Below are 72,089 nucleotides of genomic sequence, written 5' to 3'. Positions count from 1 at the left end.
AAATTTTAATATTATCTATATTTTATTTATGGAAACATGATGGTGAAATTTTTCATTGTTGTTATTTTTAATTGGATATTTTATATATTTACATTTCAAATGTTATCCCTATTCCTGGTTTCTCCTCCAGCAACTCTCTATCCCATCCTTCCTACTCTGCTTCTATGAGGGTGCTCCCCACCCACTCACTCACTCCTGCCTCCCTGCCCTGACATTCCCCTGCACTGGGGCATCAAGCCTTCACAGGAGCAAGGGAATCTCCACCCGTTGATATCCAACAAGGCCATCCTCTGCGACGTACGAGGCTGGAGCCATGGGTTGTCCCTTGTATACTTTTTGGTTAGGGGGTTATTCCCCAGGATCTCTGGGGCAACTGGGTGGTTGTTATTATTGTCCTTCCTATGGGGTTGCAAACCCTTTTAGGTCATTCAGTCCTTTCTCTAACTCCTCCACTGGGGTCCCTGTGCTCAGTCCAATGGTTGGCTGTGAGCATCTGCCTCTGTATTTGTCATGCTCTGGCAGAGCTCATCAGGACACAGCTATATCAGGCTCTTATCACCAAGCACATTGTGGCATCAGGAATGGGTCTGTATAAGGGATGAATCCCCAGGTGATGCAGTCTCTGGATAGCTTTTCCTTCAGTCTCTGCTCTACACATTGTTTTCATATTTCCTTTAGACAGGAGCAAATATAAGTTAAAAATTTGGAGATGAGTGGGTGGCCCATTCCCCAAACAGGGGCCTTGCCTAACCTCTGAATATGGTCTCTACAGGTTCTCCCTCCCACTTTGGGGGCATTTCAGCTAATCTCATCCTAATTGGATCCTGGGAGCCTCTTGCTTTCCTGGCATTTGAGACTTGTTGATGGATAACCCCATTTCCCTATCCCCCATTGCTACACAACTCTTTTCAAATTCCTAACCCTCTGTATATCATTCCTGTTACTGACCCCCTTTTCTGCCTCTTCCTCTCTTCTTCCCAAGTCCCTCCCACACTCTACATCCAGTGATTACTGTATACCCCCTTCTAAGGACTGAAGGATACCCACTTTGGCCTTCCTTCTTCTTGAGCATCATGTGGTCTGTGAATTGTATCTCTGGTATTCTGAACTTTTGTGCTAATATCCACTTAGCAGTGAGTGCATCCCATGTGTGATGTTGAAATTTTAATGTTGATTGCCGTGAAACTTTAGATTTCACAAAGTAGTTATTATTCTTATTTCAAATACTATAAAAATATCTAAGACACTGTACTTAATAAAGAAGCAAGACATAATAAGCTTATAGTTGTGGAAGTACAGCAAGATTTAATCAGTTTCTTCTAAGATTTGGCAACATTAAAGTAATAGAAGTGTATATAAAAGAGACTACATAGTAAGACAGTAAAGTAGAGAGAGACTTAAGGATCAATCTCGCTTTTATTAAGACAATGTAGAATCACAAAAAATTGGTAAGAGTCTCATATATATACACACACACACATTTAAAATGTATTTTAATATATTTTAAAGGTGGTAACCACAATGCTGTAACAACCTCTCATAGGTTGTCGCCTCCGTCTCCGTCCTGCAGAAAGGAGCAACACCACGACTTTCTTCTCAAAGCAGTTTATTCAGGAACCTTTCTTTCTCTCTCTCCCCCCTCTGCCCCCGAGCACACTCCCTTATATAACTTATATAACTCATCCCTCAACTCTGTCTCCTCAGTCCAGACTGCCTAGTCTCAGTTCACAGGTCCATGTCACATGGCCTGATCTTGCTTCATGGTGCGCCTGCACAGCTCTCACAATGGACATGGCTAGTTTTAGGTGTGTGAGGAAGTCAGGTGCTAGTCATGACTTAGCTGCAGTCCTGGGCGCCATCTTGGGACTGCCGCCACACCTGCTCCCCACATCCTTTGTGACTGTATAACTCAGAATGGCTCCCTACAATAGGTAACCATATCTAACCCATCTTCTTATTGTTACTCTTTGGCACAAGATTTTAAAACTTGAAACTTTGCATGAAATGTCATATCAAAATCAAAGTACTTAGACCTTGGATTTTAGATAGCAGGGACTTCTTACAGTATAAATTATATCTGTTCACACATAAATATTTCTAATGTATTAACTCATTCTTGTCTCTGTCAAAAGTCTGTGTCTGAGAACAAAGTAATTTTTTCAAATGACTACCTGCTATTTCTAACCCCCAAATCATCTATATTCAAGATACAACGTTGAATATGGATAAATACGATTGCAGTGCATGAAACAGAGAGTTAAAAGAGAATAAGAGGTTGAAAGAAAAAATGATTCTCAGCAAGACAGATATGGTATTATGAGACTCCAGCCTATAATGCACAATGTGTGGAGGGAGGAGTGTGCCATAAAATCCTTGGGAAGATTAGGTTCTTTGTTTTGTTTGTCTTAGTACAAATAACCCCTTTGTCACATATAGCAACCTGATATTTATGACATTCACCCACTAGTGCTCTGTGTGACTAGTGATTTATAATTTCTAGGTAATCTCTCTTACTTCATTCTCATGACTAAATTGAATACCATTCATTCAGCTTGAGGCTACCTGTGGAATATTAACTATTTTAAACTTAGGAGAGTGGTTTTCTGAATTCATACCTATAGTATATTTTTTATATAGTACAATGATTCCTGACTCATTTCTCAACAACATTGTTTATTTAATGCTTTTGTAATTCCATAAAAAATTAGAATTTTTCTACTACTGTGAAGATTGTGATTGAAATTCTGATAGAAATTAAATCTGTGCATCACTTTGAATAGTTGAATCATCTGTGAAAAGAGAATATCTTCCTAGAGTTTAATATCCTCTACAGTTTCTTTCCTGAGTGATTTATAATTGCAGTGTGTAGATTTTTTTTACCTCTATGGTTGAATTAATTCCTTGGTACTTTAAGGTTTTATATCTATTGAAATTAAGATTCTTTCCTTAATTTGCATCTCAGATAATTTTCTGTAAGCATAGAATAACAATACTGGTTTTATGTGTCAAATTTGCATACTGCAATTTGACAAGTTTAGTTTTAGTAGTTTCTTAGAATTTTTGGAGTTTTCCTGATACAGTTTATGTCTTTTGTTAAAGGTGACAATTGAATTTCTGGTTTTCCCTCATTGAGGAAATTTATTGTTTCCTTTTTTGGCCTGATTATTTTGGGTATGACTTCTAAGTTTAGCTGGAATAATAAAAAAATTTTATATAGAAATGTGTAAACCTTTCTGATTCATCATGATTTTAACTATTGGCATAAATAAATAAATAAATAAATACATAAATAAATAAATATTACTTATTATATGGAAAAATATTATTTTCATGCACAATATATACATTATTATTATTAACTGGGAAATTATATTGATTTCACATAAATGACTTTTGTATATAACAACATTGCAATATTGTGTTTATCATTATTTATGTGCATATTGCATTTAACAATTTATATATGTGGAGCCATCATGCCATGTGTGGATTTTGCCTCCATTGATCATGATAAATAATGTTAGGTTCAATCTCCAAGTACTTTGTTTAATACTTTTGTATCTATTGTAATCAAAGATACTGGTCTGCACATGTGAGAGATGGCTCAGCAATTTTTAATAACACTTGCTGCATTTCTGGTCAACACAATCCTGAATACAAACAGTATAACCCCATGCAAGACTGCAGATGCAACAGGAGAGCAAGCATGGGTCTTTTCTTTGGTACTAAATGATGAGCTAGGTAAAAATCACTCTAGAATATCCTAATGGATCTCATTCTGAAGCCTGTGTTTGGAACAACTTCAGAGAAAGGGAAAGTTACCTCAGGAAGACCAGATTTTGGTTTCCAATGATCACATGGAAGCTCAGAGCTGTCATTCCATTTCAAGGGGATCTGTCATTTTTGGCCTCTAAAAATCCTTCACACAGAAGCTACTTGAAGACAAGGTACTTTTAAAATTAAATAAAAATAAATACATCTTTGACTTCTGGTCATTTTTTCTTTGTTTGTTTCTTTTATTTCATTCATTTTACATCCTTATCACCACCCTTCCCTCCTTTCTTCCCAGTCCCACCCTTACAAATCTCTGCCATTATTGCCCCTACCCTGTCTCTACAAACAAGTAGAATTCCCCTATTAAGTAACATTCCACCCTGGGACTTCTAATCCTAGCAGGACGAGGAGCATCCTTTCCCATTGAGACCCAACCTGGCAGTCCAGGTAGGGTGATAGGGACTGAATGGGAGGAAACAGAGACCAAGATAGCCCCACTCTGATTATTAGGGGACCCACATAAGGAGCAAGATGTACATCTGCTACAAATGTGTAGGGAGCCTGGGTCTTTCAGCTCCTTAATGATCTCTGGTTGGTGTCACAGGCTCTGTGAGCTCCCACAGTCCCAGGTTAGCTGACTCTGTAGGTCTTCTTGTGGCATTTTCACCTCTCAATCTTGTTCACTTTTATTCCCCACTCTTCCTCAATACTCCATAGACTGTTCCTGATATTTGGCTGTGGGTCTCTGGATCTGCCTCTATCCTCTGCTGGATGAAGCCTTTCAGAAAACAGTTATGATATGTTCCTGTCTACAAGCACAGCAAAGCATTATTAATAGTGACAGTGGTTGTGTCTCTCACATGGGATGGCTCTCAATTTGGAACAGTCATTAGCTGGCTGTTCCCTCAGTCTCTGTCCAATCTTTATACCTGTACATCCTTTAGGCAAGACAAATTTTGGATAGAAGTTTTTGTGTGTGGACTGATGCTTCCTCCCTCCTCTGAAAGTCTTTCTTGGCTAAAGGAGGTGACCACTTCCGTTTCTATATCTCCTTTGGTAGGAATCTCAGCTAGAGTCTTGCCCATAGACTGTCCATAGACTCACCAGATACGCAACATGTAGATTTCCATTCTCACTTCCAGCACTCTATCACTCCCCTCACCACATCTGATCTATATCCCCATTTCTCCCTTTCCCCCTCTCCTACCCAGTTTCCTTTATCTATCTACCTCCTAAAACTGTGTACATATAAATAACAATATACAAACTGAGTAGATTGTATACTTGTATATACATACAATGTATATAACAATTATTAACAAAACAAGAAGTTATTTATTTGAAATAGAGAAATGAGGGGTATAAGAGAGGATGTGCCAGGAGGAAAGGGAAGGAGAAATTAAGTAATTATGATTTCAGAAATTAAAGAAGAAGAAAAAAAGACCAAGTTCTATTCCTATCTAGTTGTAGGTGAAAAGATAACTAAAATACATTTTCTTTACTGATATTCTTTGAGACTGTTCTTGAGGTGACTTTTCCTTTCTCTGCAGTTGTTCCAAATACAGGTTTGAGAATGTGATTTATTAGTATATTCTAGAGTGCCTTTGCCTAGCACATTACTGAGTCTCAAGGAAAAGACACATGCATACTATCCTGTTATATCTGTAGTCTTACATGGTGTTATACTGTGTGTGTTTAGGATTGTGTTAATCAGAAATGTCTGTCCTGGTACTAAGTTTTACATGATAACTAATGCCTACAGACAATGAAGAAATTCTAGAGGACAGTAGATATGGCTATTGTCATACAGGTTATCTATCATCTGATATCCAGGTTACTCTAAAAGTTCTGTCTGTGACATCTAGCTAGTCCGTTTTTTTTAAAAAAATTATTAATTTTAATATTCTCATCATTGCTTCCTCCCTCCCAGTGTCCACCTCACAAGTGCTTCCCCTCCATTTTCTGTTTCTCCTCTGATACAGTAGAAGTTGCCATGAGTATCCCTTCACCCTGGAACATCACGTCTGTACAGGGCTAGGCATATTTTCCACTAAGGCCAGACCAAGAAGCCCAGTTAGGGGATTGGGATTCACTGACAAGCAAAAGAATCAGTGACAGCTCCCACATCAGTTGCTATGGGACCCCCATGAAGATAGACATGCACATCTGTCACATATATCCAAGTCAGTGACTGGAGTTTTGTTCATTCTTCTGCCATTCAGTGTTGCAGGATTATTTGTTTGTAGACAATATTTGAACTCGGCCAATTACCAGTAATTTACCTGGCTGTATGGATTTTAGGGCTTTGTTCAGCACTAGTTTTTACTTATCTAGTCCTAGAATATCGAAACCAGTCTATCATGTGGCTTCAAGTCCCTCTGTCTTCCCCAAAGACAAGCTATATTTTTGCTTGCTGAACTACATGACCTCACAGGAGGCACTTTTAAAGATTTGCCCCTTTATCATTTTCATTTTTTTTATACTTAAAGAATGCACTACAATCTTTGCCCTCTGATTTCGTAAGCTCATCTGAATTTACCTTTCTTTTTAACTTCAAATAGATATTGTTATGTGTAACTGTGGTGAAATGTTCACAAAAGGTATTACTCAAATGTCATATCAACAACTAATTCTTTAGGCTTATTGGTTGTTTCTATAAAAGGCTTTTTTCAATTAAAGAGTTCTGAGCTGCTAATTGAGCAGGTATTTCCTTACATTTCAAAAACCAGCTGAACAAAAATATCTTAGTCTTGCAAGATTATATGCATATGCTGAGCATGCTTCCAGTAGTTAATGTTGTTGACTAGAGAGCAGGCAAAATTCTTAAAGGGAATTATCATGCCAAGAAACACAGGATAGAATTAGGGCAGTCCTTTTTCACAACATTTTATTTTAATTCATTAATTGTTTTATTCTTTTACATTTCAAATGCTATCCTCTTTCCTGTTTAAACCTCCACAAACTCCTCATCCCATTCCAATCCCCTCTTTTAAAAAATATTTTTCCTTTTTAAAAAAATGCTTATTTTATTTATTTACATTTCAAATGTTATCCCCCTTCCAAGTTTCCCCTCCATAAACTCCCATCTCTTCCCCCTTGCTACTATGAAGATGCTCTCCCATTCATGTCCAGTGGATAGACACAGCCCTCAGTTAAGGGATGGGGCCACTCACCCATCTGAAAAATATTAATCCCGAATTGTTCCTTCAAAATGAAATGCAGGGACAAAGAATGAAGCAGAAACTGAAGGAAAGACCATCCAGAGAGCACCTAACTGTGCTATCCATTTACAGACAGCAAAATCAGACACTGTTTTGTTTTGTTTTTTTGACTCCACTAAACAAGTTTATTTTTTCCATCTTTATCAAATTGCATATTTCTTATTTAAATTTCAAATGTTATTCCCTTTCCCGGTTTCCAGGCCAACATCCCCCTAACCCCCCTCCACTTCTCTAGGGGTGTTCCCCTCCCCATCCTCCCCTCTATTACCGCCATCCCCCCAAAAATGACGTCCACTGGGAGTTCAGTCTTGGCAGGACCAAGGGCTTCCACTTCCACTGGTGCTATTACTAGGCTATTCATTGCTACCTATGAGGTTGGAGCCCAGGGTCCGTCCATGTATAGTCTTTGGTTAGTGGCTTGTTAGTCTCTGGAAGCTCTGATTGATTGGCATTGTTGTTCATATGAGGTCTCAAGCCCCTTCAGCTCTTTCAGTCCTTTCTAATATTCCTTCAACGGGGGTCCCGTTCTCAATTCAGTGGTTTGCTGCTGGCATTGGCCTATGTATTTGCTGTAATCTGGCTGTCTCTCTCGGGAGAGATCTACATCCTGTTCCTGTTGGCCTACACTTCTTTGCTTCATCCATTTTATCTAATTTGGTGGCTGTATATGTATAGGCCACATGTGTAGCATGCTCTGAATGGGCGTTCCTTCAGCTTCTGTTCTAAACTATAGTGTCTAAATCAGACACTATGGCTGATGCCAAGAAGTGCATGTTGACAGGAACCTGGTTTAGCTGTCTCCTGAGAGCCTCTGCCAGAGCCTGACCAATACAGATGTGGATGCTTGCACTCAGTAGTAAGATAGAACACAGGGTCCAAATGGAGGAGTTAGAAAAAGACCAAGAGATCTAAAGGGGTTTGCAACACCATAGGAAGAACAACAATATCAACCAAACAGAACCCATAAAATTTCTTACTGATATTTTGGTTTGTTTTGAGTTCATTGTTTTTCTCTTTCAATTGTTTGCTGCAAACTTTAATGATTTTCCAGAATTTGTCTAAAGAAAATCATAAGAATTCACATATAATTCACAGCTTGTGCCATAGAATTGGCCTCTCGTTTTTGTGAAACCATGGGAAATTTGTTTTAAAATAAGACATGCTTTATTTAGTAGAACCTAGAGACATATACATTTTAGTGGCATGATATCAGGTAACAGAGTCTGAAATGATGAGTGCTGGATATTTTTATCCAAGCTTCTGTTTGCCATGCCACTTAAATTGCGTTATTAATTAACATCGAAATGTGTTACTGATTCTATAATTTCTGTGTCAAGAAAATTTTTTAGAATTGCACTTTACTAATGAGATATAATGCCCTCAGACTTAAAAGACACTAATTTTCCCATAAAAATTATCACTTTGAAATGTGTATTTTAAGGTGGCTAATTTAGATTCATTAATATAATGATTATGAAACCTCTAATCAACAATAAAATTGTATATATAATATAAGCTTTAATAAATATAAGGTAGCTACACATTTAAGCTAATATAAGATAACAAGTATTGAGTAATTCTCATCAAAATAACATCTTTGCTTAAGTCCATCCAAATTGAACTGAACAGAAAAAAAAAGCATCTTAAACATGGACAAGTAGGCTTCATCCCAGGGATGCAGGGATGGTTCAATATATCGAAATCCATCAATGTAATCCACTATGTAAACAAACTCAAAGATAAAAGCCCCATGATCATTACATTAGATACTGAGAAAGCATTTGACAAAATTTAACACCACTTCATGATAAAAGTTCTGGAAAGAACAGGAATACAAAGCCCATATCTAAACATAGTAAAAGCCATATACAGCAAACTAGTAGCTAGCATTAAACTAAATGGAGAGAAACTTGAAGCAATCCCACTAAAATCAGGGATAGACAGGGCTGACCACTCTCTCCCTATCTATTAAATATAGCTCTGGAAATCCTAGCCAGAGCAATCAGACAACAAATGGAGGTCAAAGGGATACCAGTTGAAAAGGAAGAAGTCAAAATAACACTATTTGCAGATGATAGATAGTATACTTAAGTGACCCCAAAAGCTCCACCAGAGAACTACTAATCCTGATAAACAACTGCAGCAATGTGGCTGGGTATAAAATTAACTCAAACAAATCAGTAGCCTTCCTCTACTCAAAGGATAAAGAGTCTGAGAAAGAAATTAGGGAAATGACACCATTCATAATGGTCCCAAATAATATAAAATGCCTCGGTGTGGCTTGAAACAGGCAAGTGAAAGATCTGTATGATAAGAACTTCAAGTCTCTGAAGAAATTGAAGATCTTAGAGAATGGGAAGATCTCCCATGCTCAATGATTGAAAGGATTAATATAGTAAAAATCGTCATTTTACCAAAGCAATCTATAGATTCAATGCAATCCTCCTTAAAATTCAATTCAATTCCTCATAGAGTTAGAAAGAACAATTTGAAAATTCATTTGGAATAACAAAAAAATCAGAATAACTAAAACTATCCTCAACAGTAAAAGCAATTCTGGGGGAATCACCATCCCTGACCTTAAGCAGTATTACAGAGCAATAGTGATTAAAAATGTATGGTATTGGTAAAAAGACAGGCAGATAGACAAGTGGAATAGAATTGAAGACCAAGAAATGAACCCAAAAACTATGGTCATTTAAATTTTGACAAAGGAACCAAAACCATCCAATGGAAAAAAGATAACATTTTCAACAAACGGTTCTGGTTCAACTGGAGGTCAGCATTTAGAAGAATGCAAATCGATCCATTCTAATCACCCTGTACAAAGTGTAAGTCCAAGTGGATCAAGGATCTCCACAGCAAACCAGGCATCCTCAAACATATAGAAGAAAAAGTGGGGAAGAATCTCAGACACATGGGCACTGGAGAAAATTTCCTGAACAGACCACCAATGGGATATCAAGAATCGAGAAATGGGATATCATAAAACTGCAAAGCTTCTGTAACAGAAAGGACACTGTCATTAGGACAAAACGGCAACTAACAGATTGGGAAAGATCTTTATCAATCCCACTTTCAATAGAGGACTAATATTCAAAATATACAAAGAACTCACAAGTTAGACTCCAGAGAGCCAAATAACCCTATTAAAAATGGGGTACAGAGCTAAACAAGAATTCTGAGCTGAGGAATATTGAATGGCTGAGAAGCACCTAAAGAAATGTTCAACATCCTTAGTCATCAGGGAAATGCAAACAAAAACAACCCTGAATTTCTACCTCACACCAGTTAGAATGTCTTAGATCAAAACCTCAGGTGACAGAAGATGCTGGTGAGGATGTGGAGAAAGAGGAACACTCCTCCATTGTTGGTGGGATTGCAGACTGGTACAACCATTCTGGAAATCAGTCTGGAGGTTCCTCAGAAAATTGGACATTGAACTGCCTGAGGATCCAGCTATATCTCTCCTGGGCTTATACCCAAAAGGTCCTCCAACATACAACGAAGACACATGCTCCACTAGGTTCATAGCAGCCTTATTCATAATAGCCAGAAGATGGATAGACCCAGATGCCCTTCAACAGAGGAATGGATACAGAAAATGTGGTATATCTACATAATGGAGTATTACTCAGCTATCAAAAACAATAACTTCATGAAATTCATAGGCAAATGGATGGAACTAGAAAATATCATCCTGAGTGAGGTAACCCAATCACAGAAAAACACACATGGTATGCACTCATTGATATGTGGATATTAGTCCAAATGCTTGAATTATCCAAGATGCAATGGATAGACCACATGAAACTCAAGAAGGATGACCAAAATGCAGATGCTTCACTCCTCCTTTAAAAGGTAAACAAAAATATTCATTGGAGGGCATAGGGAGGAAAAGTTTATAGCAGAGACTGAAGGAACGTCTATTCCGAGACTGCCCCACATGTGGCCCATGTATATACAACTACCGAAACTAGATAAGATGGATGAAGCTAAGAAGTGCATGGTCATAGGAACTGGATATGGATCTCTCTTGAGAGTCATAGTCAGAACATGTCACATACAGAGGCAAAGGATAGCAGTAAACCACTGAACTGAGAAGTGGACCCCCTTTGGAGGAATTAGAGAAAGGAGTAAAAGAGCTGAGGGGGCTAGCAACCCCATAAGAACAACCATGCAAACCAACCAGAGCTTCCTGGAACTAAGCCACTACCTAAAGACTATACATGGACTGACCCAGGGCTCCAACTGCATATGTAGCAGTGAATAGCCTTGTTGGGGCCCCAGTGGACGGGGAAGCTCTTGGTTCTGCCAAGGTTGGACCCTCAGTGTAGAGGATTGTTGGGGGGAATATAGGGGGTGGATGGGGAGGGGAACACCCTAATAGAAGGGGAGGGAGAGGGGTTAGGGGGCTGATGAATAGGAAACTGGGAAAGGGAATAACATTTGAAATCTAAATTAGAAATACCTAATTTAATAAAAACTGAAAAATTAATATAAAAAAAGAATAACAGAAATAAAAGGTTAATATCCTTCATGAGATTTCTTTACTTCCCTGGCATACTCAATCCTGTTTCTACCAAACAAATACCATTCTTTTCATTCTTTTGCTGTTGTTGTTGTTGTTGTTGTTGTTGTTGTTGTTGTTGTTGTTGTTGTTGTTTTGAAACAAGACTTTTTTCCTTTCTGTGAAGTCCTGACTGTCCTAGAGTACACTCTGTGAAACAGGGTAGCCTTGAACTGATAGAAATTCACCTGCCTCTGACTCCTTTGTACTGGGATTAAAGAATCCAATGCCTAGATTACCATTTTTCTTCTTTACTCAGAACATAAGACCTTGAGTTTTTTAAACTGTAATTGTATTGATATTTAGGTTTTCATTTACCAGCACTTCATTTACTATGCTCCATATGGATACAATAATCTTTCCCTCTACTTTTCCTAATGTACTAACACTGCCACTCAAATTTGTACTGTATTATATACATATGTTCCTTCTGAATAATATATATATATATATATATATATATATATATATATATATAATATGAGACATGGGGGAGTGTTTAGGGCTGACCACTGGAGATTGTATTCATCATTAGAATCTAGAAACTAAATAATTTTCTCCTCCTATCAGCATCGATATATTATCTTTGTTTTAAGTGTGGGACTCTGAGGTTTTCTGAATGCAAGTTGAATATCAACTAGTGTTGTCATTATGTACATCACAATAGTGACCATATTTCTTTTAGAATTTTTTGGAAATATTTGCCTCAAATTCTTTTCCTAAACATAGATCTGACAAAAAATAATTTTACATGTTTTACCAAAAACTTTGGAAGGAAAAATAAATAATTATAATAGTTCTTACCAGTAAAGAAATATAGAATATAATTGTTATAACACCATTGAATTTCCCAGCAATTATCCTATATGAAATAAATCAGCCATTTTAAAAATGAATTTCTATGAAGTTGAAAATAAGATAAAATATCTGTTTTTGTTTGTTTGTCGGTCTTTGGGTTTAGGATAACAGTTTTCTTGGAAATCAAAAGTAAAGTGAGTCTACCAGAAAACTGTTATTACTGTTTCTTTAACTGGATAAGGAAAAAAATGATTATGTCTGTGAGATAAATCAGCATGCACGTTTTTCACTTTTAATAATGTTGGCATTTTTAAGTATGATTTTTGGTAATATATTATTTTTTATTTATTTTGACCTCAAAATATATTTTGATTTATACTTACAGATAATATTTGGTTGTGGGTCTCTTCATTTGTTCCTCTCAGGGACTGAAGGAAATCTCTCTGATGACACTGCTATATCTCACTGATCCATGAATATAGCAGAATATCATGAGGAACCATTTCAATGACTTTTCCTCTTTCTCCTCCTCATCTTTCTCCCCTTCCTCTTCCTCTTCCTCCTCTTCCTCCTCCTCCTCCCCTTCCTCCCCCTCCTCCCATCTTCTTCATTTGCACTGTGATTTATGTTTCATTCTCCCCTAGCTAGGTCTTTGAGCTGTCCAGGTTTATGGGCTCAGGAAACCCCACCAAAGAAGGGGAGAAACTTATGTAAGAGCCAGTAGTGTCAAGTACACAATGAAAATAGGACCTACATGATAAACTAAGCAGGATTTATAGGGGTTGACAGAGACTGAAGTGGAAAGCACAATCATGCCTGGGTCTGTGGTAGGTTATTTGCACATGTGCTGTGGATTAACTTCGGGATTTTGTTGGATTACTGTCAATGGGAGTGTTTCTGACCCTTCCTTGCTCATGGAATCTACTTGCTTCTACAAGATTTCCATATCCAACTTTGACATGAGAGTTTATGCCTAAATTTATTGCCATTTACTTTCAATTTCATTTAAACCACTGGAAGGCCAGCTTTTTTTTTCTGAAGGGAAGCAAAGGACTGAGGGGATTGGGGGATTGCATAGATAGAGGATAGTGAGTGGAGGCTGTGCTTGGGATGTGTTGTATGAAAAAAAATTGAAAGTAAAATATGATTATAGTACTTCTTCCCCCCTTTGCAACCTCTAAAAGTTGCCTTATGCCCACCCCTTGTGTTTTTTTTTAAAATTTAAAGCCACTTTTTCATTAATTATTGCTACATGAATGTTTTTATTGACAACTATATTCCTAAATAAGTAAATAAAATTGGCTCAATTTTTATAATAATACTGATATGTTTGCTTTCAAAGTTGACTATGTAATACTGGATAACCATTTTGTGTGCTCTTGACTGGTGAAGACTATTTCTCCCACCTTTACCATTCCTTAGTTAATTGCAGTTCTTTGTGTAGGCTCCTCATAAACTTTTACCAATGTGCTTTAGTTGGTTTACTGGTATTCTCTTATTTCACTTCACATTTCTGAGATTTTTATAATTGTAAATTCTGATTTTATTAAGAGATATAGACTCATAGAAAACTTCCAGATCTTCTGGCTTTTATAATGTTTTTAATTCTCTTCTAAAGTATTTACTGAGCCTTAGGTGCAGGATATGTTTTCTTACCCAAATATCAACTTGTGTTGATGCCATAGAACCAAAATAAATTTAAAAATTATTTGTGCTATATAGAATTTTATATGTCATTCTAAGTAAATGTTTCCTGTTGTCTATGAATATACTGTCTTAAACCTTAAACTATCATTAAAGTCTCAGCATAAGTATATATATATATATATATATATATATATATTATTTAATTGTAAGACACAATTTTATATAGCTCTTAATATTACACAGAAATGTGTTCTACATGGTTTTACTCATGATGAGGATTTTGCTAGTTCATCTTTCATTTGGAAAGGTGAAATAAAAAAATGTTAGTTTAATAAAATAAATTTGGTAGAAAATATACTGTTTCATTAAATATACTAAAGTTAATGGGGATGAATAAAATGATAAACATTGAAAACTTTGTGGAAAGATTATTTCTCAATTTGTTTCATTTTTTTCTTAGCCAAAATGTATGTGGCTACCCAGTGTTGTCCTATGATCATAACTAAAAATAGCATTTCATCAGGTCACTTATTAAATTTCATAAATTAATAATATGGTTATAAATTTTGCCTCTATGTACTATCTTTATTCATATGAAAAATGAATATTAAGTAATAATCTGCAAAAATTTATATCTCATATAGAGATGAATCTAAAAGAATGCTTATTATTTTATTTGTCTTTAATCCATAGTCACAATACATTTCATACATAGGCGAAATGTCAACATAACCATTGTGGTGCTTATACCATAATTTATATCTTTTTATTTCCTATGTAAATGTGTAAATGGAAAATGGTAAATAAGTCTTCAAAATAATATAAATATATACATATGTTATACAAATAAGCTTTATCTCTATAAATCCTCAAATAATTAAAAATAATAGCATGCATTTGTAATTTTAAATTTAGGTTTGCTTAAAACATAAATTTAAAAAGTAATATAATTTTCTTCATTAATTTTATTTTAAAATATTGCTAGTATATGAAATTTCTATGGGAAAATGCATATATTCCAGTAGCTGCATCAAAGAAGAAAAAAATTTATTCAGCAGCCCTGAAATGATATTTGCTTTCTTGTTTGGACTAGTGTCAGACCCTATTAACCTATGCCCAATATCTGAGTGAATATTTTACAATCTCAGTATTTTTTAGACTTTACTCAGGCAATTGTTTAAATTCAAGAGTACCTTAGCCAGCTGATTCTCATGAGACAGCATTTCATCACACTCAAACTCCTTATTACTTAACTCTTACATATTTTTTCCTTCTGTTTTCATGTTCTCTGAACCTTGGATTCGGTGATCTGGCTGCATCAGTTAGTGGTAACCTCTCAACAGTCCCTTGTTTTCAACATCTTGACCATTTATAAGTCTGTATTAACTACAATCCACTGCAAAATGAAAATTCTTTGATAATGGTGAAGGATAACACAAGTCTGTTACTATAAATGCAGATGCATAAAAGATAGTTCAATAGCATGTTTGTTTAGCAAAATAGCACTAGTAAGTTTACATTTAGTGCCTATGACTTTGCCAGCCAGGAGCCTTTGACCAGGTTTAGATGAGGAATATAAAATACTGCTTATAAAACCAGTCAGAAATCTGTCAGTTACCACATAAATGTTGTATGAATGTTGTACAAGTAGATGCCATTGCATAGCAAGTTGATATTTTAGTATGTAATCTCTAAAGCCTGGAAAAACATTATTGACTATTCTTCCCTAGCTGCCTATATGGCAAATTCTGATACTCTGAAGGCAAGCAACCAGAATGAAAGCCTCATGATCAGTTGGCAATGTTTCCTATGTATTCTGCAAATAATATGTGTGATGACTTCCAGTCATGAGCATGCAATGACAATTGCCATAACCTGTATAAGGTCAGTAGAGCATTATTGAATAACAGTTCTTATGGCAGTATCCTTCATTTAGCACTGGGATATTTTTAAGAAGCCATATTTTCTTCTATTAGCATTATCCATTCATGCACAATATCTCTATAAAAATGCTTGAAAATTATTCTTTTAATTAATTTATACAGAAAATGGCCTTCTATGTAATTTCATAATTCTTAGTTTTCATTACTCTACTATCTGTTGCACATATTCAATGAAATTCATGTTGTTCTTTATTTATTTTCACAGAGCACATTTATGAATTCATAAGTTGCAGTTTCCTTACAATAAAAACTGCATAAATGCCGTATAATTACTGAGGTCCCAACTGTAGAAATAATAGTTATTAAGTTAAAAATGCATTAGAGTATGTATGGTTATCTTACCCATTATAACAGAGTGGGAGAAATTTACTATTTGAGTGCCAAAAATTTCAGTTTTAAGTTTTAAAAAGCAATTCAATTAAATTTAAATAAACATGATGAAATAAAACTTAACAATAACCCTATCTCAACTATTAGCTGATAGAAATTTTGAATTAAAGATGTTTAAATTGCTTACAACTATGCTATACCATGATCTTTCTGAGGAAGGTCCTTAACAACTGCAAAATATAATGTTTGAATTCATTTTAATGTTATTGATGATAAAGACTTTGCATCTTTATTCAAATGAATATCGGTATTTGTTATTTTAGGAATTATCAGTCTGACAGTAGAGTAAGGCAATTATACTTTATAATTATAGAAATAATGATAAGTTGTTTCTTCCTATGATTTGAGGACTTGTCAGATAATCAAAAGTAGCCTCTGTTGCTGTATTCCACACTTTACTCATTGATTTGTTTATTTCTTCTGATACTAATGATTTTCTTTCTTTTTCCAAATTTGTGACAAATTAGGTCTTTATGCATCTAATTTCTCAAGTTGTGAAATTAGTTTTTAGCCCCCAACATTATTGTTTTGTCTATGTGGCAAATGGTGCCATGAGGTAGTCAGAGAAATACTTGGGGAAATCTTGTCTAGTCTCATACTACAATAGGGTCCAGGAATTGAACTTAGATTATCAGCATTGGTGGAAAGAACCCATACCAATTTAAGCACCTTACTGTTCCAAAATTAAATCTTTCATTTAAAATCTTTCTCTTTTCTCACTTACTTTCTTTGTTTCCTTCCTTCCTTCATTCATTCATTCCTTCCTTCCATCCTTCCTTTCATTCTTTCTTTCTGTAATAATTTGAGACAATTTCTGCACATTTTAGTGGTACGTTTTGCTGCAAACTACAGTCTTTTGTGTGTTCTGTTTTCATTTAGATTTATGTGAAGGTATATATAACTTCCTTTATTATTTAAAAATTTCTTTCTTTCTTTCTTTGCACAGTTTTACATTCTAAAAAATTTCATATTGTAATCTTAGTTTCCTTCTATTTTCATTAGAAACATATATTTTACAGAATTATAAACATCAATGTGTTTCTCATCAACAACATTAAAATGAGTTCAAACACTATATTTTGCAGAACATGATATCTTCTCTAGGTTTCTTGATACAAATGGTACATAATGAAATGAATATTTTTATATTATCTTATAGAACTTTCTGCATATGTATTTCTGGCCCTATTGATTACTTCAAGTCATTTATTTTCTGTTTTTCTGGATAGTTGTTTTATATACTATAGAAACTGGGACAATGAGATTTCCAACTATTGTAATTTATATTCTGTCATCCAACTAATGCCTTGTTTCAAATGTCTATAACCTTTGATTTTACACATATATGCACACAATTTTATATATTTATGCTGAAAAATGTTTCCTTTTGTTTTTCTGCAACACTTTGACTAAAAGTTTCCATTGTAAAATATCATTTAACTGCTCTAGCTCTTTTTAAGGCACTTATTAATTTTATACTCTATTTTCTACAGTTGGAAAACCAAGTCTTATGTGTTGCACTAAAAAGAGTAATTTAAAAGGAAATAAATCTGTGGCATAATTCATAGAAGCATACAGAACATAGCCAAAGCTATATATTTTGCTGGCAAGGAATAGAAGAGCTGAGACTATTTGCAAAGTAAGTCAGATGAAATATGTATAGTCCTACCCTTAGAACAAGTTAACAGCTCTCAAAGCTTCAATTTCAGATTTGAATTGGTAATTCGGATAATTTTTCCACCATACAGATCTGTGACATGGAAAATCACTTTTTGCCATACAATATGACTTAAATAATGGTGACTGAGAAAGAATATATTATTAAATTCTAGAGCAATGAGATCAAGGAGCATTCTCTTTCCACCTCAATAGCAAGCTCAAATTAGCTAGTAATGGTTCCTAGATGAACAAATATCCAGAAGATATTACCATAGAAAAGTATCTCCACCTGTGGGAATCAGGAAGGTGAGACTCAAACAAACCAAATGGTACAGAGAACAGGAGGCTGACTCAAGCTGGCAAGTTCATGTGAACAGGTATTCATTTCCATAGTAAACATGAATAAATATCATTAATTGATATATTTATGTTTCTGAGATCATTATTTAACTAAAGTAAGACAAATCAAACCTAGACCTTAAACAGCAATTAGTGAACTAGATGAAAATGAAAAGAATCACCAAAAGTTATGAGAAATTAATGAATTTTATTAAAAAAATCAGCAATGTAGAAGAAAAAAACTCAGTAAAGAAAGAATATTTTGATAAAAGTAAGACATAGCTCTGTACCTCAGGACACAAAAACCCAGGAGCAGTGTGGGACAGAATCCTTCCAGGTTTCTGCTTGCAACTCCAGCTAACTCATTCCCTGAGCCCTCTGCACCCAAATTCCGTGAGGGGAAGAGCTGGACTTTTTAGTTTTGGCAATCCTAAAAGCTCAGGGGAGACCACCACTTCTGCTTACATTAATGGCCCAAGAGGAACCCACCTAGAGTACTCTGGACATAGGAAACTAGGAGTAGTCAGGAAGTGGATCCTTCCAATCTCTGCCTGAACCCAGAACTGAAAGCCAGTTGCCAGGAGTGCTGTAACACCTGAGAGCAGAGATAAGACAACGACTTCTGTACTGAAGGATCCAAGTGGAACCCACAGGACATACGAACCCAGGAGTAGTCTGGGACAGTTACCAGTTTCTGCCTGTGCCCAGAGCTGACTGGTCCCATAGCTCTCTGTATCCAGATCCTGCAGGGAGAAAGCCAGTCTTGAGTACTGCTGAAACACAAGGTTATAGGAGGCTCACTGTCAGAGACAGCAAGAAAGCTAACACCAGAGTCATCCTGATGGCTAGAGTCAAGCACAGGAAACTAAGCAACAGAAACCAAGACTACTTGGCAGTATCAGAGCCCAGTTCTCCTATTAAATAAAAAAATATTGGATATCCCAACACACCAAAAGGTAAGATTTGGAATTAAATATATATCATGACGGTGATGGAGAACTTTAAAAAGGACATAAATACACCCTTAAAGAAATACAGGACAACACAGGTGAACAAGCAGAAGCCCATAAAGAGAAAACACAAAAATCCCTTATAGAAGAAAACTTCCCTTACAAAAGAAAGATATACCTATGAACATAGAAGAAGCCTACAGAACTCCATATACATTGGACCAGAAAAGAAATTCCTCTCTTCACATAAAAGTCAAAACAACAAATGCACAAAACAAAGAAAGAGTATTTAAAATAGTAAGGGAAAAAGTCAAGTAACATGTAAGGCAGACCTGTCAGAATAATGCCAGACTTATCATCAGAGACTGTGAAAACCATAAGGTCCTGGGCATATGTCATACAGAGTGTAAGAGAACAAAAATGCCAGACAAAGCTACTATATCCAGCAAAACTAACAATTAACATACATGGAGAATACAAGATATTCCATGACAAAACAAAACTGAACAATACCTTTCCACAATGAAAACCATACAAAGGATAACAGATGGTAAATGCCAACACAAGGAGGGAAATATATTCTAGAAAAAGCAATAAAGTAATCTTCTTGCAAGAAACCCAAAAGAAGATTGCCACACAAACATAATTCTACCTCTAACAACAAAAATAACAGGGAACAAAAATACTATTCATTAGAATCTCTTAATATCATTGGACTAAATTTCCCAATAAAAAGACATAGATGAACAGACTGGATAAGAAAAGAGGACCAAGCATTTTGCTGCATATAGAAAACACACCTCAGTGACAAAGACAGCCACTAAACTAGAGTAGTCTGCTGGAAAAAATTTTTTCCAAGAAATAAGCTAAAGTAGCAATTGAAATATTGAAAAAATCGATTTTTAACCAAAATTTATTTAAAAAGGTAAGAAAGGGTACTTCATATTCATCAAAGGAAAAATCCACCAAGATTAACTCTCAATTATAAACATATATTCTCCAAATGCAATGGCAACTACATTCATAAAAGAAATATTACTGAAGCTCAAAACACACATTGTGCCTCACACAATAATTGTAGAAGGCATCAACACATCACACTCATCAGTGTACAGATAATGGAAACAGAAACTAAACACAGACATAGACAAACTAAAAGAGTTATCAACCAAATGAATTTAACAGATATCTACAGAACATTCCATCCTAAAACAAAAGAATATACCATCTTTCCAGTACGTCATTGGACTTTCTCCAAAACTGACTATATAAACAGGCCTCAATAGATATAAGAAGATTGATATGATCCCATGCATCCTATCAGATCACCACAGACTAAAGCTGGTCTTCAATAACAACAAAAATGACAGAAAGCCCATATACACACGGAAGTTGAACAATGCTTTATTCAGTAATAACTTGGTCAATGAAGAAATAAAGAGAGAAATTAAAGACTCTTTAGAATTTAATGAAAATGAAGGCAAAGCATACCCAAACTTATGGAACAAATGAAAGTAGTGCTAAGAGGAAAACTCATGGCTCTGGGTGCTTCCAAATAGATACTAGAGAAAGGATACAGTAGTAGCTTGACAGCATACCTAAAAGCTTTAGAACAAAAAGAAGCAAATACACCCAAGAGGAATAGAAGGCAGGAAATAATCAAATTCAGGGCAGTAATCAACCAAGCAGAAACAAAAACAGCTATATGAAATATCAAGCAAACCAGGAGCTGGTTCTTTGAGAAAATCAACAAGATAGATAAACCCTTAGCCAGATTGTCCAGAGGGCACAGAGTTTATCCTAATTAGCAAAATCAGAAATGAAAAGAATCTGAGAAAATTCAAAAGATCATTATCCTACTACAAAAGCCTCTATTTATCAACACTGGAAAATATGAAGGAATTGGAAATTTTTCTAGACAGGTACCAGGTACCAAAGTTAAATCAGGAACAGATAAACCATCTAAATATTAGTACAGAATTCTATCAGACCTTCACAGAAGACCTCATACCAATACTCCCCAAACTTTCCACAAAATAGAAACAGAGGGAACACTACACAAATCCTTCTATATAGCCACAATTACTCTTATACCTAAACCACACAAAGACCCAACAACAAAAGAGAACGACAGAACAATTTCCCTTAGGAGTATTGATTCAAAAATAATAAAATTCTTGCAAAATGAAACCAAAAGCACATCAAATGATCATCCATCATGATCATGTAGGCTTCATCCCAAGGATGCAGGGATGGCTCAATTTATGGAAATCTATCAACATAATCTACTATATAAACAAATTCTAAAAAAAAAAAAACACATGATCATTTCCTTATATGCTGAGAAAGCATTTGACAAAATTTAACACCCTTTCATAATAAAAGTCCTGGGCAGATCAGAAACTCAAGGTCCATAGGTAAACATAGTAAAAGCAATATACAGCAAACCAATACCTAACATTAAACTAAATGAAGAGAAACTTGAAGCAATCCCACCAAAATTAGGGACTAAACAAGGCTGCCCCCTCTCTCCCTACTTATTCAGTATATTGAATCCCTAACCAGAGCAATCAGACAACAAAAGGAGTTCAAAGGGATAGAAATTAGAAAGGAAGAAGTCAAAATATCACTATTTGCAGATGATATGATAGTATACTTAAGTGACCCTAAAACTTCCACCAGAGAACTACTAAGCCTAATAAACAACTTCAGCAAAGTAGCTGGGTATAAAATTAACTCAATCAAATCAGTAGCCTTCCTCTACACGAAGGATAAACAGTCTGCGAAAGAAATTAGGGAAATGACATAGTTCACAATAGTCCCAAATAACATAAAATACCTAGATGTAACTCTAACCATTCAATGAAACATCTGTCTGAGATGAACTTCAAGTCTCTGAAGAAAGGAATTGAAGAAGATCTCAGAAGATGGAAAGATGTCCCATGCTCATGGAGGGACATGGCAGGATTAATAAAAATGGCCATTTTGACAAAAGCAATCTACAGATTCAATGTAATCCCCAGCAAATTTCTAACTCAATTCTTCATATAATTAGAAAGAATAAGTTGCAAATTCATTTGGAATAACAAAATACCCAGGAAGTGAAAACTATCCTCAACAATAAAAGAACTTCTGGAGGAATCACTGTCCCTGACTTCAAGCAGTATTATAACACTAGTGACAAAAACTATACGGTATTGGTATAGGCAGGTAGATCAGTGGAATAGAACTGAAGACCATGAAATGAACCCACACACCTATGGTCACTTGATCTTTGACAAATGAGCTAAAACCTTCCAGTGTAAAAAAAAAGCATTTTCAACAAATTGTGCTGGTTCAATTGGAGGTCAGGATGTAGACGAATGCAAATAGATCCATTCTTACCACCCCGTTCAAAACTTAAGTCCTCTAGAACTTGTTAATAAGGTCTTACCACTGAAACACCATATACATAAAACACAATACATGTGGTTATAAGGGTGGTAACTTTATACCTATTGCCTATCTTTTAGAGTGCTCGAGGATGCTATGGTTTTTACCTGATAAAATTAGTCCTCAGTTTTATTCATCTTTGTACGTGAAAGGTACAGCAATGACTAGCATAAGGTATAGTCCCAGGTGTAATGGTGACAAAAATACCATTGGAATAACCAAACCATTTTCTCACGGGATCGAAGGCCTTCTATATGAGATGGAATCTATCACTTGTACCATTAAAGAGCGAGTAACCTATGGCTAGATAGTTCATAGGTCATTGATTAAAGCCAAATATTATTATTATACTATTAATTTTTTCCATTTATTTTTCTAAATTGGCACAGGTTTAAAGTAATTCATGAAGACATAATGCTGTATACCATGTATCAGAGTCTTTTTCAAGCTTCATAGGAAAAATTCTGCCTTAAAGTAAATACTGATGGACACAGAGATCCTTAACTGGTCAATATGAAGAGAATAAGTGATCGTGGAGTGCTCAGACAAAAATGGGATATATATATATATATACCACATCTCCCCTTTAATTATCAGGTATATTTTTAGTACTGAGAGTGAAAAGATTCTAAGACACAGAGGTAGTCAGAACAGTATTTTTCAAACACAGCAGGGAAATTTCATTAAAAAGTAACAGAAATTTCAGTCACATGCACAGGTCCCGTTTAAGTTCCAGCAACAGGATATCTGAGGAAAAAGGGGTGAAAGTGGGCAAGAAATTATACAAGGATGTGGGTTGATGTCACAGGTGAGGCAGGTACAAAATAGAATGAGGCTTGTCATTGAACAAGAAGGAAGGATGGGCAGGAGAAAAGTTTGAGGGAAGGAGAGGAAACTGTAATGAAAAGGAGGAGAGAGAAGGGACAGAGAAAAGCTGTGGCAGGAGAACATGGAAACTGATATTAAGATTCCACGCTGCACCTTTATAGGTTGCTATGAATGTCCTTAAGGGATGGATGTGTACCGGGCTTTGTATGTTTAGGTGGGAAATTATATCTCATCAATTGGATCGAAGATTATTGTGTTGTATGGTTTTTCATGTGGAGAATTGAATTTGGGAGAGTGGTGTGGAATGCCAAGGAGTTGGGATGTGTGTTTCTGGCATGGAAACCAGCCTTGGGGACTAGATAGATAAAGACATTGCTACTAGGCTCAGAGAAAGACCTTTGGCAGTGTGATATGGGACAGAGCAAAGTGGTTGAGAGGTTTTGCTGACTGAGACTTAAGATATCTAGCAGATATCTTGGGGCACTGTGGTACCAGACCTAGTGGGGGATAAAAGACAGTTTTTATTTTTAATAATTTTACAACAACACTAGGATACAAGCAGGTATTGGTTTTGAAGAGCTGTCATGAGAGGAAAAGTTAGTTTTTTCTTTTTCTTTTTTAATATTAAACTTGGTAGGTTAAGCCTATGAAAGGGAAAACCCCATACTCAAATGTCATTGCACAAAACTAACTGGATTCAATAGAGAAAGAAATTAAAAACAAAGGATTCAATACTGGTCAAAAGTTCTTTCTTGACTTCCACATACAACCCATGGCATGTGCATATATATATATATATATATATATATATATATATATATATATACTTACACACAAGCACATACACACCCACAAACACACAAGTGTGTATGTACACATGCACATACACACATATATATATATATATATATATTTATAAGCATTCATATTTATTAAGCTAGGAAATAGGATAAATTAAAATGATATCAACAGGCTCCATGGAAGAGGCTATATCCTAAGACATACCAGAGGATCCACTGCATTCAGTATTTGGTAAGAACCCCATCCCGAATTCCCACAGCAACTTCAAAGGGTCAGTGGAGTTGGGAAAACACCATATTCCCACCCCCTCCCCCTATGCGCCGAATATCAGACCCCTTCTGCCTTGTCCTTTCTGCTGGGACAGACTGCTACCTAGTCTGCTCCCTGAAATTGGCTATATTCTGAGACATACCAGACGATTCACTGCACTCAGCATTTGCTAATAAACCCCCTGGAAGTTCTACAGCTGTGACTGGGGTCCCCTGGACTCAGGGATCTACCATTTCCCCCAAACTCCCACCTACTAAACACCAATCCTCTTGCACCTGGTCTTTTCTGCTGGAACAGACTGCTAGGTAGTCTGCTTCCTGGAAGATGCTATATCCTGAGACTTACCAGAGAATCTGTTCTACTCAAAATATTTGACATCATACCTTAAGGCATACCAGATGGACCACTGCACACTTAACATTTGATGCCACATTCTGAGTCACCCTGTGAGATCTGCTGCACCCAGGGCATCTGAGACCACAAACAGAGACATCCTAGGAGAACCACTGCACCCAGGTCACCATAGTTTGAAGGCATCTGAGAAGTTCTTTTGCATACAGAGCAACTAGGCAATAGACCTCACAGTCTGAATACCTCCCAGTGGCTCTGTGGAATGCATGGCAACTGACACAAAAGACTGAAAGCCTCCCTGGAGTGTGGCTGAACACAAGCAAACAGAAAATACAGTCCACTGTCACCCTACACCAAGCCCCAACACTGGGAGTACAGTTTCACACAGGACAACAGGGTCACTGCTCCCTGAAGACCCAACAGTCTGAAGGCTTCCCAGGAAATGTATTGTAGCTAGGGCAACAAATCAGCAGCTTTTCTGTCCCTCTGAATACCCTCCAGTTGGAAGGCTCCACAGGAGGTCTGTTACAGCCAGGGCCTCAGGCCTAACAGGAGACCTGTTGCAAAGCAGGGGCAAAAAAAATGCAGACTCCAGACAGAGTCACCCAGACCAATAAATATTAGGGATAACCAGATTGCAAGAGGCAAGTGCAAGAGTAAAAGTAACAGAAGCCAATATATGTGGAAATCATCAGAACCCAGTTCTCCCACCACAGCAAGCCCTGAATACACCAACAAACCTGAAAATTCAGGAACATGACCTAAAATTCTATCTCATGATGATAATAGAGTCTTTTTTTTTTTTCCCCCCACGGGCTTATAATTTTTTATTAACTTGAGTATTTCTTATATACATTTCGAGTGTTATTCCCTTTCCCGGTTTCCGGGCAAACATCCCCCTCCCCCCTCCCCTTCCTTATTGGTGTTCCCCTCCCAACCCTCCCCCCATTGCCGCCCTCCCCCCATAGACTAGTTCACTGGGGGTTCAGTCTTAGCAGGACCCAGGGCTTCCCCTTCCACTGGTGCTCTTACTAGGATATTCATTGCTACCTATGGGGTCAGAGTCCAGGGTCAGTCCATGTATAGTCTTTAGGTAGTGGCTTAGTCCCTGGAAGCTCTGGTTGCTTGGCATTGTTGTACTTTTGGGGTCTCGAGCCCCTTCAAGCTCTTCCGGTTCTTTCTCTGATTCCTTCAATAGGGGACCTATTCTCAGTTCAGTGGTTTGCTGCTGGCATTCGCCTCTATATTTGCTGTATTCTGGCTGTGTCTCTCAGGAGCGATCTACATCCGGCTCCTGTCGGTCTGCACTTCTTTGCTTCATCCATCTTGTCTAATTGGGTGGCTGTATATGTATGGGCCACATGTGGGGCAGGCTCTGAATGGGTGTTCCTTCAGTCTCTGTTTTAATCTTTGCCTCTCCCTTCCCTGCCAAGAGTATTCTTTTTCCTCATTTAAAGAAGGAGTGAAGCATTCACATTTTGATCATCCGTCTTGAGTTTCGTTTGTTCTAGGGATCTAGGGTAATTCAAGCATTTGGGCTAATAGCCACTTATCAATGAGTGCATACCATGTATGTCTTTCTGTGATTGGGTTAGCTCACTCAGGATGATGTTTTCCAGTTCCAACCATTTGCCTACGAATTTCATAAACTCGTTGTTTTTGATAGCTGAGTAATATTCCATTGTGTAGATGTACCACATTTTCTGTATCCATTCCTCTGTTGAAGGGCATCTGGGTTCTTTCCATTTTCTGGCTATTATAAATAAGGCTGCGATGAACATAGTGGAGCACGTGTCTCTTTTATATGTTGAGGCATCTTTTGGGTATATGCCCAAGAGAGGTATAGCTGGATCCTCAGGCAGTTCAATGTCCAATTTTCTGAGGAACCTCCAGACTGATTTCCAGAATGGTTTTACCAGTCTGCAATCCCACCAACAATGGAGGAGTGTTCCTCTTTCTCCACATCCTCGCCAGCATCTGCTGTCACCTGAGTTTTTGATCTTAGCCAATCGCACTGGTGTGAGGTGAAATCTCAGGGTTGTTTTGATTTGCATTTCCCTTATGACTAAAGATGTTGAACATTTCTTTAGGTGTTTCTCAGCCATTCGGCATTCCTCAGCTGTGAATTCTTTGTTTAGCTCTGAACCCCATTTTTTAATAGGGTTATTTGTTTCCCTGCGGTCTAACTTCTTGAGTTCTTTGTATATTTTGGATATAAGGCCTCTATCTGTTGTAGGATTGGTAAAGATCTTTTCCCAATCTGTTGGTTGCCGTTTTGTCCTAACCACAGTGTCCTTTGCCTTACAGAAGCTTTGCAGTTTTATGAGATCCCATTTGTCGATTCTTGATCTTAGAGCATAAGCCATTGGTGTTTTGTTCAGGAAATTTTTTCCAGTGCCCATGTGTTCCAGATGCTTCCCTAGTTTTTCTTCTATTAGTTTGAGTGTGTCTGGTTTGATGTGGAGGTCCTTGATCCACTTGGACTTAAGCTTTGTACAGGGTGATAAGGATGGATCGATCTGCATTCTTCTACATGTTGCCCTCCAGTTGAACCAGCACCATTTGCTGAAAATGCTATCTTTTTTCCATTGGATGGTTTTGGCTCCTTTGTCAAAAATCAAGTGACCATTGGTGGGTGGGTTCATTTCTGGGTCTTCAATTCTATTCCATTGGTCTATCTGTCTGTCTCTGTACCAATACCATGCAGTTTTTATCACTATTGCTCTGTAATACTGCTTGAGTTCAGGGATAGTGATTCCCCCTGAAGTCCTTTTATTGTTGAGGATAGCTTTAGCTATCCTGGGTTTTTTGTTATTCCAGATGAATTTGCAAATTGTTCTGTCTAACTCTTTGAAGAATTGGATTGGTATTTTGATGGGGATTGCATTGAATCTGTAGATTGCTTTTGGTAAAATGGCCATTTTTACCATATTAATCCTGCCAATCCATGAGCATGGGAGATCTTTCCATCTTCTGAGGTCTTCTTCAATTTCTTTCCTCAGTGTCTTGAAGTTCTTATTGTACAGATCTTTTACTTGCTTGGTTAAAGTCACACCGAGGTACTTTATATTATTTGGGTCTATTATGAAGGGTGTCGTTTCCCTAATTTCTTTCTCGGCTTGTTTCTCTTTTGTATAGAGGAAGGCAACTGATTTATTTGAGTTAATTTTATACCCAGCCACTTTGCTGAAGTTGTTTATCAGCTTTAGTAGTTCTCTGGTGGAACTTTTGGGATCACTTAAATATACTATCATGTCATCTGCAAATAGTGATATTTTGACCTCTTCTTTTCCGATCTGTATCCCTTTGATCTCCTTTTGTTGTCTGATTGCTCTGGCTAGAACTTCAAGAACTATATTGAATAAGTAGGGAGAGAGTGGGCAGCCTTGTCTAGTCCCTGATTTTAGTGGGATTGCTTCAAGTTTCTCTCCATTTAGTTTAATGTTAGCAACTGGTTTGCTGTATATGGCTTTTACTATGTTTAGGTATGGGCCTTGAATTCCTATTCTTTCCAGGACTTTTATCATGAAGGGGTGTTGAATTTTGTCAAATGCTTTCTCAGCATCTAATGAAGTGGTCATGTGGTTCTGTTCTTTCAGTTTGTTTATATGATGGATCACGTTGATGGTTTTCCGTATATTAAACCATCCCTGCATGCCTGGGATGAAGCCTACTTGATCATGGTGGATGATTGTTTTGATGTGCTCTTGAATTCGGTTTGCCAGAATTTTATTGAGTATTTTTGCGTCGATATTCATAAGGGAAATTGGTCTGAAGTTCTCTTTCTTTGTTGTGTCTTTGTGTGGTTTAGGTATAAGAGTAATTGTGGCTTCGTAGAAGGAATTCGGTAGGGCTCCATCTGTTTCAATTTTGTGGAATAGTTTGGATAATATTGGTATGAGGTCTTCTATGAAGGTTTGATAGAATTCTGCACTAAACCCGTCTGGACCTGGGCTCTTTTTGGTTGGGAGACCTTTAATGACTGCTTCTATTTCCTTAGGAGTTATGGGGTTGTTTAACTGGTTTATCTGTTCCTGATTTAACTTCGATACCTGGTATCTGTCTAGGAAATTGTCCATTTCCTGAAGATTTTCAAATTTTGTTGAATATAGGTTTTTATAGTAAGATCTGATGATTTTTTGAATTTCCTCCGAATCTGTAGTTATGTCTCCCTTTTCATTTCTGATTTTGTTAATTTGGACACACTCTCTGTGTCCTCTCGTTAGTCTGGCTAAGGGTTTATCTATCTTGTTGATTTTCTCAAAGAACCAACTTTTGGTTCTGTTGATTCTTTCTATGGTCCTTTTTGTTTCTACTTGGTTGATTTCAGCTCTGAGTTTGATTATTTCCTGCCTTCTACTCCTCCTGGGTGTATTTGCTTCTTTTTGTTCTAGAGCTTTTAGGTGTGCTGTCAAGCTGCTGACATATGCTCTTTCCTGTTTCTTTCTGCAGGCACTCAGCGCTATGAGTTTTCCTCTTAGCACAGCTTTCATTGTGTCCCATAAGTTTGAGTATGTTGTATCTTCATTTTCATTAAATTCTAAAAAGTTTTTAATTTCTTTCTTTATTTCTTCCTTGACCAGGTTATCATTGAGTAGAGCATTGTTCAATTTCCACGTATATGTGGGCATTCTTCCCTTATTGTTATTGAAGACCAGTTTTAGGCCGTGGTGGTCCGATAGCACGCATGGGATTATTTCTATCTTTCTGTACCTGTTGAGGCCCGTTTTTTGACCAATTATATGGTCAATTTTGGAGAAAGTACCATGAGGAGCTGAGAAGAAGGTAAATCCTTTTGCTTTAGGATAGAATGTTCTATAAATATCCGTTAAGTCCATTTGGCTCATGACTTCTCTTAGTCTGTCTACATCACTGTTTAATTTCTGTTTCCATGATCTGTCCATTGATGAGAGTGGGGTGTTGAAATCTCCCACTATTATTGTGTGAGGTGCAATGTGTGTTTTGAGCTTTAGTAAGGTTTCTTTTACGTATGTAGGTGCCCTTTTATTTGGGGCATAGATATTTAGGATTGAGAGTTCATCTTGGTTGATTTTTCCTTTGATGAATATGAAGTGTCCTTCCTTATCTTTTTTGATGACTTTTAGTTGGAAATTGATTTTATTTGATATTAGAATGGCTACTCCAGCTTGCTTCTTCTGACCATTTGCTTGGAAAGTTGTTTTCCAGCCTTTCACTCTGAGGTAGTGTCTGTCTTTGTCTCTGAGGTGTGTTTCCTGTAGGCAGCAGAATGCAGGGTCCTCGTTGCGTATCCAGTTTGTTAATCTATGTCTTTTTATTGGGGAGTTGAGGCCATTGATATTGAGAGATATTAAGGAATAGTGATTATTGCTTCCCGTTATATTCATATTTGGATGTGAGGTTATGTTTGTGTGCTTTCATTCTCTTTGTTTTGTTGCCAAGACGATTAGTTTCTTGCTTCTTCTAGGGTATAGCTTGCCTCCTTATGTTGGGCTTTACCATTTATTATCCTTTGTAGTGCTGGATTTGTAGAAAGATATTGTGTAAATTTGGTTTTGTCATGGAATATCTTGGTTTCTCCATCAATGTTAATTGAGAGTTTTGCTGGATACAGTAATCTGGGCTGGCATTTGTGTTCTCTTAGGGTCTGTATAACATCAGTCCAGGATCTTCTGGCCTTCATAGTTTCTGGCGAGAAGTCTGGTGTGATTCTGATAGGTCTCCCTTTATATGTTACTTGACCTTTTTCCCTTACTGCTTTTAATATTCTTTCTTTATTTTGTGCGTTTGGTGTTTTGACAATTATGTGACGGGAGGTGTTTCTTTTCTGGTCCAATCTATTTGGAGTTCTGTAGGCTTCTTGTATGTCTATGGGTATCTCTTTTTTTAGGTTAGGGAAGTTTTCTTCTATGATTTTGTTGAAGATATTTACTGGTCCTTTGAGCTGGGAGTCTTCACTCTCTTCTATACCTATTATCCTTAGGTTTGATCTTCTCATTGAGTCCTGGATTTCCTGTATGTTTTGGACCAGTAGCTTTTTCCGCTTTACATTATCTTTGACAGTTGAGTCAATGATTTCTATGGAATCTTCTGCTCCTGAGATTCTCTCTTCCATCTCTTGTATTCTGTTGGTGAAGCTTGTATCTACAGCTCCTTGTCTCTTCTTTTGGTTTTCTATATCCAGGGTTGTTTCCATGTGTTCTTTCTTGATTGCTTCTATTTCCATTTTTAATTCCTTCAACTGTTTGATTGTGTTTTCCTGGAATTCTTTCAGGGATTTTTGCGATTCCTCTCTGTAGGCTTTTACTTGTTTATTAATGTTTTCCTGTGCTTCCCTAAGTGTGTTCAAGTCTTTCTTGAAGTCCTCCAGCATCATGATCAAATATGATTTTGAAACTAGATCTTGCTTTTCTGGTGTGTTTGGATATTCCATGTTTGTTTTGGTGGGAGAATTGGGCTCCGATGATGGCATGTAGTCTTGGTTTCTGTTGCTTGGGTTCCTGCGCTTGCCTCTCGCCATCAGATTATCTCTAGTGTTACTTTGTTTTGCTATTTCTGACAGTGGCTAGACTGTCCTATAAGCCTGTGTGTCAGGAGTGCTGTAGACCTCTTTTCCTCTCTTTCAGTCAGTTATGGGGACAGAGTGTTCTGCTTTCGGGCGTGTAGTTTTTCCTCTCTACAGGTCTTCAGCTGTTCCCGTGGGCCTGTGTCTTGAGTTCACCAGGCAGCTTTCTTGCAGCAGAAAATTTGGTCTTACCTGTGGTCCCGAGGCTCAGGTTTGCTCGTGGGGTGCTGTCCAGGGGCTCTCTGCAGCGGCAGCAACCAGGAAGACCTGTGCCGCCCCTTCCGGGAGCTTCAGTGCACCAGGGTTCCAGATGGTCTTTGGCTTTTTCCTCTGGCGTCCGAGATGTGTGTGCAGGGAGCAGTCTCTTCTGGTTTCCCAGGCCTGTCTGCCTCTCTGAAGGTTTAGCTCTCCCTCCCACGGGATTTGGGTGCAGAGAACTGTTTATCCGGTCTATTTCCTTCAGGGTCCGGCGGTGTCTCAGGCGCAGGGGTCCTGCCGATCCTGGGCCCTTCCCCACGGGAGCCCAGAGGCCTTATACAGTTTCCTCTTGGGCCAGGGATGTGGGCAGGGGTGAGCAGTGTTGGTGGTCTCTTCCGCTCTGCAGCCTCAGGAGTGCCCACCTGACCAGGCGGTTGGGTCTCTCTCTCACCGGGTCTGGGAGCAGAGAGCTGCTGCGGGCCGGGATCCGCGGGTGTGGGACTTCCGGTAAACCCAGAACATGCCCGGTTCTAGAGAAATTCTGCTTCCGTGTGTCCCAAGCTCACCAGGCAGCTTTCTTGCAGCAGAAAATTTGGTCTTACCTGTGGTCCCGAGGCTCAAGTTCGCTCGTGGGGTGCTGCCCAGGGGCTCTCTGCAGCGGCAGCAACCAGGAAGACCTGTGCTGCCCCTTCCGGGAGCTTCAGTGCACCAGGGTTCCAGATGGTCTTTGGCTTTTTCCTCTGGCGTCCGAGATGTGTGTGCAGGGAGCAGTCTCTTCTGGTTTCCCAGGCCTGTCCGCCTCTCTGAAGGTTTAGCTCTCCCTCCCACGGGATTTGGGTGCAGAGAACTGTTTATCCGGTCTGTTTCCTTCAGGGTCCGGCGGTGTCTCAGGCGCAGGGGTCCTGCTGATCCTGGGCCCTCCCCCACGGGAGCCCAGAGGCCTTATACAGTTTCCTCTTGGGCCAGGGATGTGGGCAGGGGTGAGCAGTGTTGGTGGTCTCTTCCGCTCTGCAGCCTCAGGAGTGCCCACCTGACCAGGCGGTTGGGTCTCTCTCTCACCGGGTCTGGGAGCAGAGAGCTGCTGCGGGCCGGGATCCGCGGGTGTGTCGATAATAGAGTCTTTTAAGGAAGATATAAATAACTCACTGAAAGAAATACAGGAAAACATAGGTGGACTGGTAGAAGCCCTTACAGAGGAAACAAATAAATTCCTTGAAGAAATACAGGAAAACACAATCAAACAGGTGAAGGAATTGCATAAAGCAGTCCAAGACCTAAAAGTAGAAGTAGCAACAATAAAGAAAACACAAATGAAGGCAAACCAGGAATGGAAAACCTGGGAATGAGGACAAGAATTACAGATTAAGTGTCACCAACAGAATACAAAAGGTAGGATTGAGAATCTCAGGTGAAGATCCTGTAGAAGAAATTGCCCTAATAGTTAAAGAAAACTGAAACCATAAAAAATTCCTAACCTGAAACATCCAGTGAATTCAGGAACCAATCAAAAGACCAAACCTAAGGATAATTGGAATAGAGGAGAATGAAGATCCCTAGCTCAAAGAACCTGAAAACATCTTCAACAAAGCCATAGAAGAAAACTTCCCCAACAGAAAGAAAGCAATGGCCATAAAGGTACAAGAAGCATACAGAACACCAAACAAATGGTATGAGAAAAGAAAATCCTGTTATCATGTAATAGTCAAAACACTAAACCCACAGAACAAAGAAAGAATATTAAAAGCTGCAAAGGAAAAGGGCCAAATAAATCCCTGGCCAACCTAACTAAAGGTTGGCAGTAGCCAAATTAACAAAATAAGAAAAGAATCGGAGGAAATTCAAAAAAACATCAGATCCTACTAAGAAAGCCTATACTCAACAAAACTGGGAAATCTAGATGAAGTGTATGGTTTTCTACACAGACACCACATACCAAAGCTAAATCAAAAGCAGATAAACTTCCTAAACAGGCCCATATCACAAAAGAAAATGAAAAAAGTCATTAAAACATCTAAACCAAAAAATCACAGGGACAGATGGATTTAGTTCAGAATTCTACAAGACCTTCAAAGACTACCTGATAATGATATACCTCAAAATATTCCATAAAATTAAAACATAAGGAATACTACCTAATTCGTTCTACGAAGCCACAATTACTCTGATACCTAAACTACATAAGGACTCTACCAATAAAAGAGAACTTTAGACAAAACTTGCTTACAAATATCAATGCAAAAATACTTAATAAATTCTTGCAAAACAAATCCAAGAACACATCAAAAATCATCATACACCATGATCAAGTAGGCTTCATGCCAGGGATGCAATTAATGTATTAAGCCGTAAACACAAACTAAAAAAAAAAAAAAATCACATGATCCTTTCCTTAGATGAAGAAAAAGTCTTTGACAAAATACAATACCCCTTCAAGTTAAAAGTATGGGAGCAATCAGGATTTCATGGCCCATACCTAACCTTAAAAAAACAATTTACTGCCAACCAACAGCCAACATCAAAATAAATGGAGAGATAGTTGAAGCAATCCCACTAAAATCAGGGAAAAGACAAGGATGCCCACTCTCCCCATATATAGTCAGTATAGGAGTTGAATTGCTAGCTAGAACAAGAAGAAAGAAAAAAAGAGATTAAGGGGATACAAATTGGCAAAGAAGAAATAAAGTTATCACTATTTGCAGATGACATGATAGTATATATAAGAGACCCCAAAAATTCTACCAGAGAACTTCTCCAGCTGATAAACAACTTCAGCAAAGTGGCCAGATATATAATTAACTCAAATCAGTAGGCTTCCTTTATAAAAATGAGAAACAGACTGAGAAACACATTAGGGAAACACTCCCTTCACAATAGCCACAGATAATGTAAAATATCTTGGGGTAACTCTAACCAAGCACGTGAAAGATCTGTATGATAAGAACTTCAAGTTTTTCAAGAAAGAAATTGAAGAAGATCTCAGAAAATGGAGAGATCTCTCATGCTCATGGATTGGCAGCATTAACATGGAAAAAATGGCAATCCTAACACAGGCAATTTACAGATTCAAAGCTATCTCAATAAAAATCCAAACATAATTCTTCAAAGATATGGAAAGAGAAATTCTCAAATTCATCGGGAAAGGTAAAACTCCCAGAATATCAAAAACAATTCTTACCAATAAAGGAACTTCTTGGCTAATTACAATCACTGACCTCAAGCTATACTACAGAGCAATAGTGGTAAACTTGGCATGGTAGTGATGCAAAGACAGATACAAAGATCAATAGAATAGAATTGAAGATTCAGAAATAAAACCACACAAATATGGAAACTTTAACTTTGACAAAGAAGACAAAAATATACAATGGAAAAAGGAAAGCATCTTCAATAAATGATGCTGGTTTAACTGGCCATCTCTTTGTAGAAAAATGAAAATAGATCCATATTTGTCACCTTGCACAAAGTTCAAATCCAAGTGGATCAAGGACCTCCACATAAAATCAGATATTATGAATTTAATGGAAGAGAAAGTGGGAAAGTACCTCAAAAACATTTGCACAGGGGAAAGTTTCCTAAACAGAACACCAATGGCTTATGCTCTAAGATCAACATTTAACGAATGATACCTCATGAAAATAAAAAGTTTATTTAAAGAAAAGGACATAGTCAATACAATGAATTGGCAACATACAGATTGGGAAAAATCTTCACAAACCCCACATCTGATATAGGGCTAATATCCAAAATATATGTAAAGAACTGAAGAACTGAAGAAGATAACCACCAAAAAAAAAAAAAGACTAAAAAAATGGGGAATAGAACTAAACCAAGAATTTACAACAGAAGAATCTCAAATGACTGAGAAGCTCTTAAGAAATATTTAAAGTCTTTAGTGATCAGGGAAATGCAAATCAAAATGATCCTGAGATTCCACCATACACCAAACAGAAGCTAGAAACAGACAAATGTGCCACTAGAGAAGAATGGATATAGAATATGGGGTTCGTTTACAAAATGAAATACTATTCAGCTATTAGGATAGGGAACATCCGGAGTTTTTCAGGCAAATGAATGGAACTAAAAAATATCATCCTGACCTGATTAACTCAGACCTAAAATCCATGCATGGTATGTACTCACTAATAAGTGGTTTCTAGCCAAAAATGTACAGACTACCCAGCATACAATTCATAGAACTCAAAAGGCTAACAAGCTGAAGGGCCCAAGTGAAACTACCTCAATCCCACTTGGGAGGGAGAAGAAAACAATCACAGGAGGATGGAGGAAGGGCTGGATCTAGGTGTAAAAGGGGGCAGGGAGGGGAAGAGGTAAGCATGATAAGGTATTTGTGGGGGGAAAGGACTGAAGCCCCTAAGGCCAGTAGAAAGAATGGAAACAAGTATCCTTGGGAGGTAGGTGGTAAGGAGACCTTCTAGAATGTACCAGAGACTGGGATTTAAGAGACTCTTAGGAATCAAAGAGAGGGACCTTAGATAAAAGGCTCTACAGTAGAAACAGGGAACTTGTAGAATCCAACTGTTGTGGCAAGACAGGGCATCAAGTATGGGATGGGATTGCCAAACATAGTCAAAACTCTGACCCAGAAGTATTCCGGTCTAAAGAACTCCAGGGACCAAAGAGTAGAAGAGCCTGAGGTAACGGAGGTCTAGTGACAGGCCTAAAGTGGGATCCAGCTAAAGTTGAGAACCTAAGGCCTCACACTATTACTATGGTTGTGGGACAATCAGATAGTGGGCTAGGAGGAGATAAGATCTGTAGTGTAATGTTAAAAAGATTAAACAAAGAAAAATGAAGTGTACTTTTGAGATCAAGGAAAAATTTCTCTTCATTTTTCAATATGAAACTCAAAAGAGGTATGTGTGAGAGAAACAGAAAATCTCAACAACTTGGTTAAAATTTTACCTTTTGAAGTTCCTTTAACATCAAAGCAAAAACATCACTAGTCTGCAAGGACAACTGTTTTCTCTCAAGATTATTTTAAGCTATGCATTATATCTGGAATTCTTAAATCCCTGTCAACATATCGCCAGAGAAGAACATTTTTTAAAGGATATGTACACAATATGTTGTAAAACCACTCTGTAAAATATATACTAGTTGGATATTGAAAGAAAATTTACTATGATTTAGTTTTTATGGTACAGGATTTTACAAGGAGTTCAAAACTAGCCAAAAACTGGATTCGAAGCTTTGTAATCTGATAGAGTAAAGTATTACAAAGTGATATTTATAGTAATAAGGGTATTAGAAAATTTAATGATTCTACTTTTTAGAATAGGTACCTTGCTTTACTTCATCAGTGAACAATAATTGTATCTGTGAGGAACATATATCCACAGTATCATTATTTATAATTTAACTTTAAATATAATACTAATAAGCACAAATCTTCTCATATTCAATGATTGGTCCTTCATCTCTGTTTATATTTAACCATTTTGTGTCTTAATGCTTCTTATTAATTGGTATGTAGTTACATCACTTCTATTCGTGCTTCAGTACTTAGAGGTTATTCATGTGGATATTGCACAAAAAATTCATGTGTATACATCTAGTATATATCTTAGTGTATTAAAGCAAAGAGAAGTAGAAGGTGAGATAGATTCTTTTCTGGGCAAAAGTAACACTTGAGGTGTACAATACAATACAATGAATTTTTATTTAAAATGTGCCAGACTTACAAACATGTGAATTCTACACATCAATTGTAATCATCAATGCTAATTTTTGTTGATATAAAATTATGTACTTTTTATTTACTCATTTTTATACTCCAGATTTTATTCCCCTGCCAGTCCATAGTCCCCCACAGTTCCATATCCCATACCTTCTCCCCTTCTCCCTTTGTCTGTACATAAATGTCCCCACCCCACCCATCTCACCAGACCTCTAAACTCCCTTGGGCTTCCAGTCTCTTGAGGGTTAGAGGTGCATCTTCACTGACTGAACCCAGACTTGGGAATCCTCTGCTGTCTATGTGTTGGAGGCCTCATTTCAGTTGGTGCATGCTACCTGTTTGGTGATCAAGTGTCTGAGAGATCTGGAGGTCCAGGGTAATTGAGAATACTGGTCCTCCTACAGGGTTGCTCTCCTTCGAAGCTTTTTTTCAGCTTTTCCCTAACTCAAGCAGAGGGTTCAGCAGCTTCTTTTCATTGGTTGGGTGCAAAAATCTGCATATGACTCTTTCAGCTGCTTGTTGGGCCTTTTGAAGGGCAATCATGATAGGTTCCTTTTTGTGAATACCCCATAGCTTCAGTAATGGTGACAGGTCTTGGCGTCTCCTCTTGAGTTGGATCCCACTTTGGGCCTGTACCTGGACCTTTTCCTTAGGCTCTTCTCCATTTCCATCGTGGCATTTCTTTCAAACAGGAAGAATTATGGGTCAGAGATTAGCTATTGGATAACAACCCCATCCCTCAATTGATACCCTGACTTTCTGCTGGAGGTATGCTCAACAAGTTCCCTCTCCCAACTGTAAGGCATTTCATCTAGGGTCCCCCCAACCCTGCTTTGAATTCTGAGATTCTCTCACTTACTAGGTCTCTGGTACATTCTAGAGGGTCCTTCCAAATTCCTTCCTCCTAAGATCGCCTGTTTCCAGTCTTTCTGTTGGCCCTCAGGGCTTCAGTCCTTTCCTCCCCACCCAATACCAGTTCATGTTTCCCTCTCCAACTATCCCCATCCTCTTTCCCACCTCTCATCTTACCCCTCCCTCCCTCTCCCTTTGTGGGTGCTTTCTTTCCCCTCCCAAGTGGAACTGAATCGTCCTCACTTGGGCCCTCCAGCTTGTAGAACTTTTTGAGATCCATTGATTGTATCTTGGGTATTCTGTCCTTTTTTTTTGCTAATATCCACTTATTAGTGAGAAGATACTGTGCATGTCCTTTTAGGTCTTAGTTACCTCACTCAGGTAACTAAGTGAGGTGATATTTTCTAGTTACATCCATTTGCCTTTAAAACTCAGAATGTCCTTGTTTTTAATAGCTCAGTAGTGTTTCATTGGATAAATAAGCCACATTTTCAGTATCCATTCTTCTGTCATTGGACGTCTGGGTTGTTTCCAGCTTCTGGCTCTCACAAATAAGGCCACTATAAATGTAGTTGAACAGTGCCCTGTGACATGATGGAGCATTTTTTTCCCCAAGAGTTGTTGTATTGCTCGGTCTTTAGGTAGTTCTATTTCCAAATTTCTCAGGAAGCTCCAAATTAATTTTCAGAGTGGTTGCACCAGTTTGCAATCCCACCAGCAATGGAGGAGTGTTCCTCTTTCTCCACATCTTCACCAAAATGTTCTGTGTATGTTAGAATCTCGGGGTCATTTTGATTTGCATTTCTCTAGTCACTAAGAACTTCGAACATTCTTAAGGTGCTTCTCAGCCATTTGAGATTCCTCTCTTGTGGAATATCAGTTTAGTTCTATACCCCATTTTGGGGATGGGGGTTGGTTATTGGTTTTTTGGTGTTTAGCTTCTTGAGTTCTTCATATATTTTGGATATTAGCCCTCTATCAGATGTGGGGTTAATGAAGTTTTTTTCTTTCCCAAATCTGTAGGATGCTGCTTTGTCTTATTAACTATGTCCTTTGCCTTACAGAAGATTTCCAGTTTCATGATGTCCCATTTATCAATTCTTGATCTTAGAGCATGAGCCACTAGAGTTCTGTGTAGGAAATGCCCACCCATCCATCCCAATGAGTTCAAGGCTCTTTTCCACTTTCTCTTCTATTAGATTCATTGTTTCTGGCTTTATGTTGAGTTCCTTGATCCACGTGGACTTGAGCATTGTACATGATAACAAATATGGGTCTATATTCATTTATCTACATACACACAGTCAGTTAGACCAGCACCATTTATTGAACATGCATTCTTTTTTCCATTGTATATATTTGGCTTCTTTGTCAAAGGTACAGTGTGCTTAAGTGTGTGGTTTTATTTCTGGATATTCAAATTCATTACATTGATCAACTTGTCTGTATCTGTAGCAAGGCCATGTGGTGTTTATCCCTATTGTTCTGTAGTAGAGCTTGAGGTCAGGGATAGTGATTCCCACAGAAGTTCTTTTATTGTGAAGAATTGTTTGCACTCCTCTGGGTTTTTTGCCTTTCCAGATGAATTTTAGAATTCCTCTTTCCCTCTCTTTGAATAATTATGTTTGGATTTTGTTGGGGATTGAATTGAATCTGTAGATTGCCTTTGATTGGTGAATAGTGGAGCATGTATCCTTGTTATATTTTGGAACATCTTTTGGGCATATGCCTAAGAATGGTATAACTGGGTCCTCAGGTTTTACCATGTCTAATTTTCTGAGGAACCTCCAGACTGATTTCCAGAGTGGTTGTACCATCTTGCAATCCCACCAACAGTGGCAGAGTGTGCTTCTTTCTCCACATCCTCACCAGCATCTGTTGTCAACTGAATTTTTGATCTTAGCCATTCTGACTGGTATGAGGTGGAATCTCAGGATTATTTTGATTTGCATTCCCTGATCACTAGGGATATTGAACATTTCCTTAGGAGTTTCTTTGTCATTCAATATTCTTCTGTTGAGAATTCTTTGTTTACCTCTGTCCCCCATTTTTTAATAAAGTTATTTGACTCTCTGGAGTCTAACTTTTTAAGTTCTTTGTATATATTGAATATTACTCTTCTATCAGATGTAGGATTTATAAAAATCTTTTCCCAATATATTGGTTGCTGTTTTCTTCTATTGACAATGTCCTCTGACTTACAGAAGCTTTGCAATGTTATGAGGTCCCATTTGTCAATTCTTTACCAAAAAATAATAATTTTAATTCTTATGAAGCAAATTCTTTCATATTGATATATACGTACATTATTTTTAAATCTGAATATAGTTTATTTTTTGAAATACGATGCAATCATACAGTCTAGAATTTCTCATTTTGCTATTATTTTTCTAGAGGAAAAATATTAATTTTATTATTTTTCAACATAAATATTTTTCATCATTAAGTAGTTACCATGTTGATTATAAAAGATGTTCATAAAACAACATTGTAGATATAATTTTGCATTTTCTTCTAGTCCCAAATTCACTTTTAAACTCTAACATTTTATCAAAAATTATGTATATAAAGGTATGAATCAAATATCATAGAGAGTGTTGGGGTTTAAGGAATAATGTCTTCCATAGACTCCTTTATTTAAATACCTGGTCCCCATCTGGTGGAACTGTTTAGTAAGGATAATGAGATGTGACCTTGTTGCAAGTTACTGGTGTAGACTCTGAGGATTAGGTTAACTTTTGGTCTCTCTCTCTCTCTCTCTCTCTCTCTCTCTCTCTCTCTCTCTCTCTGTGTGTGTGTGTGTATGTGTCTGTCAGTCTGTCTGTCTGTCTGTCTGTCTGTCTGTCTCTCTCTCTCTCTCTCTCTCTCTCTCTCTCTCTCTCTCCCTCCTGGTTCTCTATCCAAATATAAGTTTTAGTGTATGGTTACAACGCTATAACTGCTTGTTTGCTCATGTATCCCCCTCCCATAGTGATCATGGCTTCACTCTTTAAAAATGACAACTCAAAATAAATTTTTCTTCTGTAAGTTACATTGCTTATGATCTCTCTTAACAGCATAGAAAAGTAACTCAGAAAGTTTCATAATACCTTAAATTAATTTATTTTATAGAAAATTATCCACTAAACATTCTGTACCTTTATATTCTACTTGTATGACAGTTTTTCTATCAATTTATCAGTATATATCAGACATATATGCAGAAAAGTAGACATAGAGAGATAGAGATAAAGAGTGAAAGCAATAGAGATAGATATATAGATGTAGAATCAGTTTCTGTATGGTTTTATTATCATTTATTACTCAGTTTTTCTTTAAGTCAACAAGGTACATACTACATTTTAAATGTAGTATAAAATATAAATTCATATATAGTGAAGAAATCATTTTCATGATATTCTACCAAAATTGACATTTTATACCTGTTTGTTTTCATATCAGTATTTTAATTAGCTAGTGAATGTTATTTTTATTCATTTTTATAAATTATTGTAATGGTTATAACTTAATTCCAACATTTCTTTCTTCCCTTTTCTCCTGCCAAATCTTTCTATATCTCTCTCCCTCATCTTCTTCACAGTCATGCTCTCTTTCTCAGAAATTGTTATTACATGTATCTATATCTATCTATATTTGTGTATGACTGGCATATTGGAATATTCTATTTTCTTTTAGATATTTAGCTCATGAATCAAATATATTCACTTATTTCAAAAATATGTGCAGACTTCATTTCTTTTTGGGTATAAAGAAAACTATAAACTATTATGAAATGATTATGCTGATTTACCAAATCAGTGGTTATATTTTCTCCACAAATAACCATTACTTCAATAGCACCAAGTAGTTAGATAATCTTATGGTTTAGAATTTTATATTCCTTACATCCCTTCACTCAGCACACAGTATTTTTTCCAAATTTCTGTTAAAACTGTTTAGAAAATGAACCATTTCTCATTTTAACTTCACTACACTTCAAATTACTGTGATTTTTAGGTACTTTTTTCACCATGCACTTTTTTACTACTTTTAATTAATTACAGCCTAGTCATTATCCCCCTACTAGTCTGAGCCTCCCATAGTTCTCATCCCATTCCTTCTCCATCCTGCCTCCAAGAACATTGTGCCCCACCACCATTCCTCCTCACTCTCTGGAGCTTCAAGTCTCTTGAGGTTTAGATGTGTCTTCTGTCACTAAGCCCATACCAAGCAGTCCTCTGCTGTATATTTGTCAGGGCCTCAGACCTCTTCTTGTATGCTGCACAGTTGGTAGGTCAGTGTCTGAGTGATCTCAGGGATCTGGGTTAGTTGAGACTCCTGGTCTTCCTATGGAGTAATACTCCTCAGATTCTTCCAGTCTTTGCCTATCTCAACCACAGCAGTCTCCAACTTCAGTCCATTGGTTGGATTTAAGTATCTATTTCTGTCAAAGACAGTGTCTTGTTGGACTTCTCAGAGAACAGGCATGATAGGCTCCTGTCTGTAAACAGTATAAACTGAAAGGAGCCGGAAGTAGACGTCTCCTGAGAGACACAGCCAGAGCACATCAAATACAGATGCGAATGCTATCAGCAATCCTTTGAATTGAGAACAGGGTCTCTATTGGAGAAATTAGAAAGGATTGAAAGAGCCAAAGGGGCTTGCAACCCCATAAGAACAACAATGTCAACCAACCAGAGCTTCCAGGGACTAAACCACTACCCAAAGACTATACATGGACCCATGGCTCCAGCTTCTTATATAGCAGAGGAAGGCCTTGTTGGGTACCAATGGAAGGAGAAGGCCTAGATCCTGCCAAAGTAGGAGTCCCAGTGTAGAAAAATGTCATTAAGGTGGGAAGGGTGGGTGGATGGGGAAAGGAAAACCCTTATAGATGAATGAGGAGGAATGGGATAGGTAGCTTATATTTGAGAAAACAGGAAAGGGAATAACAACTGAAATGTAAATAAAAATATCCAATAAAAAATTCTATATTAAACCTGATAAACACCTTCAGCAAAGTGGCTGGGTAAAAAATTAACTCAAATAAATCAGTAGCCTTCCTCTACACAAAAGAGAAACAAGCCAAGAAAGAAATTAGGGAAACGACACCCTTCATAATAGACCCAAATAATATAAAATACCTCAGTGTGACTTTAACCAAGCAAGTGAAAGATATGTATGATAAGAACTTCAAGCCTCTGAAGAAAGAAATTGAAGAAGACCTCAGAAGATGGAAAGATCTCCCATGCTCATGGATTGGCAGGATTAATATAGTAAAAATGGCCATTTTACCAAAAGCGATCTACAGATTCAATGCAATCCCCATCAAAATACCAATCCAATTCTTCAGAGAGTTAGACAGAACAATTTGCAAATTGATCTGGAATAACAAATAACCCAGGATAGCTAAAACTATCTTTAAAAAACAATCCAAAAAAGGACTTCCAAGGGAATCATTATCCCTGAACTCAAGCAGTATTACAGAGCAATAGTAATAAAAATTGCATGGTATTGGTACAGAAACAGGAAGATAGACCAGTGGAATAGAATTGAAGACCCAGAAATGAACACACACACCTATGGTCACTTGATTTTTGACAAAGGAACCAAAAGCATCCAATGGAAAAAAGATGGCGTTTTCAGAAAAACACACATGGTATGCACACATTGATAAGTGGCTATTAGCCCAAATGCTTGAATTACCCTAGATGAACAGAACACATGAAACTGAAGAAGAATGACCAAAATATGAATGCTTCACTCCTTCTTTAAATGGGGAACAAGAATACCCTTGGGAGGGAATAGGGAGGCAAAGTTTAGAACAAAGGCAGAAGGAACACCCATTCAGAGCCTGCCCCACATGTGGCCCATAGATATACAGTCACCCAATTAGACAAGATGGATGAAGCAAAGAAGTGCAGGCTGACAGGAACTAGATGTAGATCTCTCCCGTGAGACACAGCCAGAATACAGCAAATACATAGGCGAATGCCAGCAGCAAACCACTGAACTGAGAACGGGACCCCCGTTGAAGGAATCAGAGAAAGGACTGAAAGAGCTTGAAGGGGCCCGAGACCCCATATGAACAACAATGCCAACCAACCAGAGCTTCCAGGGACTAAGCCACTACCTAAAGACTATACATGGACTGACCCTGGACTCTGACCTCCTAGGTAGCAATGAATATCCTAGTAAGAGCACCAGTGGAAGGGGAAGCCCTTGGTCCTGCCAAGACTTAACCCCAGTGAAAGTGATTGTTGAGGGGAGGGCGGTAATGGGGGGAGGATGGGGAAGGGAACACCCATAGAGAATGGGAGAGGGAGGGGTTAGGACAATGTTGGCCAGGAAACTGAGAAAGGGAATAACAATTGAAATGTAAATAAGAAATACCCAAGTTAATAAAGATGAAAAGAAAAAAAAAGAAAATCTGAAATATAAGATTCTTCTGTTTGCTGACATGTACATGCAATGAAAACCTACTTTAAGGAAATTTACAGTGATAGATTTTTGTGCAACAGATAAGTGATATGAATAAATAACTATCATTTATATGCCCCATGAAATCAATAATTTGATATCATTTGTCTTATTGTACTATGTATTTCATCTGAGTGGCTTGCAGCTACACAAATTCTACATCTTGATATGCCTATAATTTGGTTTTCATTTTATATTAATTTAAAATCAGTTTGGCCCTTGCATATTTTGAATTATAGTTAATTTTTTTCATTTAAAACATATGCTAACAACTATTTGTTGTGTATGAATAAAATTTTCACTTAAAATGTTTTTGTTCTTGAATTCTATATTATGATGGCTTTGATTTGTTCTTGGATTCAGTTTGCAAGAATTGTATTGAGTACTTTAGCATTGACATTCATAAGTGGAATTGGTCTGAAGTTTTTTTTTTTCTTGTGTGATTTAGGTATCAGAGTAATTATGGCTTCATACAATACATTAAGTAGTGTTCTTTCTGTTTCTATTTTATGGAATAGTTTGATGAGTGTTGATATTAGCTCTTCTTTGAAGGTCTAGTAGAATTCTGCTCTAAAACCATCTGTCATGGGCTTTGGGGGACAGGGGTGTTTTTAATGACTTCTATTTCTTTACGGGTTATGGGACTGTTTTAATGGTTTATTTGATCCTGATATAAATTTGGTTTCTTGAATCTGTCTAGAAAAATTGTCTATTTCGTCCAGATTTTCCAGTTTTGTTGAGTAGGATTTTTTTTTGTAGTAGGAATTCTATATTATGATCACTTAATGTCTTTTCCATCACATCTATCCTGACTAAATGTATTGAATTAAGACATAACAATATTTATGCTTCTAAAGGATATTTTGTTTTTCTTTGTCTGGGTTGATAATTGAAAACACACACACACACACAAGGGGTTGGGGATTTAGCTCAGTGGTAGAGCTCTTGCCTAGGAAGCACAAAGCCCTGGGTTAGGTCCTCAGCCCTGAGGGAAACACACACACATACACACACACACACACACACACACACACACACACACACACACACACACACAAAGATTACATTAATCAATCACATTTAAATATCCAGTGTTGATACTTTTGGATTTCCTTTGCATTTACTTATTTTCAAAACACACTGTTTTTATTTTATAATAATTGACTGTCCATCTTATTAACATCAAAGTTATATCTGTCATGATAGTGCTTCTTATGTTAATTATTCTAAATTATCCTATTTGACCAAAACCATGTTTAATATGCAGTAGTGAATCAAAAATATTTATTGACTTTTAAACAAAAAATAATTCTTTGAATTATTTTAATAAATATAAACCTTATAAGTTTTTCAGGGTGAAAGTTTGTAATTTGTATTCATTAATCTAGTAGATTCTCCAAACATGACACCACTGATTGCAGAATTCCAACATGATGGCAGATGAATTGAGCTCTGTAAGGCTAAATGCTTAGCATATGGCTGCTTTTCACTTACAAGTTCTAGTCTTTGTTTGGTTTTTGAGTGAGGGAAAATTGCATGGCGCCTCTTCTTACTGTAATGTGTTTAGTTTGGAATTACACTTTCTTTCTTGGGAGATCTGGATATCTAAAAAAGCAATATGATTTTTTTCTACTAACTATAACAAGTTACATTCCTGAAGGCTTTATCCAGTTCAGTAATATATCCATGGTTATTTTTTATGTTTTCCTTTCACATAATCATAGCATCTTTTCAAATACTAATAAATATAGTTATTTTGTATTCTTTTCTGATAAGGAAGTTTTAAACAATATCAAGATAGTTACATTAACCATAGTTGTTCATATCATAGAGATAATAAACTGAAATATTTTAATACTGTAAATAAACATTAATTTTAATATTTCAGCTTTAACTCCTATATTTTTCATTATTTTGTAAGTTTTCCTCCATAAAATATCATTCTTCATTTTTATTTTGTTCTTTTATTAATAGAAAACAAATTGTAAACAAATGAGGATTTCCATATATACAGTCTAATAAATTGAAGTAGTTAAGTTTACAAATATTTTCACACTCTTTTTTTCTATATTACTGCTAGTCTAGCTGACCACTCTAGTGTTCCTATCTTTACTATCAATGTCTTATTTGACTGTGAGTAATTTGTATATTCCATTTTATTTGTGAGACCTAATCCATGGACCACATTAGGATGAATTTCAACTTGTTTCTTTTTTTACAACTTGTTTTTTTTTTAACTGAATTTTTATCTCTCTAGAAAATACTTTTACTTTGCTTTATTCATAATACATAAAATTTTGAAATGTTCCAAGTTTGGTAGTTATCTAGACAAAACTGCCAAAGTTTGTCCTTACTAAAAAAAGAAAGAAAGAAAGAAAGAAAGAAAGAAAGAAAGAAAGAAAGAAAGAAAGAAAGAAAAATTAAACAGATCAGTTTGCTTTCAGAATGGCTTCAGCTTCTAGGTCAAAAGCCTTAAAGGAAGAGAGTTTTGTTACAGGTATAAGTATAGGTGAAAGAAATTAATTAGAATCACAGGATATATTGAGGTAGCATTGTGAAGACTCCCTTTTCTTTTCTGTTGTTAGCAAATGCATTAGAACAAAAAATGATGACCTTCATAGATAAGACTGAAATGAACTAAAAATGCTTTCAGCATCAATTTTACCTTGAAGGTTGATTTTTATCAGACCCCCAAATGCATTTTTTTAAACGAAATCTGTTGGCAAGGGTAAACTTTTAGTGTACTTTTCCATTTCTTTCTTAAGCACCATCATCCATTTGTTAGTATGGGTATTCAAGTGCTCTTACTTAATTAGAAAGTTGTTTTATTTTAAGTACAACACAAATGTCTTGGTAACAATAAAACATTATTATCTTCATATACTTTATATATTTTGTTTGCATAGTATAATTTATGTTCAATTAATAATTTCAGAAACATTTTAGTTTCACATAAACTGTTGATATATATTTTACTAATACTTCACCATAAGTAGTATAATTATTATTATTTTCACATATACAATTTAGCTGCATGGCATACCACTAGTATAGAATTGGTCATTTTTTTCTCATCAATATTATCACATACTACCCTTCTCATTCTATTTTCATTATGACACTTAATCAATACAAAATACAAGAAATAGCTAAGCACTACAACTAACCAATAAAAATATGAACCTGACACTTAACTAAGTTAGCACTCTGTAAAATACAGGGAGGGGGAGGGGTTAGGGGGATGTCGACCTGGAAACTGGGAAAGGGAATAACAATTGAAATGTAAAGAAGAAATAACCAATTTAATAAAGATGGAGGAAAAAAAAGACCTAAACCACAATTTCACGCTGATTCTTAATTCAGCCTAATAGATTTACTTAATGTTATTCCTTTATATTTGAGATTCTAATGAGACCTAGCAAACTTTTCATGAGATTTAAGTGTTTAACAGGTCTAGCTGTGAGTTTCTGCACCCTTTCCTCTCTCTGGAGCACTGTGTATACTGTATGCCATAAGCCAGGGGAAGGATCACTGATGATGACTGTACAAGGCACTAATGCATCATGGAGCAGAATATCACTAGGAAACATTTCATTAATTTTTTTGTCAGTAATGTGTGGTTCTACATTAGGTCTGTGAGCTATCCAGTCTCTTGTTTCTGACCACCCAAGCAATGTAGGATATGGGATCCCCCTCAAGGTGTAGGCCTTAAGTTACACTAGACATTGGATGGTTACCCCAACAAATTCTGTGCCACCATTGCCCCAGAACACCTTGCAGCCTAGACAGATTGTATATTTAGGGTTTTGTGACTGGTATCCGTGTTTCACTTTTCATAGCCTGAAGAGTACTTTTCTGTATCAAAGATTCTAGTACATAGAGATGAAGACACCATGAAGGCTCCAACTTGATGTCTTTATGTTCATTAAACTGTGTGAATTTTGTCCTCAGGAATGAGGTCATACTGTAAGGTTTGGGGATTTTGGGGGGATTTTTTCAAAACATTTTTATTGAATATGTTATGTATTTGCATTTCAAATGTTATCCCCTTTCCCCACTCTTCCATGTCTGCTCCCACTTCCTCCTTCTTCTATGACGATGCTCCCACTGCCACCCACCCATATCCATCTCATCCCACTTGCATTCCCCTACAATGGGAAAACAAGAATTCACAGGTTCTAGGCTTTTCCTCATATTAATTCCAGATAATACCATCGTATGCTATATATGCAGCTGAAGCCATGGGCTCCTCCGTGTATAATCATTGGTTGGTGGTTCAGTCCCTGGGAGTTCTGGGAAATTTGGTTGGTTGACATTATTGTTCTTCCTATGGTATTGCAATCCCCTTCAGCTCCTTCAGTTCTATCTCTAGCTCCTCCATTTGAGTCCTCAAGGTCAGTTTGATTGTTTTCTGCAAGCATCCTCATCTGTATCAGTAAGGCTCTGGCCGAGTCTCTCAGGAGACACCCATATCTGGCTCCTGTCAGCAAGTACTTCTTGGCATCAGCAACAGTGACTGGGTTTGGTGACTTCACATGGCATGGATCCCCAGATGGGGCAGTCTTTGGATGACCTTGTCTTTAGTCTCTATTCCATAGTTTGTCCCTGTATTTCCTCCCATAAGTTTTTTGTTCTCCCATCTAAGAAGGAATGAAGTGTCTACATTTGGTCTTCCTTCTTCTTAAGCTTCATATGGTGTTTGAATTGTTACTTCGGTATTCTGAGCTTTAGGGCCAATATCCATTTATCTGTGAGTGCATAGCATGTATGTTCTTTTGTGACTGGATTACCTTGCTCAGGATAATATTTTCTAGTTCCATCCATTTGCTTAAGAGCTTCATTTAGCCATTCTTTTAAATAACTGAGTAGTACTCCATTGTGTAATTGTACCAGACTATGCTCAACAATAAAAGAACATCTGGGAGAAACCATATCCCTGACCTCAAGCAGTATTACAGAACTATCATGATATCATGATAAAAATTGAATGGTATTGATACAGAAACAGGCAGAAAGACACAGAAACGAACCCATACACCCATGTTCACTTGATTTTTGAAAAAGGTGCTAAAACCATCCAATGGAAAAAAGACAGCAATTTCAACAAATGGTGCTGGATGAACTGGAGGTCAGCATTTATATGATTGCAAATTGGCTCATTTTTGTACAAACCTCAAGTCCAAGTGGATCAAAGACTTCCATGTAAAACCAGAAATACTCAAACTAATTGAAGAGAAAGTGGGGAAGAGCCTCAAACATATAGACATAGGGGGAAATTTCCTGAAAAGAATACATAATTGGCTTATGCGCTAAGATCAAGAATTGACAAATGGGACCTCATACAATTAATTGCAAAGCTTCTGTAAGGCAAAGGACACTGTCTTTAGGACAAAATGGTAACCAGCAGAGTGGGAAAAGATCTTTACTAATCCTACATCTGACAGAGGGCTAATGTGTAATATATCCTAAATACTCAAGAAGTTAGCTCAAGAAAATCAAATAATATTTTTAAAAATGGAATACAGAGCTAAACTAAGAATTCTCAACTGAAGAATACCAAATAGCTGAGAAGCACTTAAAAAATGTTCAACATCCTTAGTCATCAGGGAAATGCAAATCAAAACAACCCTGAGATTCTACCTCATACCAGTCAGAATGGCTAAGATCAAAAATTCAGGTGACAGCAGGTATTGGCTAGGATGTGGAGAACTGGGAACATTCCCCCATAGTGTAAGTTGTAAGAGAACAAACCTCTGTGCAACATCAGCATGGATTACTTAGGGATCTTCACTGGACCTTTTGGGCCAATAACTAATTCAAGTTAGTACTCAATGAAATGGGTGCTGTTATGCTAGCTTTTCACATACAAATGTTCACATACTTCATATTTCCTCATGATAAATCTTATCATGTAAAATGTATTAAAATGAAAGTTAATGCAAAAGTCAATACATTTGAATAACCTCCCACAGAAAGGAAATCATGCCTGACACATGCACACATGATCAGGGAAATAAAAGGCCCTAGTAAAGAACCAAGGACTGTTTTGTTGTTATTGTTCTTTGTTTTATTTTTATCTATCTATCTATCTATCTATCTATCTATCTATCTATCTATCTATCTACCTACCTACCTATCTAAGAAATGGTGTTAAACTACATTCTCACCATTGATGGTTATAACTAAAGAATATTAATGCTTCTCATCTATTATCAGCAAAACATTGCTTAGCATTAAGAATGCTTTTGTGCAAAGATACAAGTAATCCAAGTGTGAAGAATCAACATTCATGTAATATTTTGGCCTAAGCAGGACATCTATATCATCTACCAACTGTCCCTATCAAGATTCATGAAGTATATGTGAGAAATATTGAAAACAATGTAAGAAACAGACACTGGAGAGTGACATTTACAACAATGTATTCTGGACATAAAATATATATTAGTGGTTATGAGGAAAGTGATGTAATCACTGATTGGTTACCTTTGTTTTAGTAAATAGTCTGCGTTTCATGCTTGTGTCAATGTATTATTTAATACTAATAAAACTCAGTGGGTTAAATAAGGACATCAAATTTGGAGGTACCTTATTTGGAAGGAAAAGGGTTTCTCTGAGAGAGAACATGAATGAGAAACAGTATTAGGTATTGCAAAAAAGTACCAGAGTTAGTACATATAGACATGAAATTTAAAAACAAAAATTTAACATTATGTATATAGTGTATTTATCTGCATCTTGTGAAGAACTTCATACACCAAAACACAGCGAAGGCATAACATGAGCAAAGAAAGGAAGTATGTCATGTCAATTCTCCATTCTTCCTATAAAGTCATAATTTCCATCATTAAGGTCAAACACACAATGTTCCATATAACATTAAATATCTAAATATTATCGAATACCTATCCTCTAAATGACATTACCTTATTAAATTGTGAATTGTTTCTAACATGAAAAATTTTGAGAGATGCATTTAAACAATAATTATATTTAGCTAGACATACACAAGACATTTGAGGATATCTACATAGTATCTTATATAACCGAGGACATTTTATATCTGAAAATTTAATAGAGCTATATTAAATCTGAGGGAATTGCCAATGCTAATAATCTTAGCTATTCAGGATACAGGAGCAGGAAGATCACTTGAACCTGTCAGTCTGAAACCACTATTAAAGACATTATACGAATCTATCTTAAAATCAAAACAAAGAATTTAAAAAGTAAAACAGTAATAAAGTAATTTATTTAAGACTTCATATTTTACAAAATATATGAGAAGTATTTTAACCAACTTTCAAAATGACATTTAATGTACATTTAAATTTTATTAGTACTTCTAGTCATAGAAAACCAAGAATCATATATTTTGATACTATTTTAGTAATAGTCAAGTCAGTCTCCTTGGTAGCATTGCTGAAATTCTAAGATTCTAGAATTTCTTTGTGCTCTGCCATTATACATTTAGTTTGTTTCTGTACCAGACTGCTAAATGGAATGCTTGTAGTTTAGCTTGTAAATAACCCACTTTCCCCTTCATTTGTTTTCCATGAATAGGTCATTAAGACATATCACTTTATGTGCTAAGGATATTTTCTATTTTGATATTTGATAGAAATTCAGATTAGAATGGGATCTTTAATTATTCAGGTATGGTCAGGATAGTTCTTTCACATTTACTGTATAATAAGTCACATTTTATTTCTGTGTGCATATGTGTATGCATGTGTCTGTGTGTGACTGTTTTCTTTCCTTCTTTTTCAATTGATGGATAGTAAGATGAAGTAAGAAATAAAATATTATTTTGTGAAGACCATAATATTTTTATTTGACTGTAGCCTTTAAGGATTAAATATATGAAGAATTTAATATTTTACCCTTAGCACCTCAGTCGAAAGGAAAGATACATATGTTTCACTGCATTTTTATAATTTATTTCTAGTGTACTATCTCAATAGTTAATGTTAACAATATAAGCTTAAATGTTAATCATGTAAAGTTTGGCTATACCATTCTCTGAAATTTTTATTACATATCTGTTCCAAAAATGATCCTACTACAGATTAATGCATCGTTAAAAATTAAATCTCTTTATTGAAGAAATAAAACGTATTCACATCCATAAATACAGAGATACAATAAGGTACACATGAGTCCTATAGACCTGCATTTATTTATTGACCTGAGTTATTTTCTGCAACTAGATGTAAAGAAGAGACTATGGTCACAAAGCACATGGAAATTTAGTACCTCAATGAAAAAAATTCTTCTTTTGTATTAAATTTATGACCTCATAAATTTTGGCTTAAATGGTAATCAACTTTGAAAATTGCGAATGTATGGTGATATGATAGATTTCTTAATGATTGCAATTTGCATTTAAATTATTTATGATACTCTAAGGAAAAACCAAGACAATCGGACTCCATTTACTATATAAGCCTAATCAAAGGCTCTACAATTTTTATGTTTTGTACTGGCAAAAAAGAAAATCTGACAGTAATCATCATCATAAAAGTGTTATATTGTTTACTTCAAGCAACATACTGAGAAGCCAATGTTATCTAGTTGCTTTGTTGTTAATCAGAAATGTACAAATTTTCTCATGCTTTCTATTAAATTGAAACACATCCTTTTGACATTTTGAGAATTGTAAATTTCTGCACTATATGGTAATCCTTGATATCAAAATTAGTGTGATATAAAGGGATTAATTTTCATACATACTAGCTATGAAGTTTTTAGGTGCCAAATATGCATCTCAACTGGATTATAAAATGGAAAGTTAATATTTTTAAAAGTGTGTGTGTGTCTGTGTCTCTGTGTGTGTATGTTTGTATGTGTGCACAATTCAGCATTAAAGAAAAATGTAATCCAGTGAGAAAAAAATAGAGAATCTTACTAAGTAAAAGCAATTCTCACATGTAGAAATTAATACAAATAAAAGGCTATTCACAAAATATAGGCCAGTTGGTTGTTAGTTTATATTCTCTATTGGTCTTACCTTCCTTATAGAAAGAGAAACAGATACCTGATAAATAGAAGTTTGCATGAGGAAATGTTATGTAATCTGAGTTTCTAATTATGTTGTATCTGACATTTGTAATGTCAAACAAAAGAATATAAAGCCATACAATTCTTATAATCTCTTATTTTACATTCTAGGTTAATGTATCAACTTTCATAGACATGATTTATAACAGAGGACTAGTGGTTATTTATAATGGATCTGAACACTCTATTTTTATATGATCTCTCCTTTCAATCATTTCTTTTTGTCAATTGTGGATGTTGTACACAGTGGTAGGGATTAAATTCCAGATCTCACTAACATATGCAAAGGTTTTTTTTTATTGAGTTTCATCTCCTTATACCCAGTTTGATTTCTTTTCATTGTATCTTTATTCCTGTAAACAGTTTCCTCTTTTATCATTTATTTGTTATTTGTAAATATAGAAATTAGAAATCTATTTTTAGATTATCTATAATTATTTTATATCACTTTCCCCCCATTTGTACTCTTTCCAGCCTTACTCGCTGTAAACAATTTTGTGTCCTTTCCTCTTTTAAAATGAGGGAGCAGAGTGATATAAATACAACATAATTTTTGTTGATTGTATATATATGGTTTCAGGAGTGACCACTTTGTACTGTCTAACCAATTCAGGAATTCCACTCTACAAAAGACTAATTCTCATTTTAGAAATTAGCAGTTTCTGTACTTCTAAATTTTGGGCCATATGTGATATCTATCCCCATTTCCACATTATTTTGCATGTCTATCTATATTATTCAGGTCTTGTTTATTCAAAACTGTCTAAAAGAAATAGGGAGATAGCAGACTTCTATGCTGTTACAATATTTCCACCTTCTCTTCTGAAATATTCCCTTAGCCATCAATGTAGGAACTATACTGTGTATGTATCTACTAAGCCTGGGAATCTGATAATCAATTGATCTTTGTATTGTATTCTGTTTTGGCTCTCTGTGATGGTCTCTAATTGGTATTTGATGAGTTGTGATACCTGCACTTATCCATAGATATAAAGTTTAAAATATACTTAAGGAACAAGGCTGGTCTAGAAAAGTGTCAGTAGCAGATTCTTGTCTAAGGTATTTGAACTTAAAGTCTTTATTTGATCCCAGAGACAAGGCTGTCCTACAGCCTTCTAGACACAAAATCTGACCAGGAAGACCTGGTCTCCTACGAGAGCTCTCTCTTAAGCCCACAGGCAAGACCCCACGTATGCTCCACTAACTGTCCAAAGAGCAACCCTCCAGGAGCACACAGGGCACAGGAACCAAAGAACAGCCTGGAACAGGATACTTCTAGTCACCTTCTGTGCTCAGAGGTAAGGCTGTCCCACAACCTTCCAGACCCGAAGCCTACCAGGAGAAACCTGGTCTCCCAAAAGTAGTCTCAAACTTAAGATCACAGGTTAACAGGACACAAGAGCAATCTCCAGTCAGAGACAGGAAGACCAACCAACACCAGAGACAACCTGATGGCGAGAGGCAAGCACAGGAACCTAAGCAACAGAAACCAAGACTACTTGGAATCATCAGAGCCCAGTATTTCCCCCAAAGCATATACAGGATATCCAAAAACACCAGAAATCAAGATTTGGATTTAAAATCATATATCATTGATAAGTGGCTATTAGCCCAAATGCTTGAATTACTCTAGATGCCTAGAACAAATGAAACTCAAGACGGATGATCAAAATGTGAATGCTTCACTCCTTCTTTAAAAGGGGAACAAGAATACCCTTTTGAGGGAATAGAGAGGCAAAGATTAAAACAGACACAGAAGGAACACCCATTCAGAGCCTGCCCCACATGTGGCCCATACATATACAGCCACCCAATTAGACAAGATGGATGAAGCAAAGAAGTGCAGGCCGACAGGAGCCGGATGTAGATCGCTCCTGAGAGACACAGCCAGAATACAGCAAATACAGAGGCGAATGCCAGCAGCAAACCACTGAACTGAGAATAGGTCCCCCGCTGAAGGAATCAGAGAAAGAACTGGAAGAGCTTGAAGGGGCTCGAGACCCCGTATGTACAAAAATGCCAAGCAACCAGAGCTTCTAGGGACTAAGCCACTACCTAAAGGCTATACATGGACTGACCCTGGACTCTGACCTCATAGGTAGCAATGAATATCCTAGTAAGAGCACCAGTGGAAAGGGAAGCCCTGGGTCCTGCTAAGACTGAACCGCCAGTGAACTGGATTGTTGGGGGGAGGGCGGCAATGGGGGGAGGGTTGGGAGGGGAACACCCATAAAGAAGGGGAGGGATTAGGGGGATGTTTGCCCGGAAACCGGGAAAGGGAATAACACTCAAAATGTATATAAGAAATACTCAAGTTAATAAAAAATTATGCATTCATAATAAAATATTCCACGTTGTTCCAAAAAAAATCATAAGGATGATAGAGAACTTTAAGAACGACATGAATAACTCCATTAAAAAAATACAGGATAACACATGTAAACAAGTAGAAGCCCTTAAAGAGGAAACACAAAAATGAACAAACAGGTGAAGGACTTGAAAAAACCATGCAGGATCTAAAAATGAAAATAGAAAAACAAAAATAAAGAGATCACAAAGGGAGATAACCCTGGAGATATAAAACATAGGAAATAGATCAGGAGTTATAGATGCAAGCATTAACAACAGAATACAATTGATAAAAGACAGAATCTCAGGTAGAGAAGATATCATAGAAAACACTGAAACAACCATCCAAAAAATGGAAAAGGCTAAAAGCTCCTAAAACAAAACATCCAGGAAATCCAGAACACAATTAGAAGACCACCCAGGACACGATAAGAAGACCAATCCTAAGAATATTAGATATAGAAGAGAATGAAGATTCCCAACTTAAAGAACCAGTAAATATCTTCAACAAAATTATAGAAGAAAACTTCCCTAACCTAAAGAAAGAGATGTCTATAAACATACAAGAAGCCTACAGAACTCCAAGTAGATTGGAAACAAATTCCTTCTGTCCCATAATAGTCAAAACACCAAATACACAAAGCAAAAAAAAAAAGAATATTAAAGCAGTAAGATCAAGTAACATATAAACACAAGGAGGGAAACCACACCCTAGAAAAAACAAGAAAATAATTTATTTTCAACTAACCCTAAAGAAGATAGCTACACAAACATAATTCTAACTCTAACAACAAAAATAACAGGAAACAACCATCACTATTCCTTAATTTCTCTTAACATCACTGGACTCAGTTCCCCAATACAAAGGCATAGTCTGCCCCACCGAGAGAAAGCTGGTCTCCAGAGAGCACAGGTTGGACCATTACTTCTGTTTCTAGGGACCTGACTAGAAGTCTCAGGATACAAGAACTGAGGAGCAGTCTGGAAAAGTATCCTTCCTGTTTCCTAGTGGGCCCAGAACTGACCCTGTGCCACAGTTGCTTGTAACCAGATCACTTGTGGAGAGAGCTAGATTCTCAGATGTGTGGACAATCCTGAGAGCACATGCGAGACTAACACTTCTACTCACATTCCTGGCCCAAGAACACAGGAAGCCTTGTACAAAGGCTTCCTAGAGCCCTCTGTACACAGGAAGCAAGTAGCAGTCTGGAACAGAATACTTCCTTTCTTTAACTGCACCTGGAGCTGACCCTGTGACACAGCTCTCTCCACCCAGATCAAGCAGGGAGAAAACCAGTTTCCAGTAGTGCTGATACACAAGTTGACAGGATGGTCAAGCCACTGTCAGAGACAGCAAGACAAGCTAATACCAGAGATAACCAGATGGTGAGAGGCAAGGGCATCAACCTAAATATCAGAAACCAAGACCAATGGGCATCATCAAAACCCAGTTCCCCAATGGCAGCAAGTCTTGGATACACCAACACACAAGAAAACAAAATTTTTATTTAAAATCATAATTCAGGTGGATGATAGAGGTTTTTAAGAAGGACATAAATAACTCCATTAATGAAATACAAGACAACACAGATTTAAAAAAAAATTGAAGTTCTTAAAAAGGAAACACGAAAGTCCCTTAAAGAATTACAGAAAACACAACAATTCAGGTGAAGTAATTGAACAAACCAATCCAGGATCTAAAAATGCAAATAGAAACAATAAAAAACCTCAAAGGGAGACAATCCTGGAGATAGAAAACCAAGGAAAGAGATCATAGACACAAGCATTAAAAACAGAATACAAGAGATAAAAGAGAGAATTTCGGGAGCAGAAGATAACATAGAAAACATTGACACAACCTTCAAACAAAATGAAAACCAAAAAGAGCTCCTAACACAGAACATTCAGGGAATCCAGGACACAATGAGATGATCAAACCTAAGGATAATAGGTATGAAAGAGAGCTAAGATTCCAAAATTAAAAGATTGGTGACTATCTCCAATAAAATTATAGAAGAAAATTTCTCTAACCTAAAGAAAGAGATACCCATGAACATACAAGAAGCCTACAGCACTCCAAATAGATTGGACTAGAAAAGAAATTCCTCCTGTCACATAATAGTGAAAACACCAAATGCACAAAACAAAGAAAGAATATTAAAAGCATTAAGGGAAAATGGTCAAGTAACATGTAAAGGCCAACATATCAGAATTACACCAGACTTCTCAGCAGAGACTATGAAAGCCAGAAGATCCTGGGCAGATTTCATATAGACCCTAAGAGAACACAAATGCTAGCTGAGCAAAACTCTTAAGTATCTTAGATGGAGTAACCAAGGTATTCCATGACAAAACCAAATTTACCCAATATCTTTTGACAAATCCAGCCCTACAAAGGTAATAGATGGAAAACTGACTCAAGGAGGGAAACTACATTCTTGAAAAAGCAAGAAAATAATCTCTTTGCAAAATAATCAATGGAAGATTGTCACACAAACATAATTCCACCTCTAAAAGCAAAATAACAGGAAACAACAATTTCTTAATATCTCATAACATCAGTGCAATCAATTCCCAAATAAAGAGACATAGACTAACAGACTGGATACCTAAAGAGGATCCAGCATTTTGCTGCATACAGGAAACACACCTCAGTGACAAAGACAGATACTACCACAGAGTAAAAGGCTGCAAAACAATTTTCCATGTGGATGGTCCAAAGAAACAAGCTGGAATAGCCATTTTCCTATCAAATAATTGCAACTTTCAACCAAAAGTTATCAAAAAAGATAAGGTAGGGCAATTCATATACATCAAAGAAAAAATCAACAAGATGAACTCTCATGCCTGAATAACTATGCCAAATGGATTTAACAGATATCTATAGTAAATTTCATCCTAAAACAAAAGGATATACCTTCTTCTTAACATCTCATGATGCCTTCTCCAAAACTGAAAATTGAAAACAAAACAGACCTCAACAGATATAAGAAGAGTGAAATAATTCCATGAATTCTATCAGACCACCATTATCTAAAGTGGTCTTCAAAAACAAGAAAAATGACAGAAAGTCTACATACACATGGAAGCTCAACAATACTCTACTGAATTATAACTTGGTCAAGGAAGAAAGAAAAAAGTAATTAAAGACTTCTTAGAATTTAATGAAAATAAAGGCAAAATATACCCGAACTTATAGAACACCATGAAAGCAGTGCTAAGACAAAACTCATAGCTCTGAGTGCCTTCCAAAAGAAACTATTGTGAGGATATACCAGCAGCTTGATAGCACACCTAAAAGCTCTACAACAAAAAGAAGCAAATAAACACAGTAGGAATAGACGGCAGGAAATATTCAAACCCAGGTCTAAAATCAACCAAGTATAAACAAAAGGAACTAAACAAAGAATCAACAAAACCAGGAGCTCATTCTTTGAGAAAATCAACAAGGTAAACCCTTAACCAAACTAATCAGAAAGCACAGAAAGAGTATCCAAATTAACAAAATCAGAAATGGAAAAGGAGACAAAGCAATAGAAACTGAATAAATTTAACATATCTTCCCATCCTACTACAAACACAAATACTCAACAAAAAATCTGGATTAAATGAACAATTTTTTAGACAGATACCAAATAGCAAAGTTATATCAGCATGAGATAAATTATCTAAACTCTCCCATAAATCTTAAGGGAATAGAAGCAGTTATTAAAAGACTCCCAATGAAACAAAGCCCAGAGGCAGATAGTTTTAGCACACAACTCTTTCAGACATTTGAAGAAGACATAATACCAATACTTTCAAAACTATTCCACAAAATAGAATCAAAAGGAACAATACCAATTCATCCTATGGAAGACAAAATTATACTTGTACCTAAACCACACAAATATGAAACAAAGATAATGTCAGACCAATCTTGCTTATGTATATCGACATAAAATACTCAATAAAATTCTTGCTAACCAAATCCAAAAACATTTTAAAACATCCATCATGAACAAGTAGGCTTCATCTCAGAGATGTAGGAGTGGTTCAATATACAGAAATCCGTCAACCCAATCCACTATATGAAGAAACACAAAGAAAAAACCCACATGATCATCACATTAGATGCTGAGAAAGCATTTGACAAAATTCAACACCCCTTCATGTTAAAAGACTTGGAAAGATCAGTAATTCAAGGCCCATAGCTAAACATAGTGAAAGCAATATAAATGAAACCAGTAGACAACATCAAACTAAATGAAGAGAAACTTGAAACAATCCCACTAAAATCAGGGACTAGACAGTGCTACCCACTCTCTCACTGCCTGTTCAATATATAACTCAAATTCCTAGCCTGAGCAATTCGAAAACAAATGGAGATCAAAGGGATCCAAATTGGAAAGGAAGAAGACAAAATGTAACTATTTGCAGATGAAATGATAGTATCATTAAGTGACCCCAAATATTCTACCAGAAAACTCCCATAGCTGATAAACAACTTCAGAAAAGTGGCTGAATATAAAATTAACTCAAACAAATCAGTAGCCTTCATTTACTCAAATGATGAACAGGCTGAGAAAGAAATCAGGGAAATGACATACTTATCAATAGTCTCAGACAATATAACATACCTTGGGACTCTAACCAAGTAAGTGAAAAATTTGTATTACAAGAACTTCAAGTCTCTGTGAAAAAAAATTGAAGATCTCACAAGATGGAAAGATCTTCCGTGATAATGGATTGTCAGCATTAATAATGTAAATATGGCCTTCTTGCCAAAAGCAATCTACAGATTCAATGCAAACCCCATCAAAATTTCAACTCAATTCTTCATAGAATTAGAAACATCAATTTGCAAATGCATTTGCAAGAACAAAAAACCCAGGGTAATGAAATCTATCCCCAACAATAAAAGAACATCTGAGAGAATCACCATCCCTGACCTCGAGCAGTATTATAGAGCAATAGCGATGAAAACTGTATGGTACTGGGACAGAGTCAGGCAAGTAGATCAGTGGAATAAAGCTGAAGACCCAGAAATGAACCCATATACCTATGGTTACTTGATCTTTGATAAAGAAGCTAGAACCATCCAATGGATATAATATAGCATTTTCAATAAATGGTGCTGGTACACCTGGAGTTCAGCATGTAGAAGAATGGATATTGATCTATGCTTTTCACCCTGTACAAAGCTTAAGCATAAATGGACCAGGGACCTTCACACAAAATCAGATACACTCAAACTAATAAAAGAAAATGTGTGGTATACCATTGAACACTTTGGGGAAAATTTCCTATACATAACACCAATGGCTTATGCTCTAAGATCAAGAAACTACTAATGGACCTCATAAAATTGCAAAGCTCTGGTAAGGCAAAGACCACTGTCATTAGGACAACAGGGCAACCAACAGATTAGTAAAAGATCTTTACCAGTCCTACATCCGAGAAAGGGCTAATATCCAATATGTACAAAGAACACAAGAAGTAAAACTCCAGAGAATCAAATAACCATATTAAAGCTGGGGTACAGAGCTAAATAAAGAATTCTGAACTGAGGAATATCAAATGACTGAGAAGTACATAAAAAAAATGTTCAATATCCTTAGTCATCAGGAAAATGCAAATCCAAACAATCCTGAGATACTGCCTCACACCAGTCTGAATGGCTAAGATCAAAAACTCAGGTGACAACAGATGCTGGCTAGGATGTGAAGAAAGAGGAACACTTTTCCTTTGTTTATAGGATTGTAAGCTGGTATAAGTACTCTGGAAATCAGTCTGGAGGTTCCTCAGAAAATTGGACTTGGTACTACATGAGGACCCATCTATACCGCTCCTAGGCATATACCCAAAAGATGTTCAAAAATATAACAAGGACACATGCTCATGTTCATATTAGCCTTATTTATAATAACTAAAACCTGAGAGGCACCTAGATGCCATTCAACAGAGGAATGGATACAGAAAACGTGGTACATCTACACAATGGAGTACTACTCAGATATCAAAAAAATAAATGACTTCTGAAATTCATAGACAAATGGATGGAACTAGAAAATACCTTAAGTGAGGTTACACAATCACAAAAAAAACAAAGGAAAAAAAACAAAAAACCCACACAAAACAATAAATATACATGGTACGCACTCACTGATAAGTAGATATTAGCTCAAAAGTTTGGATTTACCAATAATACAATCCACAGACCACATGAAGCTAAGAAGAAGGACAAGGAAAGTAGAATTGCTTCAGTTTTTAGAAAGGGAAAGAAAAATATTAATAGGAGGAAATATGGAGACAAAGTTTAGAGCAGAGACTGAAGGAAACACCATTCAGAGATTGCCCTACCTGAGGATCCAGGCCATACACATATAGGTACCAAACCCAGACAATATTGCTGCTGCCAAGAAGTTCTTGCTGACAGGAGCCTGATATAGCAGTCTTCTGAGAGGCTCTATCAGAGCATGACAAATACAGAGTTGAATGCTTGCAGCCAACCATTGAACTGAGAACAGGACCCCCCCCCCCATTGGAGCAGTTACAAAAAGGATTGAAAGAACTGAAGGAATTTGCAACCCCTAAGAAAAACAGTATCAACCAACCAGAGCCACCAGGGAATAAATCCCCACCCAAAATGTACACATGGACAGACCAACCCATGGCTCAAGCTGCATATGTAGCAGAGGATGGCCTTGTTGTATACCAATGGGATGAGAAGCCCTTGGTCCTGCCAAGTCTTGAACCCCAACTAGAATAATATATCAGGAAGGGTAGACAGTAAAGGGTGATTTGAGGGGTTGGGGAAAAGTGTTATCAAAGTAGAAGGTGCAGATATGGCATAGGGGGTTTCTGGACAGGAAATCAGGAAAGGTAATAAATAATATTTGAAATTTAAATAAATTACACAATTAATAAAATAGTAATATGGTATGAGTATCAACATTAGAGACAGATATCCTCATGCCCACAGTGGCACATGTGCTCCAACCAGGCAACACCTCCTAATTGTGCCACCCCCAATAAGCCAAACATTCTAATACAGTAGTCTATGGGAGTCAAACCTATTCATACCACCATATTCCACAACTTGGCCCCTATTTCCTTGCAATTATAACACAATATAATTTTCAACTTCAGATGTCTTCATAGTTTATTATAGCTTTAATAATATTCATATTTTATATTTATATTGTGTAATAATATTCATCCTCCTTACAGCCCTCTTTTTATTATATTCTTATTTCATACATTGCCATCCATCAATCTCAGTGTTCAAAATTATCAGACAGTTTTGTTGCTTACTGCAACCTTCAGGACCTTGGTTTCTTCAAACCTGCATGCTTGTTGTCATCCCAAAGTACTATCTTTCATTCAATGGGTTTCATCTAAAAAGACACCCTACTTTAATTAGCACCTTTGAAAATTCTCACATCCTTCCCATCCACATCCATTGTACAGATATTTCATCAACTTACCCTTTTTTTTATTTACTCACAACACTTGTCTACTTCTATATTGCTTTATACTCACTTATCCATTGCCTAGGTTTTCATTCCTCATTAATATCCAATAAAACATTAATGAAGCATTTCTATTTTATTCCTAGATTTCCAAATAAGACCTGTAGTAGATGGTTTTAATTTTTGTTTTATAAACCATTACATATTATAAACTTTTCCCTAAATGTCATGAGGTAGTAGAGATGAAGCTGAAAGAAAATGTTTGTTTACCTAATATTTTATGAGACATATCTAGATATGTGGTTATTAGTCTATCTTTTCTCCTACAGCATCTTTCTACTCATGTATTCTTCTCTTTTTCTTTATACAAAACTAAAGTATTTTCTTATATTCTACATTCTGATAATAGTTTCACCTTCTTCTACGCTTTCCAATTCCTCACACTGCACACCCAGATTGATTCCATTTCTGTATCTCTCCTCAGAAAAGAATAAGCATTTAAAGGATAACAACCATTATACAATAAAATCCAATAAGATAAAAAATCATGTCAAAGTTGGACAAGACAATCCAACAGAAGGAAAAGAGTACTCAGAGATTCAAATTAGAAGTTCAATCATTCTCACACACAGCAGTCCCATAAAAACTAAGCTATAATGTATAATATATATGCAGAGGATCTGATGCAGACCCATGTAGTCCCTATGCTTGCTGCTTTTTTTCTTTAAAATGTTCATGAGTCAGATTTGGGAAGAGTTGACCAGGGAGAGAAGGTGAATATCATCAAGATGCAGTCTAGTAATGTCTGTAACAATTAAGAAAATATTAATAAAATAAAGTACTAAAATCACTGGCTTTGTTGACAGAGTAAAGTTCTATGCAGTAAGTTATTATAGCAGTCCTTTTAAGTCTAACTCCAAATATTAGAATATATATCACATGAATTGCTCTAATGACAAGAAAAACTTATATTTCCTGTTATCTGAGAGTAAACCTGACCTCGCTCTTTTAATTCTTATGAATGACAACTCTTTTGCCATAAATAAAGCAGAATGTTTAATATGGTAGACTTAGAATAAATTTGAGGACAGTGAAGAATAGATGACTTTCAAAACTGTATGTAGATAAATAAGTGATAGAGTTCCTTTTCCTGAAAGAGCTAAAAAACAAATCTGTGGTGCCTATAATACTATTTTATTGTGTATTAAAATGTCGTATGAGTCTTTACACTAAATTACCTTTAAAATCAGTTACAATATGACTAAAGTCTGAATGCTAAATCTTCTAAAATCAAAGATGTAATTTTCTAAGAGTAATGGCTGAATATATAGTGATCCAAGTTTATTATGATTTGAGGTGGCAGAATTAAATAGAACCCTTTCCAGTTATGTTTCTTTCTTTTCAAAATGAAATACAACTATATGTTTGTATTGTCCCTTCCTGCACTGCCAAACTATGTTCTTCACAATTCTTTTCCATACATAATTGCCTATATACTACACAGGTCACCAGAGATGTTATGCCCAAGATTGAAAGGCACAGTGAAACAGTAACGTTTTAGTCTCTGCTCAGATCTTGACAGTACATAAGGTCTGGTTGCTTTCAATATTACTGTTTTCTGTATTTGGCCTGTTCAGTTAGTATGCAGCAAAAAATCAGGTCCACAGGTACTCTAGGGAATTATTTCATTAACTGTTTCTCACTGTGATTAAAAGTATTTGTTTATCTCTGTGATGAGAGGCATCAGCTTCTATTATAAGACACCCTATAGCAACACTGAAATTTTCAAGGTAGTGTGTCAACAGTTTATATAAATTTTTCCATACATCACTAGGGTATTGCAATGGTTACTGATGCTTCTAGTTTCTAATTATTATAATTATTGTACTTCCAAATTCCTGTCATTCCAGACATTATGGTTTATCATTCGACATAGAAATAGAATAAATTCTTCACATACCTCTCGTAACTACATAAGTGAAAATAATTTTAATCTTATGATATGTATTGATAATCATATCAGATTTACAATATATATCAGTAAAACTTGAAGTAGGTTTGGAGTTCATGTTATAATTTTGTTAATGATGTACATTGATTTAAATATATACAGAGTATTACATGATGAGAAGCATATAAAATTATCATGAAGATACTATGTGAAATTTTAACCAAGGAACTTATATGTTATTACAGTGTATACAGAAATTGATATTATAGTCACAGTTGTGTTCACATATTGCTTCTATTATTTATTACTCGGTAGAATACATCTATTTTTATTTGGCTTTCATTCTAAGAAATCCCTGGTACACAAACATTTGCCTCCTTAACTACCAGTGAAATATTATAAATTGAAAACTTGATTCCACTCTATGTATACATATGTAACAAAATTCTGTTTGATTATAAGAAGCATATAGTTCTGGCTGGTTATATAAATGGGTGATTTTGTACTAAATCTAGCTTTTTAGCTGTTAAAATTAAAAACAGGTGCACACAAGGAAATATATTTAAGTTCAGACATATACTCACTCATGATTTATGCAGACTGATTTTTCATAATCACATCCATTTACCAAACTGTTATAGAATAAATTTGAAAACACTTTTCACTAAGCAAATATAATGTTACTTTTATTCCTTGGTACCTTACTGAGTGATAAGACTTCTTCTTTAACCACACACTACCACGTATACACACTGTGACTCCTCCTGGCTCAAATGTTACAGCAAACAACACAATTAACTGTTTAACAAAGATTAGAAATTACATTTTCCCAATATTGGAAATCATAGTTTTAGCATGATATTCCATGAAAGTAGGCTATGAGGAAGTCTCAATTATCTATGTAACTTCTTTACTTTCATCCTGTTATTTTATCATTCCCTTTAATATTGCATTAGGCTTTTCTTGCGTAAATATGCTTTATGCCCACTTTCATGCAATTTGAAACTCATGTGATGAAGCATTTGTCTTCATGAAATCTTTTAGCCTTTAATTTTAGTAGTACTTACAACAAGGAGAATTAAGATTAACTCTTCCTTCTTCTACTGTCAAGATGGTCACAGTTTAATAAATGTAATAGATGAACTGATTTTGCTGCTTTTGCCCATCTTAACTGCTTTATTTCTCAAAGACTTGGTAATAAGATCTTTATGGAGAATTTCTCCCTAGGTTTATCCAATTTTAATAAGTTTACTTATTGTCTCCCACTGTGTTTAAACATTCATAAGTCATTATGCCTCAGATGTACTGATACATGCTTTCTCTACATTAGCATTATATTCTTATGCAGTTTTTTTCTAAGACTAAGAGAGACATTTTAAAAAACTCTGTTCCAATGTTCAAGCAACTTAAAGCCTATAATTTCAATTCTCATCTATATGATTCATAATTGTGTTTGGTTTTGGTAAAGCACCAACATAGCAAATGTGGAAATTGACCATCTCAAAAATTATATCAAATGTAAGAGGATGTTTTGATTATGCATGATTTTTATGAATTGTATAATATGTACCATATTGTAAGTGACTGATGTTTAACAGATCTGATCTTAAATAGAAAATTATGGTTTAAACAATTGTGTCGTATTTGTTTTTATTTAGCTTTCATTTTTCATATCAACTGACACGGTAAACAAATATCTACAGCAAATAAGAACTGTTTTTTTTTCAAATCTAATGATTATACTGTAAGAATTGTGTAAATTTGAGGCTGGAGTGGTGGGGATGGAGAGTGTGGGTGGGTAAGGGAGCACACTCATACAGGCAAAGAGAAGGATAGGGTAGGTATGGAATAGGGCAGTTGCTAAAGGGGGAACTTGGAAGTGGGTTCCCCTTTTAATGGGATGGGGTTTGGTGGAGGGGGTAACCAGGAAGTGGGATATCATTTGAGATCTAAATGAATGAAATGGTTAATAAAAAGAATAAGAATTGTGTAAATTTATGTTTTATAGAACAAAAAAATCAGAAACTGTCCTTTGAGACTTTTGTGTTTTCTTAGTCCAATACTACTAATATATATGGTGTTGCTTACACTACAAATATGTATCTCTAACATGTTTAAATACTGTAAATTAAAATCATGGATACTGGATAGATGTCATACAGACCCTAAGAGAACACAAATGCCAACCCAGGATACTGTATCCTGTATCTGAGTGCCTGCAGAAAGAAACAGGAGAGAGCTTATGTTAGCAGCTTGACAGTACACCTAAAAGCTCTAGAACAAAAAGAAGCAAATACATCCAGGAGGAGTAGAAAACAGTAAATAATCAAACTCAGAGCTGAAATCAACCAAATAGAAACAAAAAGGACCATACAAAGAATCAGCAGAACCAAAAGTTGGTTCTTTGAGAAAATCAACAAGATAGATAAACCCTTAGCCAGACTAACAAGAGGACACAGAGAGTGTGTCCAAATTAACAAAATCAGAAATGAAAAGGGAGACATAACTACAGAATCAGAGGAAATTCAAAAAATCATCAGATCCTACTACAAAAGCCTATATTCAACAAAACTTGAAAATCTGCAGGAAATGGACAATTTCCTAGACAGACACCAGGTACTGAAGTTAAATAAGGAACAGATAAACCATTTAAACAACCCCATGATTCCTAAAGAAATAGAAACAGTCATTAAAGGTCTCCCAACCCAAAAAGAGCCCAGGTTCAAATGGGTTCAGTGCAGAATTTTATCAGACCTTCATAGAAGACCTCATACCAATACTACCCAAACTATTCCACAAAATTGAAACAGATGGAACACTATCGAATTCCTTCTATGGAGCCACAATTATTCTTATACCTAAACCATACAAAGACACAACAAAGAAAGAGAATTTCAGACCAATTTCCCTTATGAATATTGACACAAAAAATACTCAATAAATTCTGGCAAACCGAATCCAAGAGCACATCAAAACAATCATCCACCATGATCAAGTAGGCTTCATCCCAGGCATGCAGGGATGGCTTAATATACATCAATGTAATCCATTATATAAACAAACTGAAAGAACAAAACCACATGATCATTTCATTAGATGCTGAGAAAGCACTTGAAAAAAGTCATGATAAAAGTCCTGGAAAGAATAGGAATTCAAGGCCCATACCTAAACATAGTAAAAGCCATATACAGCAAACCAGTTGCTAACATTAAACTAAATGGAGAGAAACTTGAAGCAATCCCACTAAAATCAGGGACGAGACAAGGCTGCCCACTCTCTCCCTACTTATTCATTATAGTTCTTGAAGTTCTAGCCAGAGCAATCAGACAACAAAAGGAGGTCAAGGAGATACAGATTGGAAAAGAAGAAATCAAAATATCACTGTTTGCAGATGTTATATTATACTTAAGTGATCCCAAAAGTTCCACCAGAGAACTGCTAAACCTGATAAACACCTTCAGAAAAGTGGCTGGGTATAAAATTAACTCAAATAAAACAGTAGCCTTCCTCTACAGAGAAACAAGCCAAGAAAGAAATTAGGGAAACAACCCACTTCATTATACTCCCAAATAATAGAAAATACCTCGGTGTGACTTTAACCAAGCAAGTGAAAGATCTGTGTAAGAACCTCAAGCATCTGAAAAAAGAAATTGAAGATCTCAGAAGATGGAAAGATCTCCCATGCTCATGGGTTGGCAGGATTAATATATTAAAAATGGCCATTTTACCAAAAGCAATCTACAGATTCAATGCAACCCCCATCAAAATTTGCAAATTCATCTGGAATAACAAAAGACCCAGGATAGCTAAAACTATCCTGAATAATAAAAGGACTTCAGGAGGGATCACTATCCCTGAATTCAAGCAGTATTACAGAGCAATAGTGATAAAAACTGCATGGTATTGGTACAGAGACAGAAAGATAGACCACAGGAATAGAAATGAAGACCCAGAAATGACCCACACACCTATGGTCACTTGAATTTTGACAAAGGGGCCAAACCATTCAATCGAAAAAAGGTAGAATTTTCAGCAAATGGTGCTGGTTCAACTGGAGGTTACCATGTAGAAGAATGCAGATCGATCCATGCTTATCATCCTGTACAAAGCTTAAGTCCAAGTGGATCAAGGACCTCCACATCAAACCAGATATTTGGGAAGCATCTCGAAAACATGGGCACTGGAGAAAATTTCCTGAACCAAACACCAATGGCTTATGCTCTAAGATGAAGAATCAACAAATGGGATCTCATAAAACTGCAAAGCTTCTGTAAGGCAAAGGACACTGTGGTTAGGACAAAGCAACAACCAACAGAGTGGGAAAAGATCTTTACCAATCCTACAACTGATAGAGGGCTTATATCCAAAATATACAAAAAAATTCAAGAAGTTAGACCGCAGGGATGCAAATATCCGTATTAAAAGATGGGATTCAGAGCTAAACAAAGATTTCACAGCTGAGGAATACTGAATGGCTGAGAAACACCTAAAGAAATATTCAGGGTTTGGGGTTTTAACTCAGTGGTAGAACGCTTGTGTAGCAAGCACAAGGCCCTGGGTTCGGTCCCCAACCCCGAAAAAAGAACAAAAAAAAAAAAAAAAAACAGAAATGTTCAACATCTTTAGTCATAAGGGAAATGCAAATCAAAAGAACCCTGAGATTTCAGCTCACACCAGTGACAATTGCTAAGATCAAAAACTCAGGGGGGGTTGGGGATTTAGCTCAGTGGTAGAGCGCTTGCCTAGCAAGCACAAGGCCCTGGGTTCTGTCCCCAGCTCCGAAAAAAAGAAAAAAGAAAAAAAAAAAAAACTCAGGTGACAGCAAATGCTGGCGAGGATGTGGAGAAAGAGGAACACTCTTCCATTGTTGGTGGGATTGTAGACTGGTACAACCATTCTGGAAATCAGTCTGGAGGTTCTTCAGAAAATTGCACATTGAACTACCTGAGGACCCAGCTATACCACTTTTGGGCATATACCCACAAGATGCCCCAACATATAAAAAAGACACGTGCTCCACTATGTCCATAGCAGCCTTATTTATAATAGCCAGAAGCTGGAAATAACCCAGATGCCCTTCAACAGAGGAATGGATACAGAAAACGTGGTACATCTACACAATGGAATATTACTCAGCTATCAAAAACAATGACTTTATGAAATTCATAGGCAAATGGATGGAACTGGAAAATATCATCTTGAGTGAGTTATCCCAATCACAGAAAACCACACATGGTATGCACTCATTGATAAGTGGCTATTAGCCCAAATGCTTGAATTACCCTAGAGGCACAGAACACATGAAACTGAAGAAGAATGACCAAAATACAAACGCTTCAATCCTTCTTAAAATGGGGAACATAAATACCCTTGGGAGGGGATAGGGAGGCAAAGTTTAGAACAGAAGCAGAAGGAACACCCATTCAGAGCCTGCCCTACCTGTGGCCCATACATATACAGCCACCCAATTAGATAAGATGGATGAAGCAAAGAAATGTAGGCCGACAGGAACGGGATATAGATCTCTCCTGAGAGACACAGCCAGAATACAGCAAATACATAGGCGAATGCCAGCAGCAAACCACTGAACTAAGAACGGGACCCCTGTTGAAGGAATCTTAGAAAGGACTGAAAGAGGTTGAAGGGGCTTGAGACCCCATATGAACAACAATGCCAACCAACCAGAGCTTCCAGAACTAAGCCTTACCCAAAGACTATTCATGGACTGACCCTGGGCTCCAACCTCATAGGTAGCAGTGAATAGCCTAGTAAGAGCACCAGTGGAAGGGGAAGCCCTTGGTCCTGCCAAGACTGAACCCCCAGTGAATGTGATTGTTGGGGGTGGAGGGTGGTAATGGGGGGAGGATGGGGAGGGAAACACCCATACAGAAAGGGAGGGGGAGGGATTAGGCGGATATTGGCCTGGAAACCGGGAAGGGAAATAACAATTGAAATGTAAATAAGAAATACTCAAGTTGATACAGATGGAAAAAAATAGAAAACAAAAGTACTAAATTTAATAAAAGCTTGATCCATTGTAAATATAAAAAATAAAAAAATAGAAGTAACAAAAATAAATCATGGATACACTATATTTAACTGATGAAGGTACCCTTGATGTTGCAGACCAATAAATTCTTGATTTGTTACTCGGTCACAAAAGCTTATTACAATTTCTATTTGACTGGTAATAACTGCAACCTGTGTGGTTGTATCAATGTCTAAGATATATTCTCAGAGTTTCAATTCTCAGTACAGTGGAATTTAGGTTACAACAAAAACATTTTTTTAGGTATACATAGAGTTAATTGCAATGTCACCTCTGGCAAATGTGATACGTAGAATATATTTGCCATATTGCAAAATGTAGATGGATATTACATTAAGCAAAATGTGTTAAGTTCAGAACATTTTAGCATGGCTTCATTGATATGCAAAATCTAGCTCTAACATCATATTTGCACATAGAGTAAAATAGGAACAATTTGGGCTGTGAAATGGGATGTAGAAGAATCACAGACAGAAGAAAGTGAATAAGGGTACAGTAGTTG

Source organism: Rattus norvegicus, chromosome X (assembly GCF_036323735.1).
Source record: "Rattus norvegicus strain BN/NHsdMcwi chromosome X, GRCr8, whole genome shotgun sequence".
NCBI lineage: Eukaryota > Metazoa > Chordata > Mammalia > Rodentia > Muridae > Rattus > Rattus norvegicus.
Note: the sequence above shows the minus strand (reverse complement) of the source record.